This window comes from Elephas maximus, chromosome 3, assembly GCF_024166365.1.
Source record: "Elephas maximus indicus isolate mEleMax1 chromosome 3, mEleMax1 primary haplotype, whole genome shotgun sequence".
Classification (NCBI taxonomy): domain Eukaryota; kingdom Metazoa; phylum Chordata; class Mammalia; order Proboscidea; family Elephantidae; genus Elephas; species Elephas maximus.
This window is the reverse complement of record NC_064821.1, coordinates 136,127,662-136,199,750: the sequence shown is the minus strand read 5'-3', so window position 1 is coordinate 136,199,750 and position 72,089 is coordinate 136,127,662. Positions and strand designations below refer to the sequence as shown.

Sequence of the window (72,089 nt, the reverse complement as noted above, 5' to 3'; positions counted from 1 at the left end):
TTTGTCAGAGAAGATATCCCCAAAGAATGGGATGTGGCATAGCCACAATTATTTTGATTAGCCAAGAAGCATTGTTATCCAAAGGGATATGTGACTAGAAGCAAGAGTGACATGTTGCGAAGAAGGATGACAGGTTGCACAGTATAGAGATATATATTTTATTGCATGGAATCAAACGTTAAAAAACAAAAACCAAACTGTTGCCAGTGAGTTGATACTGACTCACAGCGACCCTTGTTGTTGTTATGTGCTGTCTATTCTGGCTCATAGTGACCCTATAGGACAGAGTAGAACTGCCCCATAGGGTTTCCAAGGAGGTGGCTAATGGATTTGAACTGCTGACCTTTTGGTTAGCAACCTGAGCTCTTAACCACTTAGCTACCATGATCCTAGGTGACAATAATTACTACAAATATGCTGGGATTTTAATATATCCCATCTTTTTAAAATGTACTTCCAGTTTGGACTCAGGAAGCAATGATTAGATTGGTATTCAGTCATTTAAGGAGTCTCCTAAATATATTTATGCTTATATTGGCCCCAAACCCACTGTACATAATGATTGTTTCTATATTAACATACATGATTAGTATTCTGGAGCAGAGACTAGATCTTTAGAGGGATATGATGTAAATAAATGCAATATACGTAATACTCTTTAAAACACGTGTCCTGAAAACTGGTGCAATATAGGAGGCGAATGTCATTTACTGATATTGTACACATTTCAGTCTGCACGTTTGTAACAAGTCCCTATGCCCAGCAGAGTATCTAACATTGATTTAGCTGATGGTGTCTAATTTTGAACCAATTCCCTCAACCATTCTGCTCTCTTGATCTCAGAACCAAGAAGATCGTCTATTATTAATTCTGATGCTGGATTGGTATTAAAAATGACCATTATACATCCCCAAGAAGTTCCTTTTTGGCTCCTTGAAACTGGTTAATTTCTTACTTAGCTCACATTTAGCAATGCTTTTTTTTTTTTTTCCTTAGCTCATTTTGTTCATTCTTGTGTCATTTTGGTAGTTTTGATCTTCTCCTAGCATATAGACAACGCTTTACCCAGGAATGGCATAGTGGTTAAGTGCTACAGCTGCTAACCAAAGGGTCGGCAGTTCGAATCCACCAGGCGCTCCTTGGAAGCTCTATGGGTCAGTTCTACTCTGTCCTATAGCGTCGCTATGAGTTAGAATAGACTGGATGGCACTGGGTTTGGTTTGGTTTTGTTTACCTAGAGCACATCTTCAGCACAAATGAGTATTGGCAGCTATGGTGGAGAGGTGTAAAATATGTCAAAGTGGTTATCAGATACTCTTGAAGGTATGTGTATTTTAAATGGAAACCAGCTACTTTAAGATGCATTTTCTATAACAAAAGAAATGCACTGTTTTGTGATATAGCATCTGTTATCTACATTGGGACAAAAATGAATGATTGGCATTTGGAAAGAAATAAAACTAAGGAAAAGAAGATTAGTTACAGCCTGAAGCCACTTAAGAGATTTTTAATGGTCCTGTCTTGTTGCTTCATTTTTTTTTTTTTTTTGACTTAGAGCTGTAGAAAGGCTCATCTTCTTTGTACTCATCAAATATTCCACACTGGAGATGGGCCCAGTTGTGGACAAACTTTTACCTGTGGGAAAATATTTCAAACACATGTTCATAATTCAAGCTACAGTTTGTTTCTGTAATATTTTAAGAAACTTCTTCTTTAATGACAAATACTTAGATTTTAAATAAGTGCCACATTCATATTTTTGTTCATAAACACTTATTATATTACAGTCAACTCATACAACCCATTGCTGTTGAGTTGATTTCGACTCACAGCAACACTATAGGACAGGGTAGAGCTGCCCCATAGAGTTTCCAAGGAGTGCCTGGTGGATTTGAACTGCTGACCTTTTGGTTAGCAGCTGTAGCACTTCTGTAATATATTACTTTTTAATTCCCAAACACTGTAAATCAATAAAACATTTCTAGAGTACTTATTATGGGTCATATAGACTGGGCACTGAGCCTTTGAAGCTAAATCACTGTGGAGACTGGCATACACAACATAATTAAGTTGTGAGTCACCGCTTAAGACAGGAAATATAATATTCTTCTTTCATCCTTATATCATTCATCCCTCCCTCTATTTTCCCAATTATTCATTTCTTCTTTTATTCATTCACATTTTATTGTGTGCTCTGCTCTTGCTAGACTGTATAACCACAGGCAAGTTACTTAAACTCTTTGCACCTTTGTTTATTACCTGTGAAATGCATTCTCAACAGACATAATGTTAGAGATTACAGTGGTTTGTGGCCATGCAAAGCTTAACCCTACCCAACAATATAAACAGCTATACAGTATATTTGTAGAATTAAAATGTTGTGGTAGTCTTAGCTAAAAAAAGGTCTAAGAAGGCTCCTCAGAGGGGTGATAATATGCCCTTTACCACCACTCTTATTCAACATTGTACTGAAAGTCCTAGTGAGAGCAATAAGACAAGAAAAGGAAATAATGGGCATCCACGTTGGTAAGGAGGAAATAAAACTATCCCTCTTCACAGGTGTTAGGATTCTATGCATAGAAAATCCTAAGAACTCCACAAGAAAGCTGCTGGAACTAATAGAAACATTTAACAAAGTGGCAACATATAAGATCAACATACAAAAATCAGTTGGATTCCTCTATATCAACAAAAACAACTGTGTAAAGGAAATCAGGAAAACAACACCATTTACAATAGTCCCCCCAAAGATAAAATACTTGGAAATAAATCTAACCAGGGACATAAAAGACATATATAAAGAAAACTTCAAACACTACTAAGAGAAACCAAAACAGACCTATGTAAATGGAAAAACACACCGTACTCTTGGATAGGAAGACTTAACATTGTGAAAATGTCAATACTACCCAAAATAATATATAGATATAAAGCAATACCAATCCAAATCCCAACCAACAGCATTCTTTACTGAGATGGAAAAATCAATCATTAACTTTATATGGGGAAACCCTGGTGGCATAGTGCTTAAAAGCTACAGCTGCTAACAAAAAGGTTGGCAGTTTGAATCTACCAGGTGCTCCTTGGAAACTCTGTGGGGGCAGTTCTACTCTCTCCTGTAGGGTTGCTATGAGTTGGAACTTACTCAGTGGCACCTAACCAAAAATAAACAAACAAGCAAACAAATACAAACATAGATACATACATAAATAGATAAAAAAAACAAATAAATGAATAAAATAACTTTATGTGGAAGGGAAAGAGGTTCTGGATAAGTAAATCTTTTTTTAAATAATTTTTATTGTGCTTTAAGTGAAAGTTTACAAGTTAAGTCAGTCTCTCACATATAAACTTATATACACCTTACTACATACTCCCATTTACTCTCCCCCTAATGAGTCAGCCCACTCCCTCCTTCCAGTCTCTCCTTTCTTGACCGTTTTGCCTGTTTCTCACCCTCTCTACCCTCCCATCTCCCCTCTAGACAGGAGATGCCAACACAGTCTCAAGTGTCCACCTGATACAAGTAGCTCACGCCTCATCAGCATCTCTCTCCAACCCATTGTCCAGTCCAGTCCATGTCTGAAGAGTTGGCTTTGGAAATGGTTCCTGTCCTGGGCCAACAGGAGGTTTGGGGACCATGACCACTGGGATTCTTCTAGTCTCAGTCAGACCATTAAGTCTGGTCTTTTTATGAGAATTTGGAGTCTGCATCCCACTGTTGTCCTGCTCCCTTAGGGATTCTCTGTTGTGCTTTCTGTCAGGGCAGTCATCAGTTGTGGCCGGGCACCATCTAGTTCTTCTGGTCTTAGGATGATGTAAGTATCTAGTTCACGTGGCCCTTTCTGTCTCTTGGGCTCATAATTATCTTGTGATCTTGGTGTTCTTCATTCTCCTTTGATCCAGGTGGGTTGAGACCAATTGATGCATCTTAGATGGCCGCTTGTTAGCATTTAAGACCCCAGATGCCACACTTCAAAGTGGGATACAGAATGTTTTCTTAATAGAATTTATTTTTCCAATTGACTTAGATGTCCCCTGCAGCCATAGCCCCAAACCCCTGCCCTTGCTCCGCTGATCTTCTAAGCATTCAGTTTATTCAGGAAACTTCTTTGCTTTTGGCCCAGTCCAGTTGAGCTGACCTTCCCTGTATTGAGAGTTGTCCTTCCCTTCACCTAAAGTAGTTCTTATCTACTAACTAATCAGTAAATAACCCTCTCCCACCCTCCCTTCCTCCCCTCCTCGTAACCACAAAAGAATGTGTTCTTCTCAGTTTAAACTATTTCTCAAGATCTTGCAATAGTGGTCTTATATAATATTTGTCCATTTGCATCTGACTAATTTCACTCAGCATAATGCCTTCCAGGTTCCTCCATGTTATGAAATGTTTCACAGATTCATCACTGTTCTTTATCTATGCTTAGTATTCCATTGTGTGAATATACCATAATTTATTTATCCATTCATCTGTTGATGGACACCTTGGTTGCTTCCAGATTTTGCTGTTGTAAACAATGCTGCAATAAATGTGGGTGTGCGTATATTTGTTGGTGTAAAGGCTCTTATTTCTCTAGGGTATATTCCAAGGAGTGGGATTTCTGGGTTGTATGGTAGTTCTATTTCTAACTTTTTAAGGAAACACCAGATAGATTTCCAAAGTGGTTGTACCATTTTACATTCTCAACCAGCAGTGTTTAAGAGTTCCAATCTCTCCACAGCCTCTCCAACATTTATTATTTTGTGTTTTTTGGATTAATGCCAGCCTTGATGGAGTGAGATGCATTTCTCTAACGGCTAATGATCGAGAACATTTTCTCATGTATCTGTTAGCTGCCTGAATATCTTCTTTAGTGAAGTGTATGTTTATCTCCTTTGCCCAATTTTTAATTGGGTTTTGTCTTTTTGTGGTTGAGTTTTAACAGAATCATATAGATTTTAGAGATCAGGCACTGGTCGGAGATGTCATAGCTGAAAATTTTTCCCCAATCTGTAGGTGGTCTTTTTACTCTTTTGGTGAAGTCTTTAGATGAGCATAGGTGTTTGATTTTTAGGAGCTCCCAGTTATCTGGTTTCTCTTCGTCATTTTTAGTAATGCTTTGTATTCTGTTTATGCCTTGTATTAGGGCCCCTAACGTTGTCCCTATTTTTTCTTCCATGATCTTTATTGTTTTTGTCTTTATGTTTAGGTCTTTGATCCACCTGGAGTTAGTTTTTGTGCATGGTGTGAGGTATGGGTCCTGTTTCATTTTTTTGCAAATGGATATCCGGTTATGTCAGCACCATTTGTTAAAAAGACTATCTTTTCCCCAATTAACTGACACCGGGCCTTTGTCAAATATCAACTGCTCATATGTGGATGGACTTATATCTGGGTTCTCAATTCTGTTCCATTGGTCTATGTGCCTGTTGTTGTACCAGTACCAGGCTGTTTGGACTACTGTGGCTATATGATGTGTTCTAAAATCAGGTAGTGTGAGGCCTTCCACTTTCTTCTTCTTTTTCAGTAATGCTTTACTTATCCGGGGCTTCTTTCCCTTCCATATGAAGTTGGTGATTTGTTTCTCCATCATATTAAAAAATGTCATTGGAATTTGGATCGGAAGTGCATTGTGTATATAGATGGCTTTTGGTAGAATAGACATTTTTACTATGTTAAGTCTTCCTATCCATGAGCAAGGTATGTTTTTCCACGTATGTAGGTCCCTTTTAGTTTCTTGTAGTAGCACTTTGTAGTTTTCTTTGTATAGGTCTTTTACATCTTTGGTAAGATTTATTCCTAAGTATTTTATCTTCTTGGGGGCTACTGTGAATGGTATTGATTTGGTGATTTCCTCTTTGATGTTCTTTTTGTTGATGTGGAGGAATCCAAGTGATTTTTGTATGTTTATCTTGTAACCTTCTGAAACTCTGCCGAACTCTTCTATTAGTTTCAGTAGTTTTCTGGAGGATTCCTTAGGGTTTTCTGTGTATAAGATCATGTCATCTGCAAATAGAGATAATTTTTCCTCTTCCTTGCCAATCTGGATGCCCTTTATTTCTTTGTCTAGCCTAATTGCTCTGGCTAGGACCTCTAGCACAATGTTGAATAAGAGTGGTGATAAAAGGCATTCTTGTCTGGTTCCCGTTCTCATGGAAAATGCTTTCAGGCTCTCTCCATTTAGAATGATGTTGGCTGTTGGCTTTGTATGTGGTGTGGTATAGATACCCTTTACTATGTTGAGGAATTTTCCTTCAATTCCTATTTTACTGAGAGTTTTTATCATGAATGGGTGTTGGGCTTTGTTGAATGCCTTTTCTGCATCAATTGATAAGATCGTGTAGTTTTTGTCTTTTGTTTTATTTATATGGTGGATTACATTAATGGTTTTTCTCATATTAAACCAACCTTGCACACCTGGTATAAATCCCACTTGGTCGTGGTGGATTTTTTCTGATTTGTTGTTGAATTCTATTGGCTAGAATTTTGTTGAGGATTTTTATGTCTATGTTCATGAGGGATATAGGTCTGTAATTTTCTTTTTTTGTGGTGTCTTTACCTGGTTTTGGTATTAGGGATATGCTGGCTTCATAGAGTGAGTTAGGTAGTATTCCATCATTTTCTATGCTCTGAAATACCATTAGTAGTAGTGGTGTTAACTCTTCTCTGAAAGTTTGGTAGAATTCTGCAGTGAAGCCGTCTGGGCCAGGGCTTTTTTTTTTGTTGGGAGTTTTTTGATTACCTTTTCAATCCTTTTTTTTTGTTATGGGTCTGTTTAGTTGTTCTACTTCTCATTGCGTTAGTTTAGGTAGGTAGTGTTTTTCTAGGAATTCATCCATTTCTTCTAGGTTTGCAAATTTGTTAGAGTACAATATTTCGTAATAATCTGATATGATTCTTTTAATTTCAGTTGGGTCTGTTGAGATATGGCCCATCTCGTTTCTTATTCCGATTATTTGTTTCCTGCCCTGTATTTCTTTAGTCAGTCTGGCCAATGGTTTATCGATTTTGTTAATTTTTTCAAAGAACCAGCTTTTGACTTTGTTAATTCTTTCAATTGTTTTTCTATTCTCTAATTTTTTTTTTTTTTTTTAACTCATTTAGTTCAGCTCTAATTTTTATTGTTTTCTTCTGGTGCCTGATGCATTCTTTTGTTGCTTGCTTTCTATTTGTTCAAGTTGTAGGGACAGTTCTCTGATTTTGGTTCTTTCTTCTTTATGTATGTGTGCATTTATCGATATAAATTGACCTCTGAGCACTGCTTTTGCTGTGTCCCAGAGGTTTTGATAGGAAGTGTTTTCATTCTCTTTGCATTCTATGAATTTTTTTATTCCCTCCTTAATGTCTTCTATAACCCAGTCTTTTTTGAGCAGGGTATTGTTCAGTTTCCAAGTATTTGATTTCTTTTCCCTGATTTTTCTGTTATTGATTTCTACTTTTATGGCCTTATGGTCTGAGAAGATGCTTTGTAGTATTTCGATGTTTTGGATTCTGCGAAGGCTTGTTTTATGACATAATACGTGATCTACTCTAGAGAATGTTCCATGTACACTAGAAAAAAAAGTATACTTTGCAGCTGTTGGGCGGAGTGTTCTGTATAAGTCTATGAGGTCAGGTTGGTTGATTGTAGCAATTAGGTCTTCCGTGTTGCTATTGAGCTTCTCACTGGAAGTCCTATCCTTCTCCGAAAGTGGTGTGTTGAAGTCTCCTACTATAATTGTGGAGGTGTCTATCTCACTTTTCAGTTCTGTTAAAGTTTGTTTTATGTATCTTGCAGCCCTGTCTTTGGGTGCATAAATATTTAATATCATTATATCTTCCTGGTCAATTGTCCCTTTTATCATTATGTAGTGTCCTTCTTTATCCTTTGTGGTGGATTTTACTGTAAAGTTTGTTTTGTCAGAAATTTATATTGCCACTCTTGCTCTTTTTTGATTTTTGTTTGCTTTATATATTTTTTTCCATCCTTTGAGTTCTAGTTTGTTTGTGTCTCTAAGTCTAAGGTGTGTCTCTTGTAGGCAGCATATAGATGGATCTTGTTTCTTTATCCAGTGTGAGACTCTCTGTGTCTTTAATGGTACATTTAGTCCATTTACATTCAGCGTAATTATAGATAACTTTGAGTTTTTTTTTTTATGAGTTTAGTGCTGTCATTTTGATGCCTTTTTATGTGTGTTGTTGAGAATTTCATTTTTTCACTTACTTTTTTGTGCTGAGATGTTTTTCTTTGTAAATTGTGTGTTCCTTGTTTTCATAGTAGTTGAATTTATGTTTGCTGAGTCATTATGTTTTTCTTGGTTTTTATTTTGAATTATGAAATTGTTAGACCTCTTTGTAGTTACCCTAATATTTACCCCTATTTTTCTAAGTAAAAACCTAGCTTGTATCGTCCTATATCGCCTTGTTTTCCTCTCCATATGGAAGATCTATGCCTCCTGTATTCAGTCCGTCTTTTTGATTATTGTGATCTTTTAAGTAATGACTTCAATGATTCCCTGTTTTCAGCATTTTTTTCTTTTTAAAATAATTCTTATTTTGTTTTTGTGATTTCCCTATTTGAGTTGATATCAGGATGTTCTGTTCTGTGACCTTGTGTTGTGTTGGTATCTGATATTATTGATTTTCTGACCAAACAATTTCCTTTAGTAATTCTTGTAGCTTTGGTTTGGTTTTTGCAAATTCTCTAAGCTTGTGTTTATCTGCAAATATTTTAATTTCACCTTCATATTTGAGAGAGAGTTTTTCTGGATATATGATCCTTCGCTGGCAGTTTTTCTCCTTCAGTGCTCTTCATATGTCATCCCTTTGTCTTCTTGGCTGCATGGTTTCTGCTGAGTAGTCTGAACTTATTTTTATTGATTCTCCTTTGTAGATGACTTTTCTTTTATCCCTGGCTGCTTTTAAAATTTTCTCTTTATCTTTGGTTTTGGCAAATTTGATGATAATATGCCTTGGTGATTTTCTTTTTGGATCAATCTTATATGTGGTTCGATGAGCACTTTGGATGGATATCCTCTTGTCTTTCATGATGCCAGAGATGTTTTCTGCCAAGAGATCTTCAACTATTCTCTCTGTATGTTCTGTTATCTCTCCCTGTTCTGGAACTCCAATCACACACAAGTTATTCTTCTTGATAGAGTCCCACATGATTCTTAGGGTTTCTTCATTTTTTAAAATTCTTTTACCTGATTTTTCTTCAACTATATTGGTGTCAATTGCCTTATCCTCCATCTCCCCCATTCTGCATTCCAATTGCTTGATTCTGCTCCTCTGACTTCTATTGAGTTTTCTAATTCTGTTATTTTACTGTTAATCTTTTGGATTTCTGAATGCTGTCTCTCTATGGAATCTTTCAGCTTATTAATTTTTCCACTATGTTCTTGAATAATCTTTTTGATTTCTTCAACTGCTTTATGAGCTTGTTCCTTGGCTTTTTCTGTAGATTTCCTTATTTCATTTCTGAGGTCATCCCTGATGTCTTGAAGCATTCTGTATATTAGTTTTTTACATTCTGCATCTGGCAATTCCAGGATTGTATCTTCATTTGGGAAAGATTTTGATTCTTTAATTTGGGGAGTTGTAGAAGCAATCGTGGTCTGCTTCTTTATGTGGCTTGATATCGACTGCCGTCTCTGAGCCATCTATGAGATATTGTAATGATTTATTTTATATTTGCTCACTGAGTCTTGTTTTGTTTTGTTTCAATATTCCCAGATGGGCTATGAGATTGCACTGTCTTGATTGTTATAGCCTTTGAATCACTTATGTCCTATTACCAGGTGGTTTGGGCTGTTACCAGCTATATAAACCTATGAGTCCATTCACTATTCTTGAATAGAATCAGCCTAGGTATTCTGATTTTGGGTCACCAAGTGTGCGGTGTAGACTGTCAGCTATTAACTTAGAGGAGTAGTGGTGATAGTTGTGTGCACCAGATTCTAGTAGCGGCAGGAGGTCACACTCCAGTGGGGGCAGAATGCTGACAGGCTTCCCCCAAGTGCCAGTGAGATAGGTGTGTCTCTATTCCTAAAGCACTTTGGTGGGTGGGCTCTGCAGCTGTACCTTAGGCACCCAATGCTTGTACCTCTACAGATTGGTAGGCGTCAGTATCCTCAGACCCCTTTGGCAGGTGGCTAGGTGGTTTGGGTGGAGCTTCAGCCCTCAGTTCCCAATTGTGGATCAGTGAGGGCTCTTATAATAGGTAGAGATATTAGACCTGGAAAACTTGTCTTTCCAGTGATCTGCTAGAATAATTACAGTCAGATCTCTATCAGAATTGCCTTTTCATTATAATAGCCACCTTGTTCCCTGTAGGGATGAAAGCCCGACCGTGGATCTCATATGCTTGGCTGGAGCTGGTTCAGTATTTTTATTCCAGTTTAGGGAAGTCAGGGAAGGATTTTTCATCCCTGGGTTGTCAGTAGGTGTTTCTCTCAGGCCAGGAGAATGGGTTAGGAAAAGAAAAGATAAAAAAAAAAAAACAAAAACTGCAGTGCACTTCACTCCCTGGCCCAGGAAACTCCAATGTTAATGAATCCGCCTGGGGCAGGGAGGGGAGCAATCAGATAGATAGCAGAGAGTAGCACCCAGCAATATAGACAAAGTTACTTATCTTGCTTGGTGATGACTGTTTTATCTGAGATTTCCGAGGGGAGGGCATGTAGCCTGTGCTCCCCCGCTGGCTGGGTAGAGATTGCCCCTGAGTGTCAGGCCTGCTTCCAGTGCTTGTGCTGTCTCAGAAGCTGTGGTCAACTCCTCCGCTCCTAGTCCAAAGCCCAGCACAAATGTTCCTCGGCTGGGACACTGCACTCCAGGCTCCAAAACCAGTTGCTACCTCCCTGTGACTTCTCCTCCTGTCAGCCGCGTTGTTGTGCTGCCTGCATGAGCTGGCTGGGCTTCCCCCGAGGTCACTTCAGGGGGCTAGGGCTGCGTCCCATGCTTGTGCCGTCTTAGGAAGCCGTCCTCAGCTCCCCTGCACCCAGTCTAAAGCCTGGCGCCAAGGTTTCCTGACTGGGACACTGGCTCCAGGCTCTGAAAACAGTCGCTGCTTCCCCGTGGTTGCTCCTTCTCTCATTAGCCGAGTCAGTGTGCAGCCTGCTTGCGCTGGCTGAGTCTCTATGGAGGTTACCCCAGGGCGCTAAGGGTTAGGGTTGTGTCCTGTGCCTGTCTCACCTCAGCAAGCCTCAATCAGCCCCACCCCTTGGCACCAGGGAACTGCGAGGGCTCAAGGCTGTGGAGCAGGATGCCAGTTCCAGAAGCGGTCGCTGCTTCAGGGCGCGGCTTTTTGCTCACTTGTCACTTAGGTCAACTCTTTAGATCTTTGTTTGATGGTCAGTGTTCGTAGATTGTCATGTATGTGATCGGTTCACTTGTTTTCCTGAATCTTTGTTGCAAGAGGGATCCGTGGTAGATTCTACCTAGTCAGCGATCTTGGCCCCGCCTCCAAATTTCTCCAGATAGGTAAATCTTTATTAAAATAAAAGAACAAAGTAGGAGGTCTCACACTACCTGATCTCTACCAGAACCTAGTATATAGCCACAGTAGTCAAAACAGCCTGGTACTGGTACAACAACAGATACATAGACCAATGGAACAGAATTGAGAACCCAGGTGTAAATTTATCTACCTATGGACAGGTGATCATCAACAAAGGACCAAAGTTCATTGAATGGGGAAGAGACAGTCTCTTCAACAAGTGGTGTTGGCAAAATTGGATATCTATCTGTAGAAAAATGAAACAAGATCCATACCTCACACCATAAACAAAAATTAACTAAAAATGGACCAAAGACCTTAATATAAAACCGAAATCTATAAAGATCATGGCAGAAAAATTAGGGACAATGCTAGGGACTCTAATGTATGGCATAAATAGAATACCAAACATAACTAAAAATATACACCCACAGAAGAAGATGAACTAGGTAAATAAAAAAAAACCAAACCAAACCCGTTGCTGTTGAGTCAATCGTGACTCATAGCAAGCGTATGTTGTGTAAAATTAAACACTTGTGCTCAACGAAAGGCTCCTCCAAAAGAGTAAAAAGAGAAACTTCAGGTTGGGAAAAAATTTTTGGCTATGACATATCTGACAAGGGCCTAATCTCGAATATTTATAGAAAACTTCAACACCTCAACAACAACAACAAAAAAGACAAATAATCCAATTAAGAAATGGACAGAGGACATGAATAGACACTTCACCAAAGAAGATGTTCAGGCTGCTAGCAAACATATGAAGAAATGCTTGTGATCCTTAACAATTGTTGTTATTGTTGTTAGGTGCCACTGAGCTGGTTCCAACTCATAGCAACCCTATGCACAACAGAACAAAACACTGCCCAGTCGTTGTTATGCTTGAGCCCATTGTTGCAGCCACTGTGTCAATGCATCTCATTGAGGGTCTTCCTCTTTTTTGCTGACTCAAGTATGATGTCCTTCTCCAGGTACTGATTCCTCCTGATAACATGTCCGAAGTGTGTGAGACATAGCCTCTCTATCCTTGCTTCCAAGGAGCATTCTGGTTGTACTTCTTCAGAGATAGATTTGTTTATGCTTTTGGCAGTCCATGGTATATTCAACATTCTTCACCAACACCACAATTCAAAGGCATCAATTCTTCTTTTGTCTTCCTTATTCTTTGTCCATTAACTACAATGAGATACCATCATTCACCCCGACATTCCTGGCACTAATAAAAAAAAACAGAAAATAACAAATGTTGGTGAGGATGTAGGGAGATTGGAACTCTTATACACTGCTGATAGGAATGTAAAAATGATATGGTGTTTCCTCAAAAAGCTAAAAATAGAAATACCATATGATCCAGCAATCCCACTCCTAGGTCTATACCCTAAAGAAATAAGAGCCGTGACGTGAATAGACATATGCACACCCACATTCATTGCAGCATTATTCACAATAGCAAACATGTGGGAACAACCTAAGTGCCCATCAACAGATGAAAGCATTAACAAACTGTGGTACATACACACAATGAAATAGTATGCAACGGTAAAGGATAATGATGAATCTGGGAAGCATTTCACAACATGGATGGATCTGGACATTATTGCTGAGTGAAATAATTCAATCACAAGAAGCCAAATGTTGTATGAGATCACTTTTATAAAGTAACAAGAAAAGGTTTACACACAGGAAAAAAGAAACAAAGAAAAAAAACAGCTTTTTGATGTTTACCATGGACTGGAGGGGAATGGACAGAAAATTACTGAAGAGATAGTAGACACTTGCTAATAGAATACCAAACATGAAGGAAAAGGCAATACACAATATGGGAGAAGTCAGCAAAACATGACCAAGGAAAGAGAGGACATTGAGAGGAACGCAAGGAAAAAGGACAACTATGGTAACTACTATAGCATAGACTGTCCTGCAACAACAAAAACAAACAATAATCTATGAATGGATGCATAGATATGTAGATATGCCAAGAGGTGAGGGAGGGGGTAAGGCAGCACACCTACCGGCAGAAACAGGTTTGGTGGTGGAAATTTCTAAGTACTTGACTGTACGTGCTCCTCATATATTAATGTAGAAAATAGAGCACACAAATGGCATAGTCAGGAAAACCTCTTAGATATAACTAAATACCTCACGGGATGAAGTTCCCAGGCTTGAAGGCAAAGGACCATAGACTCAGGGGACATCTACATCAGTTGGCACAGCTTAGTTCTTAAAGACAATGTTCTACATCCTACTTTGGTGAGTAGTGTCGGGGGCTTAAAAGATTGCAAGTGGCCATCTAAGATACAACTATTGGGCTTTTCTAGTCTGATGCAAAGGAGAGTGAAAAAAATAAAGACTCAGTGGAACAAATAGTCTAAAGGACTAATGGACCACATGAACCGCAGCCTACATGACCCTGAGCCCGGAAGAACTAGATGGTGCCTGGCTACAACTACCAACAGCTTTGACTGGGATTACAATAGAGGGTCCTGGACAAAGTGAAAGAAAAATGTAGAATAACTTCTAAATTCACAAAAAACAACCAGAGTTAGTCCTCTGACAGAGACTGGGGGAACCTGGACACCCTTCTAACTCAGAATTGAAGTCACTCCTGAAGTTCACCTTTCAGCCAAAGATTAGGCAGTTCTATAAAACAAACAATAACACACATGAGGAACGTGCTTCTTAGATCAATCAAGTATACGAGATCAAATGGGCAAAAACAAAGACAAGCAAGTGGGAAAGGACAGGAAAACTAGATGAATAGAACCGGAGAACCCAAGGTGGGAAATGATAGGTGGAGAGTGTGACACAATGCAGGATTGCAACCAATGTCACGACACAATTTGTATACAAATTTTTGAATGAGAAACTAATTTGCTCTGTAAACTTTCACCAAAAGCACAATTAAAAAACAGGATATAATTGAAAAAAAAATGATAATGAAAAAAACTGCTATAGACCATGTAGTATTTGTGGTCAAGTCAAAGTGAGGTGATTCATTCAAACTGCTTAGTACGTGTTGTTGTTGTTAGGTGCTGTCTAGTTGGTTCCAACTCATGGTGACCCTATGTACAACAGAAGGAAACACTGCCTGGTCCCGCACCATCCTCACAATCGCTGCTGTTTGAGCCCATCGTTGCCATTGTTTCTTGACCTCAGTGCTGGTTGAACAGGTGTGTTTGATTTGTGAGAATTGATTATGCGAATGAAGGAAGCCAAGCTTTGCTTCTACTAAGCTCTAGAGAAAAGAGTAGGAAAAGATAATATAGACAAGATACCATTAAACATAAAATGCTGTAAATATCCTTCTTTGGCCTGATTTTGGAGTCCCTGGGTGAAACAAACAGTTAATGTGCTTTGCTACTAATTGAAAGATTGGAGGTTCCAGTCCACCCAGAGATGCCTGGGAATAAAGGCCTGGTGATGTACTTCTGAAAAATCAGCCACTGAAAACCCTACAGAACACAGTTCTACCCTGACACACACAGGGTTGCCAAGAGTCGAAACTGACTTAACAATAACTGGTATGGTATATGATCTGATCCTTTGCCTCCGTATAAGAGAGTGTACATAAGACACCCAGTTCATTCTTCCCTGATCTCTTAATTTATTCAACATCTATTTATTGAGAATTTACTATGTGTAAGGCCCAATTCTAGATGTTGAGGTAAAGCAAACAAGTTACTAGTCTCATGGAACCTATATTCCAATAGGGAAAGACAAGAAATAAACATTCTAATAGTCAATTAAAAATTAAAACACCAGCTAGTGTTCAGTCCTATATAGAGAGTATTGTAAAGAAAAATATGATGGTGAGTTGCTGTTTAAGTTTGATTGACAGGGAAGACCTCACTGTAGAGATAATTAAAGTGAGACCTGAATGACCAGATGGAGCCAGCCATGAAAAATCAGGTAGAGTGAACAGCTGTTTCAAAGTAAGGAAAATGGGGGCATAAAAAATGACTTCAGTGATCTTAATGACACTCTTCATGTTGTGCAACCATCACCACCATCATTTCTAAACTATTCCAACATCATCAACAGAAACACAATGCTCCCTAAGCAATGACTCATCCTTCCCCACTCCCTCCACTCCTAGTGACCACTCATAAGTTTTGGGTGGTATACATTTGCCTATTTATATATTTCATGTAAGTGGGATCATACAATATTTGACCTTTTGTGACTGACTTACTTCACTCTGCATGATATTTCCAGTGTTCATCCATGTTGTAGATGTATCATGACTTTTTTCTCTTTATGGCTGAGTAATATTTCATTATACATACACACACACGTATAGTTGTTGTTGTTAGGTGCCATCGACCCTAGGTACAACAGAACAAAACACTGCCCAGTCCTCCACCATCCTCACAATCATTGCTGGGTTTGATCCCATTATTGCAGCCACTGTGTCAATCCATCTCATCGAGGGTCTTCCTCTTTTTTGCTGTCTACTTTACTAAGCATGTTGTCCTTCTTCAGGGACTGGTCCCTCCTAATAACATGTCCAAAGTATACAACATGAAGTCCTGCCATCCTCACTTCTAAGGAGCATTCTGGCTGTGCTTCTTCCAAGACAGATTCGTTCATTCTTCTGGCAGTTTATGGCATATTCAATATTCTTTGCCAACCACATAATTCAAAGGCATCAATTCTTCAGTTTTTCTTATTCATTGTCCAGCTTTCTCATGTATATGAAGCAATTAAAAACACCTTAGTCCTCAAAGTGACATCTTTGCTTTTTAACTCTTTAAAGAGATCTTTGGCAGCAGATTTGCTCAGTGCAACATGTCATTTGATTCCTTGACTGGTGCTTCCATGGGCATTGATTGTGGAGCTAAGTAAAATGAAATCCTGGACAACTTCAATATTTTCTCCTTTTATCATGATGTTGCTTATCGATCCAGTTAGGATTTTTGTTGGTTCATTTTCTCGACATATTGTTATTATATTATAAAATGGAAAATTATAGCACTATTAATAACAATGATGATGATGATAATACCCATTACGATCAAGTCATTCTGACTCATAGCGACACTATAGGACAGAGTTGAACCGCTCCATAGGGTTTCCAAGGAGCAACTGGTGGGTTTGAACTACTGATCTTTTGGTTAGCAGCTGAGCTCTTAACCACTGCGCCACCGGGGCTCCATGATGATAATAACCCAGTGCCGTGGAGTTGATTGCGACTCATAGCGACCCTATAGGACAGAGTATAGCAACAGCTAAATTTTGGTGTGTCTCTGTTATGTACTTGGAAATCACTGTGTTCTTTATGTGGATTATCTCAATTAATCCACCCAACAAACCCAGGAGGTAGGTTCTATTATTGTCACTTCTGTTTAACAGAGAAGGGAACCGAGTCCTAGATGTGTTAAATGATGATTTAGGAAATAATATTGGGCATTATTCCCTGTCCTTGAGCCTAGACATTGTGACCCAGCTGGAGCTGGGCTCATAGGGACTCACAAAGACACATCAACTGGGCCCTGAGGTATACAGACAGTAGCTACTACAGTCTCGGAAAGTATCTTTTAGGGGACTTTTCACATAAAGCCAATCAAACAGAACACAAAAGACTTTCCACTCTTAGCTCTTTCTATTAACATTTAGTGAATAGAAAATTTGTTGGACGAATAAAGACCTTCCTCACTGAAACCTGTACTAATGATTGTTAAGAAAGACAATTCAAAATGTAGGGTCACACTTTCTAGCCAGTCTGTGAAAAGAGGAAGCTTTCAATGGTTTTGCCTATTTGGTAATGTTAATACATACTGATGACTTTGTAATATTCTTTGGAATCAAACAGACATGGCTCTAGCAGCATGCTTGTCCGTTTTCCCACTTCTGTCTATTCTGTAATATTCTCTCGACTTGGGCGGATGTGGCTGTGGCAGATGCTCATCCGTTTTCCCATTCTTGCCTATTCTGTAATATCCTTTAAACTTGGGCAGACATGGCTGTGGCAGTATGCTTGTCCATTTTCCCATTCTTGTTTATTCTCTAACATTTCCTTGGATTTAGGCAGACATTAGCTCTGTCAGGTTGCTAGTCCGTTTCTGAACTTTTGTCTTTTTGAATAGATGCCAGATAAAACTTTTTTTTGCTTTACTAAACTTTGTGATGTTTTTTACCCTACAATAATGACTTGCCCAATGTATTCGTTTTCTAGGGCTGCTGTAAAAAAAAACGTGTCACAAACTATTGTTGTTGTTATTAGGTGCAGACTCATAGCGACTCTGTACTACAGAACAAAACACTGCCTGGTCCTGTGCCATACTCACAATCTTTGCTGTGCTTGAGTTTTTATCCATCTTGTTGAGGGACTTCCTCCTTTTTGCTGACCCTCTACTTTACCGAGCAAGAAACATTTTGGCTATACTGCTTTTAAGACATTTGTTCCTTCTTCTGGCAGTCTATGGTATATTCAATATTCTTCACCAACACCATAATTCAAAGGCATCAATTTTTCTTCAGTCTTCCTTATTCATTGTCCAGCTTTCACATGCATATGAGGTGATCGAAAACACCATGGCTTGGGTCAGGCACACCTTAGTCCTTAAGGTGACATCTTTGCTTTTAACACTTTAAAGAGATGTTTTGCAGCAGATTTGCCCAGTGCAATGCGTCACCTAATTTTTTTTTTAATTGTGCTTTAGATGAAGGCTTATGGAGAAAATTTGTTTCTCATTAAAAAATTAATGCACATATTGTTTTGTGACATTGGTTACCAACTCCATGATGTGTCAACACTTTTCCCTTCTTGACCTTGGGTTCCCCATTACCAGCTTTCCTGTTCCCTCTTGCCTTCTTGTCCTTGCCCCTGGACTGATAAGCCCATTTAGACTGGTTTTGTTTTATGGGCCTGTCTAATCTTAGGCTGAAGGGTGAAACTCAGGAGTAACTTCAGTACTGAGTAAAAAGAGTGTCTGGGGGCCATATTTTTAGAGTTTCTCCAAGCTCTATCAGACTAGTAAGTCTGGTCTTTTTTTGTGAGTTTGTATTTTGTTCTACATTTTTCTCCAGCTTTGTCTGGGACCCTCTATTGAGATCCTTGTCAGAGCAGTTGGTAGTGGTAGCTGGGTGCCATCTAGTTGTGTGAATTCAGTCTTCTGGAGGCTGTGTGGAGGCTTTCCCTTGTGTCTTTGGTTTTCTTCATTCTCCATTGCTCCATTGGGGTGGGACAAGTGGAGTATCTTAGTGGCCAAGCACAAGCTTTTAAGACCCCAGACACTTCTCACCAAAGTAGGATATAGAACATTTTCTTTATAAACTATGTTATGCCAGTTGAGGTAGATGTCCCTTAGGACCATGGTCCCCAGCCTGCAGCCCATTAATTTGGTCCCTCAGAGAGCTTGAATGTGTCTATGGAGCTTCCACATGACCTTGCCTTGGTCGAGTTGTGCTAGCTTCCCCAATATTTTGTACTGTCTTTATCTTCATGAAAGTTACCACTTATCTATTTAATACTTGTCTATTTAGTGCTTTTCCCACCCCATCCCTCCTTTCCCTCGTAACCATTAATGATTGTTTCTTTTTGCGTGTAAACCTTTTCATAAGTTTTTATAATAGTGATCTCATACAATATTTGTCCTTTTGTGATTGACTTATTTCATTCAGCATAATGCTGTCCAGATTCATCCATATTCTGAGTTGTTTCACAGGTTCATTGTCGTTCTTTATCATTGTGTAGTATTCCATTGTGTGTATGTACCATAGTTTGTTTATCCATTCATCTGTTGATGTATACTTACATTAGGATTCTTGTTTTCTTTATGTTGAGGTGTAATATTTACTGAAAGCTGTAGTTTTTGATCTTCATCAGTATATATATATATATCACATTTTATTTCTTCATTAATCTGTTGATGGACACTTAGGCTGTTTTCCCCCTTTGGCTATTGTGAATAGTACTGCAACGAACATTGGCAAACAAGTGTTTACCAACTGAAAACATTCCTTCTTTCGATTCTTCTAGGTATATACCTATATACCTAGGATTGAGTTGCTATGTCATACGATAGCTCTGTTTAACTTTTTGAAGAACTGGCAAAGTCTTTTCCATAGTGACTGTACCATTTTACAATCCCACCAGCGATGGGCGAGGATTCCAATTTTTCTACACCCTTGCCAGCATTTATTTTCCATTTTTTGATCATAGCTATCTTAACAGGGGTGATGTGGTATCTCATTGTGGTTTTGATTTGGATCTCCCTAATGATTAATATTTTAAAAATGATATTGTTTTATAATTTTCACATTCTGTTGGATCACCTTTCTTTGTAATGGGTACAAATATGGATCTTTTCTAGTTGGTTGGCCAGGTAGCTGTCTTCCAAATTTCTTGGCGTAGATAAATGAGCACCTCTAACGCTGTATCCATTTGTCAAAACATCCCAATTGGTATTCTATCAGTTCCTGGAGGCTTGTTTTTGCCAATGCCTTCATTGCAACTTGGACCTCTTCCTTCAGTATCATCGGTTCTTGATCATATGCTACCTCCTGAAATGGTTGAACATCAATCAATTCTTTTTGGTACAGTGACACTGTGTATTCTTTTCATCTTTTTTTTGATGCTTTCTGCATTGTTTAATATTTTCTCTGTAGAATCCTTCACTATTGCAACTCAAAGCTTGAATTTTTTCTTCAGTTCTTTCAGCTTGAGAAATGCCAAGCATAGTCTTCCCTTTTGGCTTTCTAACACCAGGTCTTTGCACATGCCATTATAATACTTTGTCTTCTCAGGCCACCCTTTGAAATCTGTTCAAATCTTACTTCATCATTTCTTCCATTTGCTTTACCTACTCGACGTTCAAGAGCAAGTTTCAGAATCTCTTCTGCCATCCATTTTGGTGTTTTCTTTATTTCCTGCCTTTTTAATGACTGCTTGCTTTCTTCATGTGTGATGTCCTTGATGTCATTCCACAACTTGTTTGGTCTTCGGTCATTAGTCTTCAAGGTGTCAAATCTATTCTTGAGATGGTATCTAAATTCAGGTGGAATATACTCAGGTTTGTACTTCGGTTTTTGTGGATTTTTTCCAATTTTCTTCAGCTTGAACTTGCATATGAGCAGTTGATGGTCTCTTCCACAATCCACCTCTGGCCTTGTACTGACTGGTGATATTGAGCTTTCTCATTGTCTCTTTCCACAGAGGTAATAGATTTGAGTCCTGTGTATTCCCTCCAGCGAGGTTCCGTTTATGTTGTTGAAAATAGGTATTTGCAATGAAGAAGTCACGTCTGGATTGTATCCTTTCATCATACTTTTTCAATCTGTATATGGAGCAAATACTCCGAGAACTTGGACTATATGAAGAAGAACAGGGCATCGGGATTGGAAAAAGACTCATTAACAACCTGCGATATGCAGATGACATAACCTTGCTTCCTAAAAGTGAAGAGGACTTACTGATGAAAAATCAAAGACCACAGCCTTCAGTATGGTTTATGCCTCAACATAAAGAAAACAAAAATCCTCACAACTGGACTAATAAGGAACATCATGATAAATGGAAAAAATATTCACGTTGTCAGGGATTTCATTTTACTTGGCTTCACAATCAACGCCCATGGAAGCAGCCATCCAAGAAATCAAATGACGCATTGTATTAGGCAAATCTGCTGCAAAAGACATTTTATTAAAAAGCAAAGATGTCCCTTTAAGGACTAAAGTGCGCCTGACTCAAGCCATGATGTTTTCAGTCGCCTCATATGCATGTGAAAGCTGGACAATGAATAAGGAAGTCCGAAGAAGAACTGATGCCTTTGAATTATGGTGTTGGTGAAGAATATTGAATAGACCATGGACTGCCAGAAGAAGGAACAAATCTGTCTTGGAAGAAGTACAACCAGAATGCTCCTTGGAAGCAAGGATGACGAGAATTCATCTCACATTCTTTGGACATGTTGTCAGGAGGGACCCATCCCTGGAAAAAGACATCAGGCTTGGTAAAGTAAAGGGTCAGAGAAAAAGAAGGATACTCTCAACAAGATGGATTGGCACAGTGGCTGCAACAACGAGCTCAAACATAGAAACAATTGTGAGGATGGTGCAGAACAGGTGGTGTTTCATTCTGTTGTACATGGCTTCACTATGGGTCAGAACCAACTCAAAGGCACCTAACAATGACTAATAACATTATGTGCCTCTTGGCCATTTACATATTCTTTGCTGAAATGTCTGTTCAAGTGTTTTGCCTATTTTTTTAATTGGGTTGTTTGTCTTTTTGTTGTTAAGTTGTAGGAATTCTTTACATATTCTGAACATTAAAGCATTCTCAGATATATAGTTCCCTAAAGTGTTCTCCCAATCTGGTTGTCTCTTTACTTTGTTGATAAAGTACCTTGATGTGTAAAAGTTTTTAACCGATAAAGTCCAATTAGTCTTTTTTGTCTTTTGCTACTCATGCTTTTCGTGTTATATCTGAGAATCCATTTTTAAAAACTAGGCTCCAAAGCATTATCCTTATGTTTTCTCCTGGGAGTTTTACGTTTTACTTCTCACATTTAAGTCCTTGATCCATTTTGAGTTAATTTTCATATGTGGTTTGAGGTATATGTCCAGCTTTGTTCTTTTACATGTGGAAATCTAGCCTTGGCAGCATTTATTAAAGAGACTACCCTTTTCCCGTTGAATGGACTTAGCAACCTTGTTGAAAATCAATTGACCTTAGATGCATGGGTTTATTCCTGGACTCTCAGTTCTACTCCATTGGTTTATAAGTCTATCATTGTGCCAGTAGTAGTCTGTTTCGATTATTATCACTTTATAGTATGTCTTAAATTCAGAGAGTGTGAGTCCTTCTACTTAGTTCCTCTTTTTCAAGATTCCTTTTGTTATTCAGGGCCCAGTGCTATTTCATTTCAACTTGAGGTTTGGCATTTCCATTTCTGCAAAGAAGGCTATTGGAATTTAGATGGGAACTGCATTGAATCTGTAGATTGCTTTGGGTAGTATTGACATCTTTACAATATTAAGTCTTCCAACCCATGAACATGGATGGAATGTCTGACTCAGCATACTATAGGTATAATACTTCCTCCCTGTGCCTTAAGCACTAACTGTCATGTTGTTACTGCTTCCTCTTTGTGGTCCCTCTGTTGGCTCTCATATTGATTCATCACCACTGATACTTGGGAGAAGATTCCATGCTTTTATTTAACAAATATTTATTTAGCACAATGATAGGCGTTGGGAATATGATGAGTAAAAGGTTAGCTCCTGCCCTCAAGAAGTTCACCATCAGAAGGGAAAAAAGGGCAAGTAAATGGGCAATTACAATGCAGAAGATTAAGTGTGTGTTGGCGATGTGGGGGGCATCAGTAGGAGAGGCCTCCCAGGGGAGTGACACCTAATTTTGAAGATTTTTAGGATGAGCATGAGCATCTAAGTGACTACAGGATATGGAAGTGGAGAGGTGGAAGTAATAGAGACATTCCAGGAAAAGGAAAAGCGTGCCATAGCTTGGGGATGAGAGATCCTGCAGCGTATTCAGAGAAGGAAAAGTAGCCCAGAGTGGATGGAGCCAATTTATGCAAAGCAGGAAGTTGTGAGAACTGAGGCTGGTGAGACAAGTGGGGGAATAACATCAAAGAAATTATCAATCATGTTATGGGGTTTGGACTTCACCCCGAGTGTGAGGGAGAGTCATTAGAAGGTTCTGAATAGCAGAGCGACAGGATCATATTTGTACTTTCGCTGCAGGGTGTAAAAAAACCCATTGCCGCTGAGCCCATTCTGACTCATAGCAACCTTTAGGACAGAGTAGAACTGCCCCAGAGAATTTCCAAAGCTGTAATCTTTATGGAAGTAGCCTGCCACATCTTTCCCCCATGGAGTGGCTGGTGGTTTCCAACCGCCGATCTTTCAGTTAGCAGCTGAGCCCTTAATCACTATGCCACCAGGGATCCTTGCAGGGTGGACAGTGGTTGGAAAAAGACTGCATTGCTAGCACATATGTCTTATATGAATTAGAAAAACAGCTTGTGGGTTAGAAAAATGTACCACTCTGGGAAGAAAAATTATAAAGTATTGTCCCTTCAACCCTGATCTTGGGAGCTAAATTTGGACTTTATTTTAGTCCCTACTTGTAATGGATTGAACTGTGTCCCCCCAAAATATGTGTCAACTTGGTTGGCCCGTAATTCCCAGTATTGCATGGTTGTTCTCCATTTTGTGCTGTTAAAGAGGATTAGGGTGGGATTTTAATACCCTTATTAAGGTTATATCCTTGATCCACAGTAAAGGGAGTTTCCCTGGGGTGTGGCCTGTACCACCTGTTATCTTACAAGAGATAAAAAGAAAGGGAATCAAGCAGAGAGAGAGAGGGAACCTCACACCACCAAGACAGCAGCACCTGGAGCAGAGCTTCTCCTTTGGACCCGATGTTCCTGTGCAAAGAAGCTCATAGACCAAGGGAGGATTGATAACAAAGACCTTCCTCCAGAGCCAACAGAGAGAGAAGGCCTTCCCCTGGAGCTGACACCCTGAATTTGGACTTGTAGCCTACTGGACTGTGAGAGAATAAATTTCTCTTTGTTGAAGCCATCCAATTGTGGTATTTCTGTTATAGCAGCACTAGATGACTAAGACACTACTCCTGTCCCCTGCCCACTCACCCAGGACTGCGTGCCTTAGTAGAGGGTACAACCTACACAACAGTTTGCAATGGCAAAATAGTTATGTAGGAAGCCAGGTGAGACATGCTGGGGTCATGAACTAATGGTAGAGGCAGATGGAGGGCTTTTTGAGATGTTAAGAAGCTGACTCGATGCAGAGGGTAAGGAAGAAGGAATGGGAATGATTTTATACTTTTATGTGTATGTTAGAATATACAGCACTTCATTATTCCCTCTCACTCTCTTTACAGGATACAGTCCTGTTCTCCAAAGCCCTCACTGACTAGCTAAAGGAACCTACCCGTTAAAAAAACCAAACTCGTTGCCGTTGAGTCTGACTCATAGCAACCCTATAGGACAGAGTAGAACTGCCCCATAGAGTTTCCAGGGAGCATCTGGTGGATTTGAACTGCTGACCTTTTGGTTAGCAGCCGTAGCACTTAACCACCATGCCACCAGGGTCCCAAGGGAGGTTAAGGAGGACTTATGTAAGATATATAAAGAAATAAGTGCATTTGGGTGTTAAAATACTGTATAAACAATGGGGTACAAAAGAGGGAGTGGTCCATCCTGGCTCTGAGTGGGAGAAGGAACCAGGAAAGCATGCAGTTGAATTTTAAGAGGGTATGTGGTCAGATCACCACCTGTCTGTCAGTTTGTTGTACTGTGGTGGCTTGTGTGTTACTATGATGCTGGAAGCTGTGCCACTAGTATTTCAAATACCAGCAGGGTCATCTACGGTAGACAGGTTTTAGTGGGGCTTCCAGAGTAAAACAGACTAGGAAGAAAGGCCTGGAGATATACTTACAAAAATTAACCTGTGAAAACTTCCTGGATCACAACAGAATATTTTTTGATATAGTGCTGGAAGGTGAGGCCCCTAGGTTGGAAGGCAGTACACAATAGCTGCACCAGTGGACTCAAACTCATTATCAAGATGGCTCAAGACCTCGCAGTGCTTTGTTCTGTTGTACACAGGGTCTACATGAGTCAGAGCAGACTCAATGGCAACTAACAAGAATAACAACATGTGGGCAGAAGGCAAATAAGGGAGGCTGACGAGGGTGGGGTTGAAAGTGAAGAAGCGTGAGGGGAATATGGTGTTCTTTATAAAGGCCCAGAGATACAAAAAGTGATGAGTTTGTGAAAACTGAAAGTATTTTGGTTTGACTGATTCTAAGGTGCAGGACCAGTGGGCATAGGTACAGGAGAGGAAGTGGAGGCGAAGGCCAAGTGATGGTAGGCCTAGTGTTCACTCATTTGGCAGATTTCAAGTGCCTTCTGTGCTAGGTGCCTGGTAAACATTAGTGAATAAAACAGGCAAAGTCTCTGCCTTCAAGGCATTTAGACTTTTTCTTGAATGCAGTATGGGAGCTAATTAATTATTTAGACAGAGAAGTCCTTGATCAGATTACTTTAGGGGCAATGTAGAAAGTGGATTGGGAAGGGTAGACTGAAGATAGGGAGGCCAATTGGGGACCATCTTTATTCAGGAGAAAATGGTGAGAGGCTGAACTGAGACAGTGGCAGTGAATATGAGAGGTAACAGAAGAGGGGTTAAAAAGATGTAACTGACTTGTTGACTGACTGGATGTAAAGGGTGAAGACATAAGGGGTCAAGTCTCTGGCTTGAATGACTGGATGATGAGATACTTTCCCCCAACATTCTAGTTCAAGCCACACTATCTCTCATCCTAGACTATTGTCATAGCGTCCTAACTGAACACTATATCATATATCTTCAGATATCTTTGCCACGCAACAACCAGAGCAAATTTTTTGAAGTGTAAATTAGGATAAACTTGTAGAACTTCAATTGTTTCCTTCTAAACATAGAATGAAGCTCAAACTCTTTCCTATGACTGAAAGACCCTTCAAGATACAGTGTTGAATTACATCTCGAGCATCATACTTCAAATTAATCAGATGTGAGTTTTGAAGTACAGCTCTGTCTCTTAGGCTGTGATTCTTAGAAATGAATTAAAATATTGTGGTTCAAAAATAGTTACTTTCCTTTATCTGTAAACAAGGGCAATATATAGTAGCTGTAGTAATTCTTTGTTATAATGAAAGAAAAAGTACACAAGGAAGTATGGCTATTTAAGGGAAAATGAATAGATATATGTTTGTATTGAGCTGAAATAAAGAAAAAGTAGGTTTGACAGGTAGTGACTAATATCCTCTATTTCCATAAACTGCAATAAACAAGACCTTAGCTATTATAGCAAACACTTGAAGACTTTTGGAGACTATAATACCATCAGTTTATACTTAATAGGGCCAAGGCTAAACTCATTTTCCTGCAAATATTGCTTCTTTGCTTTCTTACGCTTGTATTCTGACTACCCAAATAGACAACTTTAATTTTTTGATGAAGTTTGAAATATTCTAAAAAATGCTTGTATCAAATAACATACAACTAGGTATCAATATGAAAAAAGGATCTTTATTCATCACTATATATGATAAATAAAATAATTAAACTTTTAATATTGACTTATAGTTTTTCAGATATTCCTGGATGTTTATATTTAATCAAAGTATCCTTCCGAGATCTCTTAAGGTTATTTTTATGAGTTTGTGATTAAACAGAATACATTAAAAAATTCACAAATATCCTTCATTTTTGTTGGTTTTGTTAAAAACCAGTCCTAGGCCTACTTGCATTTCTTTTCATGTTTAAAATGCAAATGGTGATACCTAAAATAATACTAACAACTACAATAGACCCAACCACTGATAACACCAAGGTAGAAATGTTAACTCCAGTGTTATGATGATTTTCACCAGGACTAGGATCTGCTTGAGGAGTAAACAAAGCTACTCGTGCAATGTTAGATAATTTTGATGTCAAATTGCTTTTATCTACACTTTGAATGGCAATGAATATATGTGTTGCATTTTCTTCTGAGATATTTCCTGGTTTAAATGTAAAGTATTCCTTGGAGTTGGCTTCATTTGGTAACAGATCAGTGGTGTTTACTTGAAGAGCGTGATCAAAGTCGTCTCTTAGGTCAAGGATGCTTCCACTTGTTCTTATGATATACCGTTGAACTAAGGAAAAAAAGTTACAGGTAGTTCAGGAGTTGAAGCACACTACTTTCAATTTATATTTATTTTTCTCATCAAAAATATTGCTTAGTTATTTGAAGTTCACACTCATATGCAAAACCTTACACATTTTTAAATAAAAGCTGAATTCTGACTTTGAAAACTCTGCTAATTGCTACCTGCATTATATAAAAAATTGAGATAGGTTAAAATGTACCATGTTTGATTGATTAAAATATATCACACTGTAAAATTAGAATATAATTTATGATTATAAAATTAATACTTTACTGAGCTGATAATTGAAAATTGCTTCTTCTTTCATCTACCTTTTCAACCTATCTTCTCTCAAACACTTTTCACATAAGTGAGTACCACATGACACTTTACCTTACCTTTTCCGACATCAAAATCATCTCCTGGTGCTGTCCATGTTAGAGTGATCTGATCCTCATTGGGGTTGGCATCAAGGTCTGTGATTTGACTTGGTGGGTACAGATCAGGCAAGGGATCACTTGTAATATTTGAAATCACAAATGCACCTCCAGATGCTGTTCTGCTGAAACTCTCCGAAATTGTCTGAGTATCATTTATTTCTGGTCTTGGCGGGTTCCCTTCAATTTCCCCTGCATTGAAAACTTTCTGGTTATAACAGGTTTCGGTTCCAGAACCCAGTGAATTGATTTCCCCAACCTGATTGTCCTTTCCTTTAGTTTTTTTCATATACACAGTCACACTTTTACTAAGTGTGGCAACAAAATCATAAGTCAAGGTAGTGCAGCAAGAATAAAAAATATGGTGACAATATAACCCAAGGATATTTTTGAAATTCTATGAGAAATTAGTTAATGATATTTTCGATGAGCTATGTCCTAGAGGGAAACCCTGGTGGCGTAGTGGTTAAATGCTATGGCTGCTAACCAAAGGGTCACCAGTTCAAATCTACCAGGCGCTCCTTGGAAACTCCGTGGGGCAGTTCTACTCTGTCCTGTAGGGTTGCTATGAGTTGGAATTGACTTGACGGCACTGTGTTTGGTTTTTGGTTTATGTCCTAGAGTATTCTAACTCTTGATATTTTTAGTGGCTATATAAGATCTAATTCAACAGAACTTTGGCTTTTTTTCCTAATTATGTATTATTAACTCCTCTTTTCACCATTCTTCTGCTGCAGAAAATATATAGGCAGTTTGGTAAAACAAATTCTACTTGTGCATGGTGACATTGAGAGTCATTGCGAGTCACTGATTTCTTTGTTGTCACACTCATCGGTGGGGGAATTCTTCCTTTGGCATCCTGACCAGGATCTTGTAGAATACAAACTGCGAATTTCTTTGGTATTAAGGGCCCAAGAATGTAAATAATGTTACATAATTCAATATCTCTTTTCTTTAAAGGAATTGCTTAACCTCTCAAATTATCTCCAGGGTGAGAATAAACCTGGACAAATCCTTGCCAGTCCCCTTCCATGCACTTGTACCAGCTCCCTCCGTTTATGCTTCAAGTGCTAAAGGATAGTACTTTTGATTATATTCCAATTGCTAACAGAAAGCCCTGAGAAGTCACAACATAAGCAACAAGACAAAGGAAAATTATCAAAGAATTTGTTCTTAATCCTTATTGTCACCTTACTCCACACTTTTTTTCTTTTGACTTTCCAAATAAACGTTTACATGTTTACATATCTTTTACAACATCTGTGATTTGAGGACAAATTCTGCCACTGGCTTCTACTTAGGCTCATAAAATACTGGCTTGTTTCCTTCATCTTGAGCTGAAAATTAGGCTTATTATTGTTGATCTAGGTTAATCACTCCCAACTACTGCTAATAGTAATAAAAAACCACTTGTCACTAAGTCAGATATGATTCATGGCCAGAGTAGAACTGTGCTCCTTAGTGTTTTCCACAGCTGATTCTTCGGAAGTAGATGCCCAGGGCTTTCTTCCGAGGTGCCGCTGTGTGGACTTGAACCTCCAGCCATTTGATTAGCAGCTAAGCATGCTAACTGTTTGTACCACCCAGGGACTTACATTTATTGTGTTTGTCTGAAAACTTCATTCCATAATGGGAAAAGATATACTCTGAGTAGTAAAATGTTTGAAGTCTATTATTCAAGCCAGCACTGGATTTCTGATATCATGAGTTACTCACCATTCACCACCCAGCCTGGTGAATAGGCACCTTTGTTCAGTGGATGCCTCAAGCTTTTTGTGGCAGTGTTTTTTCCTCCTTGAGCCCGTACTTTTAAGCTATATCTGCCATTTTCAGAATAAGCTATAAAATACCTGGAGTAGACCCCATCGTTCTTGAAAGAATCAGCACCTGTAATAGGAGTGAAGGAATAAATTACTATTGCAAAGAAAAAGAGAAATATATGCATTTCCTAAGTCAACTATATGACCTTTATAAGCCCACACCCTATATTGGGCTCCCGTTGAGACTCTTCTCTTGGAGAATAGTTTCCTTATGCTCTACCAGAAGACAGTATCTTGTTGAATTGATATCTTTGAGTTATTATGATTGATATACATATATATACACACACATATATGTGTATATATGCATAATACCCATATTTATATGTGTATATGTACAATAAATACCTCACCATTCTGGCCATTATCATTTTACTTGTAGATTATTATGGGACCCTTCTTACTGATTTCTCAGCAAATAAGTCTACTTCCTGCTAACCTTATTTCATTAATTAGGTCATTCCTCTGTTCAATTCTATAGGTTCCTCACTAAAGAACAAGTGTCTGCTCAGGATTTCATTCTCAACATAAAACCAAAAACCAAACCCATTCCCATCGAGTCAATTCCGACCCGTAGTGACACTACAGAACAGAGTAGAACTGCCCCATAGAATTTCCAAGGAGTGCCTGGTGGGTTTGAACTGCCAACCTCCTTTCTGGTTAGCAGGCATAGGACTTATCCACTATGCCACCAGGGTTTCATTCTCACCATAGTCAACTACAAAGTACCTATTTAGACTTATCCTCAATCACTCCTTTCTTTTTTTTAAGATTCAGTTCTTGCTCTATCGATCCATTAACTCCCTCTCTGACAGTGGAAAACCTTTTCTACTATTAGGATAACCTTTTGAGCAAGCAGGGGAATAGGGTATTATAGGTATATTTCCTGATATTACCAGCACTGGAATTATCTGCCAAATTGCAAACACAATTCCCAGGGAGGTTAACACTCTTAACTCAGAGCTCTTAAAGTGAAATCCTTGGACCAGGAGCAGCATCTGTGTATTTCAGGAACTTGTTATAAATGTAAATTCCTGGGCTTCCTGGGGTTGGGCCCAGCAATTGGTGTTTTAAAAAACTATCCAATTGTTTCACATGGACACTAAAGTTTGAAAACCACTACTCTAAGACAACCAGACATTGATTGGACTAGATGACAAGCAATAATGGTAACAATAGCTAATATTTATTGAGTGCCTACTATCTGGAAAACACTGTGCTAATAAGCACTTTGTAGGTATCACCTGGACAGAGTTTCCTGCCTCTCCTGATGTTCTTTGGTTATCTGCATCAATTCTTCTAGTGCCTGTCCTACTGCCCCACAATGCTACAGAGCCCCACTTATGAAAATATAGGCTTATTTTAAAAATCTATGAATTACCTGCACCATTATCCAAAAGTTCCAAAGTTTCTATTTTCCCATTCTTTGATTCAATGAAGGCAGTCACGTTAGCTCCAAGAACAGGTAAGTACCCTTGTTGAACTTCTGCATAAACAATCATTGGGCTAGGGAAGCTGTTTATGTCTTTATTCATTTTAGCGTTCACTGTGATTGGAGACACTGAAGAATTTGATGCCCGTGAAGTTACTGTTATAGTTAATGTTTCTGAACTTACTTTGGCTTGAAGACTGTAAGTCCAAATGCCCACCTAAAAAATTCAATGGAAATATAGTAAGTTTTCAAGGTGAAGCTATTTTCTGTGTTTCCATACAAAAACAAGTTTTTGAGAGTTTATACAGTATTCCAGACATGAGAATGGAGGTATTTCAAACAGGCATTTCCACTAGCACCATGCATGGTTTATACACCTGATGAAATATCACCTGATAAAATTCATTTTCAAAGTTTGCCTCTGTCTTGCCCTTATTCTTTGGCCTCAGAGTGGGGCTAGTAAGAAAGGAGGCCGTAGGTGCGTGCATACCATGTTGCATAGACTCTACCCATATCTCCTCTCGAAAGTTCTTCTTTGTCTGCATATATTTTACCCTTTTCTTCTTTTCCCTGATAACATAAGTTCTTTTTTCCTTCCATCGAATTTCAGGGTCACATAGGGATGGAAAGTACATTCTACTTTTATCTTAATTTTGAAAATGGGATCAGGCATTTAGAAAATAACATATGATATTACACAATTTATTTTAAACTTAAAAAACCTGTAAGCAAGGAAGTCTAAAAGCTGATTTCTCACCTTTGCAACTCCTGAAATGCTGAGATGGGCCATTTTGGAAACTACGTCCTCTGTGAATCCTCCCATCAGTATTCCATTGGGATCCCAGAGAGAAATACTGGGGGGCTGCTTGTCCCATGTGACAAGAAAGAATGTGTCCTTTCCCACCGTGCTATCAATGATTACTGTGCCATTCATCCAGAGATCATTGGTGAGGGTTAATCCCGTACTTTCAAGCTGTTAGAATATATTTTAAAACTTAATGCTGGAGAAGAGAATGATTTCATTTTCTTTTAAAGATAGTTTTTAATTTCTGGCCTGGGAACAAGCTTATATATGGCATGCCAATTAGGCTTGTGAACTCTTTGAAAGCTGATTGGGATATGACAGTTGACAGTCAGAAAGTGTGGAAATATAGGATCTGTAAAAAGGAGAAGGTATGAGAAAAGCTTAGAGTAGAAGCTTGGGCTTTACTGTTTGAGAGATGGCCTTATTATTATTTATCAGTTGTCTACCAAACACTTACCCAGGCTTCAGCACTGAACGGTGCTATAGCCATAGAGAAGAATTCGCTGTAGAGTGTGTGTGTATGTTCTACCCTCAGTTTGCCCATCTTCATGATGTCCCAAAGGAAAATACTAAATGTTGACTAGAGTATTTGAAAGGAGCCCTAGTGGTGCAGTGGTTAAGGGCTCAGATGCTATCTCAAAGGTCAGTGGTTTCAACTCACCAGCCACTCCATGGGAGAAAGAAGTGGCAGTCTGTTTCCTGATTCTGGAAAGATTACAGCCTTGGAAACCTTATAGGACAGTTCTACTCTTTCCTATAGGGTCGATAAGTTGGAATTGACTGGATAGCAATGGGTTTAGAGTATTTGAGTAGAGATAGGGTGAGGATGGCCTGAAGAAGAAAATGAGGCCTAGCAAATAATTGAGACGATGGTTCATAGATCTTTTCCTGGTGTGAAATCCTGAAGTAATTTTACACATATGAAAGAGTGAATATCTTCAGGGCAATAAATTTTCAACAAAAAGAGAAAAGGGCAAACTGAATTCTTTGAAGTTTAGAATGCTGAGAAGAAAGCAAGTGAAAGATAGGACCATTCTTTGAGAGGAACTTTGAACAAAGAGTTTTTGAAAAGTCTTTGTGGATAATTCTTAGTCAAGAAAAGCCAGCTTTATCCATTGCCCAAGAAGGTGCTTTCTAGGGAAGTGTAATTTCAGGAACAGTGGGAAACCCCACTTCTACTGCAACTTAGTTCTAAGCCAAAAATACCTTCACTCTGGTCCTGAAGGGAGTGAATTCTACCATTGAAATATCGTTTTTTTTTCTTTTTTTGACAAAAATCCCGGACCTCTATTAAGAGCACATATCTTTGAGTGGACAAAGTACTGTTATCAAGTTCAATTTGAATACAAATGACTTTTTAAAGATTCCCTATCAGGATAGGATAGGAAAGCTAGAGGGGTTTAGTGGCATAGAAGTTCTAGGGGAATATTATGTGCAATGCAGCCTTTCTTCTGAATCCAGCTGTCACCATCCAAGTCCATGTTTCCACGAACTCATGTTAGATCACTGTAACAAGGTTCTTGCTGGCCACTACACTCGCTGAAGTCCTACCCACCATGCACATGAATTCAGATTAATCTTGCAAAAAATTTGCTTTCTTTTTGTTATTTCCTTATTTAAGAAGCAACCATAAACATTTCAAGTGAGGGGAAAAAAACTTTCTTCCTGATTCCTCCACACTTTTTAAGGACTCTCTTCTCACACTTTTTAAGGACTCTGGTTCTTTGAAAAGATCAACAAAATCGACAAACCACTGGTGAAACTTACAAAAGAAAAACAGAAGAGGAAGCAAATAAACTTTGAACACCTCCTTCATCACACGTCTCTTTACTAGCTGATTTTTTTCTTTCTTTTTGCTGTCTTTTTATTTACTTATTTTATTGTACTTCAGATGAAGGTTTACTGAACAACCTAGCTTCTCATTAAACAGTTAGTACATATATTGTTTTATGGCTTTGGTTAACAACCCCACATCATGTCAACACTTTTCCTTCTCAACCTTGGGTTCCCTATTACCAGCTTTCCTGTCTCCTCCTGCCTTCCAGTCCTTGTTCCTGGGCTGGTGTGTCCATTTAGTCTCATTTTGTTTTATAAGCTTGTCTAATCTTTGACTAAAAGGTGAACCTCCAGAGTGACATCATTACTGAGCTAAAAGGGTATCTGGGGGCCATACTTTTGGTGTTTCTCCAGTTTCTGTCAGGCCAGTAAGTCTGGTCTTTTTTGAGTTAGAATTTTGTTCTACATTTTTCTCCAGCTCTGTCTAGGACCCTCTATTGTGATCCCTGTCAGAGCAGTCAGTGGTGGTAGTCAGGTACCATCCTGTTGTACCGGACTCAGTCTGGCGGAGGCTGTGGTAGTTGTGGTCTACTAGTCCTTTGGACTAATCTTTCCCTTGTGTCTTTAATTTTCTTCATTTCCCTTGCTCCTGAAGGAGTGAGACCAGGGGAGTGTCTCGGATGGCTGCTCACAGGCTTTTAAGATCCCACGCACTATTCACCAAAGTAGAATGTACACATTTTCTTTATAAACTATGCTTTTCCAATTGAGCTATATGTCCCCTGAGACCATGGTCCCCACAGTCCTCAGCCCAACCTTACTAGCTGATTTTTGATATTCTGTTATTATAGTTTTAAATGCCTTTTGGAGAATGCCATTTGAATGTTCTACCATCTACTTAAAATTAATAAGGCTGAAACAGAGCACCAAATAATTTCATCGAAATAAGTTTTCTGTACTTAGTTTTCAATTTCAGTAAGTGGAATTATCATTCTCTCAGTCAACCACGTCGAGAACCTCAAAATTGACTTCTATTCTCAATTAATTTATTTTCCATCTACTAAAGGACTAGATCTACAAATTATTTTGCAGCCCAGTTTGCAGGATAGCTCTACAGACCAGATCTCCCATACCAATCTGCACATATTATCCTATGCCCACATCCAACTTAACAGATACTAAATATACTCTGTGCTCCTTGTTGTTTTGAGGTAGAGCAAAATAGGTTTGATTGGGTAATTATAGCAAGTTTTACTGTAGGCAGTGACTTGATGAACTTGAATATGGAAGATAGCAGTCTTAGCAAAAAAATGACTTGAATAGACTCTGTATCCACATATAGGAATGGATATGGAGAGAAACAGTTTTTTGTAAAACATGTTTTGAAGGAAAAGTCAACCTGTTGCCTGACATTGTATATGGAGCATGAATAAAGAAGAATCTCAGTTTACTCAAAGATTTTGAATTTAAGTAACTGAAAATAGTGGTGCTACTGAGGCACAGAAGGTGACAAAAGGAGTGGGTTTAGCAGAATTATAGCATATACTTTTTTGTATAACTCCTATTCTATTTCCAAATCACTTAATATCAAAATCATGCATGTAAACTCTCATTTCACCATATAATTGGGTTGTATTTAAATAATAATTCCTGTTTAAGGCTGAAGTTTATATTTTAATTAAAACTTTACTAGGACAAAAACATAGAATTCAAAGTATATAGCTACCACCTTCTCTTACATGATTATAGCTAAGTGCAAACATGAAAACCCAAGGATGGGAACTCTGACCTGGAGAGCCTGTTGAGAGATATCGGTGTTTCCTGATGCAAGGGCCCCAAAAGCATCAATGAGGCCATTGCTCTGGGCTTGATCTGAAGCGTATTGATGACTTCCCCCTAAAATGTAAATATATTAGCAAAGTTACTTTCTAGAAATAAGTACTAATCGGATTTTAGTTATTAATAATATAACAAAATATAATAAAGTAATAAAATGTGAACAAAATCATGCTTTCAGTATTATTAGCATAGGCTGATATCAGGTGTAAAGATTAACTCGAAAAATTTAATCTACAAATGTCATAACTATGAAGTGTAAACTATCTTAATACCTTACTTATCTACGGTTTAGCTAAGGTTTTAGCTAGCTGAAATATATCAAATAACCGTAGAATACTAAAAGATGTTTCAGTTCCATGTGGTAAAGCTCACAGCCCTTTAGGGGAATTATTTGCCTTTATTTAAGATACCAAGCTGAAAAAAACAAACCCATTGTTGTCAGACTCATGGTGATCCCATGTGTTGCAGAGTAAAACTGCTCCATAGAGTTTTCTGGGCTTCATGGAAGCAGGTCACCAGACCTCTCTTTCATGGTGTTGCTCAGTGAGTTCGAACCACCAACCTTACGGTTCATAGCCCAAAACAGTTTGTGCCATCCAGGGACATTATTCAAAATACAATTCTAACTATATTGGCTTTTGGTTTTTCCAGCCATAGTAGGTCAGAATCAGAAAATTAGAAAGGTTAATGAGCCGCTAAATGGAGGTATCCTAGAAATAACAGGCAATGAGGAGATAGAAAAACTGTAAACAACAGAGACAAGTCCAAAAGAGTACTACTTATGGGGGTTTGTTTGAGATAGAAATAAACCTTACGATAGCCATGAAAGCATTATGAAAACAGTGGAAGTTTATAAAACTAAGATATTTAAAAAGCAAATATATATTTGGTAACATTAGAAGCCAACTCAGTACAATAATTGATACTCAGAAGAATATTTGCTACCTTCAAGAAGGCCTTGGAAACATATAATCCATTTCCATCACATGTGTGTCAAGGACAACAGCTACCAGCTACCATAAAACCCCAAACCAAACCTATTGTCATTGAGTCGATCCCGACTCATAGTGACCCTATGGGACAGAGAAGAACTGCCCCATATTGTTTCCAAGGCTGTAATCTGTACAGAAGCAGACTACCACATTTTTTTCCTGCAGAGTGGCTGGTGGATTTGAACTGCTGATCTCCTGGTTAGTAGCTGAGCACTTAATCACCGGGCAACCAGGGCTCCGTACAGCTACCATAAAACCAAATCAAACCCGTTGCCGTTGAGTTGATTCCAAGTAATAGCGACCTTATAGGCAGGATAGAATTGCGCCATAGTGTTTCCAAGGAGGGGCTGGTGGACTCGAACTGCCCACCTTTTTGGTTAGCAGCCAAGCTCTTAAGCACTGCGCCACCAGGGCTCCATATAGCTACCATAATTAATGCTTAATCTAGAAACTTAGTTTTTTAGATCTGTTAAACCTGAGCTTCTGTTAATCCTGTCCTGCACCCCACAGCCTGTGCTCTGGTCTCACTGGATTTCCCACCATTCCCTATACATGTTTGCACTATCATCCCAACATGATTTTGCTTATGGCCTAATCTTCTAATCTTCTCCTACCTGTTTTTTCTCCCAAAGAAGTTCAACACCTTTCTCAAGGCTCAGCTCAGAAGTCACCTTCCTTGATGCCTTCTTTCCCTGACTCCATCCAATCCTGGGAGAATTAATGGCTTCCTCTTCTCACACAGAACTTTATTCCTAGGTGTTTCTCTTGTTATGAGGGAATATTATGTGATTATATTATCTGATTAGCAGTTTTATTTGTCTCTCAGGCCACCTGGACTGTGAGCACCTTGAGAGCAGTGACTGTGTCTGGCTCAACTCTGGTCCCTAGCTCCTGGCACAGTGTCTGTCAGATCAGGAACTTGAGAGAAGTTGTTGAGTTCTCAGCCTCTTCATTTATTCATTGCTATCAAAGGACTAGACTCTATAGGTCATATTTTACCTGTTACATTGGTCATCTCTATTACTGCTTCATCAGCAGATGGCCCCAAGGCAATTAAATGAATAATGGCCCCACTTTGTTTCACATCATCCATACAACTCCTTACAGTAGTGTCCTCCCCGTCAGTCAGCAGCACTATTTCAGATCCATCTGTTTGTTGGAAACGCTCTTTAATTATCTGCAAACATAATTTAGGGTGTTAATTACCAGGTATACCTAGATCAAATGGGCTGGTGGGAACAAGAAAAAAAATTCCAGAGAAAATCAACAAGTGTGCAGAATAGAAGACATAGCCTCTGTTTTAAAATCATAGAATCTGTAATGCACAACCCCCAGGGGAATTTAGCCATAACTTTTTTTTTGCATCTACCTGCTACAGGAAATGTTTAAAATAAAGCTATGTGGGAGCATGGCTGTGGAAAATCTTCCCTGGATTAAATGACAGTGATATCTCAGCTTGAGGAACAACCAGACCCCAAAAGTATAATTAGAGAAAGCTGAGGAATTCAGGACATCCACACACCGAAATATAATGGGGGAACTTGGCATTAAATATTCCGCTTTCTTTAACAAAACTACCCTCTGCCAAGCCCTCAGTGTATGGTCAGTCATAAATACAGTTAGATGCAGAAAAAATCCCCCTCAACAGAAAAAGTCAATGCATAACATTTCATAAAGAAAAATGTAAATAATGTAATAATGAGGAAGCCCTCAGTGTAATTATAAAGCTCTATGTATCTTGAGGTTAGAGACTTTGATAAAAATTTTTATCTTACTTCCAAAAGTAATAGCACAGAACTCAGCATATAGGTGGTGCTCAAAGTAAACATGGATTGCATTTATTGAGTTCTATTTGTAACTTGAACTCTTTTTCTACATCAGACTACAAAACAAAATATTTTGAAAACTCAGAGTTCTGAATATTAGGTACCTACAAGATACAAGATAGGATAAAGAGAACTTAGCCCAGGAAAGCAATGCTATTTCATCTTCGCTGACAGCTTTAATTGGTAGTGGCTTCTTTGAACACTATTTTAAGAAATTTGGTCCAGGCCAAGAAGAAAAAATGCTATGATGTATTAGCAGTGGTTGTCATGGACGTAGAAAGAAAGAGTGGAGGTGTGGGTAGATTTGCAGAAGAGGATTTGGGATGCAGAAACCCCTAATAAGGCTTATATCAGAGAAAAAAGTGACCCCCCTCATCACTATTTTTGCAAGTTTGGAGGCAAGCAGTGACTATTACATATTTCTAGCATATGAGAAATATTCTCTGACATGCATTAAATCCAAACTGTGAGATAGAGAAGTGCTTTTATAATTACTTAGAAACTTAAAAGCATCACAGATTTTCCCATAGTTACAACATCCCTATCCGATAATGGGTACTCATTTGAGTGCAACATGAAGATCCTTTGGTGATGTAGTGTTCTCTCTCCTTTACCGCTCCCTTTCTTGCATTGTTTATTTACTGGGGACTTTCTATAATGTATCAGTCAATGTGCTGGATGCTGAGATTCAGTAGGAACTACATGGCTTCTGCATTCATGGAGGTAGCTTACAGGGAAGCAGGCCTTAAGAATCTTTTACTCTAGCATTTCACAGGACAGTTCAATTAAGTATCTATGAAATTTCATTGTTAGTTTCACTCTCTGGGTAGATTTGTAACTATGGAAACATCATTAATTTTCTCTGAGTTACAAATTCTTCATGTGTAAAAGAAGAGGATTGAGCTAGATTAAAGTGTCTTCCAGTTCTATATATCCATGCTTCTGACGGCACTGGGTTATTCCTTATTAGGTATATTTGTTCCTTTGTTGTTATTAGAATGTTGAAAAAATTGAGTTCAGTTAAAAAATATTTATGGAGCATTGCTTCAGAGATTTAGGAGATTATAGTGATAAGCAACAAAGACACAATTAAAATATAAGGCAGAATATTCTATAGTCCAAGAGAAAAAAACATTATAGTGCTACTATTTATAGAACTGTTGCTATGTGTTACATGTGTCTTATATGTTATATAATTTAATCTAAATCCAAGCTCCCAACCTATCTCCCTACTACCACGCTTGAGCCCTACAATCTATTTTATATGGGACAACCAGAGCCGTTTTCCTAGAACAAAAATTAATCACCCCTCTCTAATGCTTAACACCCTTCAATAATTTTCTGTTGTATTTAAAATAAAATCCAAACCTCTCACCTTAATTTCTGAAGCTTTGAAAGTTCTAGTCTTTGCCTACCTTTCCAAACACTTTTCGTACCTCCTCATTCACCCACCTCCAGCACCACTAGCTTCTATCATTTCTGAGAACAAGTCAGTTCTTTTCCCCCTTTCCTAAGGGACTTTGTGCTCCTCCTTCTGCCTGAACCACTGGCTCCTTCCCTTCCTTTAAGCTTAAGGTAAGACATAAATCTGAAATAAAATGACACCTCTTCAGAGAGGACCTGATTGTCCACTCTACTTAAAGTAGGCAGTTCCTCTCCTTTGCCATTTACTCTCTATCATGCCACCCTATTTGGCCTCTTTACAACCCCCCTCCACTATCTGTAATTATTGCTCTTATTGTATCCCAGTGTCTTACACAGTGCTTTGCTTGCCATAAAACAGGCAGCCAATAAATAAATGTTGAATAAATGAAAACATGAATAATTCTATGTGCTAGCTTTTATTACCCCATTTTACTGGTGAGGCAACTGTGGACTAGAGATGGACTAGAGAGGTTTACAATCATGCTTAAGGTCACAGAGCCGTTAAGTGACAATTAAGACTTGAACCCAGGCCTGCATGTTAGACATCTGCAGTAACTTGCCATGCAATTCACAAAAGACAGAGGTTCAATATGATTGGGAGTAAGAGGAGAGCCAACATGAAGGAGAAAGGGTTTTGATGACTTGGTGGAATTTTAACATGCAAAGATGGGAAAGAAGGAAGCATTTTAGGAACTGCATGGGCAAAGATATGGAGGTGGTTAGTACATAGGGGCTTGGAGAACAACGTGTGCAGTAATTTGGTTGGAGAATAGAGCATCAGGAGAGGAGAACTGAGAAATCAGGCTGGAAAGATGCGTGAAGGCAGTTTTACTGGGGAGTGGGAAGCTTTTGAATAACATCAGGCTGCTGAGGAATTCGAACTTAATATTATAGACTGTGAGGAGGCAGTAAAGATTTCTAAGCAGTAAAAGGACACAATTGATATTACAAGCTCAAGATGACCATCTGGATAAAAGTAATGCTCATAATGACAGTTTATGTGAATTATATATTTACTATGCAATATAGTAAGTATTTTTCTCAGTGTGTTAAATGTATCATTTCATTTAACCCTCATAATGGACATTCTTATTTTCCTGTATTTTAAAGATAATTACAGATAAGGTGGTAAGTGTACAAAGAGACTGGAAACTTGGCCTAAGATCACACAGCTAGTAAGTTGCACAGCCGGGATTCTGATGTCAAGTCCATGCTCTAACCAGCATACCACAAAACCAAAACCAAACCCAGTGCTGTCGAGTCAATCCTGACTCATAGCAACCCTATAGGATGGAATAGAAGTGCCCCACAGAGTTTCCAAGGGGCACCTGGCAGATTCGAACTGCCAACCCTTTGGTCAGCAGCAGTAGCACTTAACCACTACGCCACCAGGGTTTCCCTAACCAGCATCCACCTTTCCCTAAATAGGACTAACAGTCTCTGCTTCATCTGCCTTAATAGGTAAACCATTAGATTGCCCAAACTCAGTTCACACAAACGGAAATGAGGATTGGCTTAGGGTGTAATCATACCATACAACTTGTTCATTGCCCTAAAAGTCAGTTGCTTTTGCTGTCCAAGTACATTCATTTATTTAACAAACATTTATTGAGGACTTACTTTGGATGGTAACAACACAGATAAATTGCCTTCCTTCATTGAGCTTATAATTTAGTGGGACTTTATAGTCATTTGGAGTCCCTGGGAGATGCAAATGTTAATGCTCTCGGCTGCTAACCAAAAGGCCTGATGGTCTACCTCTGAAACTTCAGCCATAGAAAACCCTATGGAGCACAGTTATACTCTGACATACACGGGGTCACTATGAGTTGGGATTGACTGCACAGCAACTGGTTTAGTATCGGTTTGGTTTTATTGTCATTTAGTCACTTGTTGGTTTATTCATTGATTCACCAATCTTTAAAAAAAGCTGAGTTTTTTTTCCTGTGTGCTTATTAACACTATACTTTTAAAAACTAATTATGTTAAAATTAGGCAGTAAGTGTGTGCAGCAGCACTTAAAATAGAAATGTCCTTGTCATGAATCGTGTCCTCCAAAAATATCTGTCAACTTGGCTAGGTCATGATTCCCTTGTATGACTGTCTACCATTTTATCATCTGATGTGATTTCCCTGTGTTGTAAATCCCATCACTATGATATAAGATGGATTAGGGGCAGTTATATTGATGAGGTCTACAGGATTAGATAGTGTCTTAAGCCAATCTCTTTTGAGATATAAAAGAGACAGGCTTGCAGAGAGACGTGGGAACCTCATATCACCAAGAAGGCAGCACCGGCATCAGAGCGCGTCCTTTGGACCTGAGGTTCCCGGGCTGAGGGAAGACTGATGACAAGGATCTTCCTCCAGAGCCGACAGAAAGAGAAAGCCTTCCCTGGAGCTAGCACCCTGAATTCGGATTTCTAGCCTACTGGGCTGTAAGAGAATAAACTTCTCTTTGTTAAAGCCATCCACTTCTGGTATTTCTGTTATAGCAGCACTGGATGACTAAGACAGTCCTAAAAAACAAACAAACAAACAAAAAAGGGGCAATCTATATTTGCAGAATGATTTTCACCTGAAATGCTGATTTGATTCCAGAGCAGATGGAAGTTCCTCCCGAAGCTGCTGTAGGTAGGCCCTCTGAGAGCTTGCTTCTTTCATTGCTGCTTATTATTTGGATTAGTGTACTTTGGACGTAGGCAGAACTGTTAAAATGAACCATTCCAACCCAGGATCCATTTTCAATGGTCTGCAGCAGGAAATGTTTGGCCGCTTGATTCATTCGATTTAGGCGATTATAACCCTGAATAAAAGAGAACAAGAAAAACAATCATATGATTTTCCACTGGAAGGTAATAGCAGATTTCATAAGATGAGTGCACAGAATTTGTTGGTAAGAATTTTCTATGAATAGTAACTGGTGTTATGAAAGAAAGCCATTATCATTTTTTTTTTCAGTTGATAAAATTGAGAAATATAGGTGTTACAGGACATATGATAGTATAGTAAGGAGCAGAGGCTTTTAACTAGAGCAGAACCTTGGGTGCACTCCTTAGGGTTTTCAAGGTTGTGACCTTTTGGAAGCAGTTTGCCGGGCCTTACTTCTGAGGTGCCTCTAGCTAGGTTTGAACTACCAACCTCTCATTTAGTAGTCCAGTACTTAACCATTTGTATCACCCACTTCTCAAAAGGTAAAACTTACCCAAGCTGCAACTGAGTCCCAAAGGCACAGTCCGACCTCGCCTCTTTCCTCTCTTTCCCTGCCTTCCCTCACCACTTCTCCACCAATGGATTGATTGACATCCGCTCTTTGGTAACACGTCAGGGCTCACATCCCTCTTTACTCGGTCACTGGCAGGATATAAGCTTCTTCACACATTTGTACTCTTGCTCATCGCCTCATTGATCTGTGCTACTTCACCAACCCCACTCTCACTTTTCTCCTCCCTGCCCAATTTTCCCTCTGAACTCCCTGGAACCAAATCACAATGATAAACTTCTCCTATACTACCATTAATGAGGACTCTCTCCACCTTTGTGCTTTATCTTTAAGCCTGTACCTGCAGCCTGTCTATCAATCAGGAAACTCCTCTCTCCCCCATCACACTTTCTAGACACTTCTCTGTGCTGGTGTCCAGTACTTTGCTGCCATTTCTAGAAGCCCTGTTTTATTGATGTTCATTGCATTCAGCTGAACCATCCTCTCCCCTTTTCAGTAACCACCACTAGTTGAAGATGTTTTTCTGGCCTTTAGCACTCTAGTTTCATCTCAAATTGCCATTATTTGAAGTGCATTTTCATATTGTATCTGCTTGTTTGTAATTTATTGAGTTCAACAATTATTTATTGACCATCTATGTGTGACAAGCCCTGTTCTAAGCAGTGAGGATTCAAAGGTGAGTTAAGACATGGTTCCAAGTCAAGGAGGCGCTCCCACTATATTTGGATAAAATGTGTAATTTCCATACAATGTACAGCAATAAGGGTGTGCACTGGGCCTTGTGAAAGATGAATGGAAAGGTCCTTAGCTTAGCTAGCAGCCCAGCCCAGGTCCTCCTGGAGGAAGCAGAAAATGAAAGTTGAGGAGAGGTAGAGAATGCTTTGTTTATTCAACTATAAACCACTCAAGTATATGGCCTTCTACTCCCAGAGCCTAGCACAATGCTTGTCACAGTGTAGACATTCACTGAATGCTAGTAGAAGAAATGAATGGCTGAATTGGGTCATATCTTCTTTATTATGATACAGTTTTTTTCTGTGTCTTTGATCATAAAGAGGTCATTTGTATAGGTGGTACACATAAGATAAGGCCATATTAAAAATTATCTTGGTTAATCCTGTTCCTTGACCTGGGTTATGGAGTTCAGCAGCTTCCATTCTACTCTATTTTCATGTCTCTCAAGCATTTCCAATAGATAAAAGGGGGCATGGTTAGAAACCATTTATATATTTCAATCTCTAGTTCTGATCTGATCCTTTATCTAAAGCTTCACTAAAGGGGCCTCAATGCCCTCCTAAGTAAACCCTCCATTTTCTGGAAAAAAAAAAAGGAACTCTTGGATTGGGTCTGTTTAACTCTATTGCCATCTTTTGTTCACTACAATATTTTGTTGCCCCTTTGAGGTCAGGACCACAGGAAGTGATAAGACTTTATGCCATCACGCAATTAAAGACGACCCAGGTGCAGAAAAGAGTACAGTGTTTTCTTAGCTATCCAATCACCCTCCAATCCCCTATATCCAGGGAAAATTGGGCCCATGAAGCTTACCGACATGCTTCCAGATTTATCAAGAACTAAGCACACAGTTCTTTGACTGATCTTCAGTAATGAAAAGACAGGTTGAGGGGGTGGTGCGTCCATAGGCACGGTGTTGCTAAAATCCTCAGAATTGCTGATCACCTCCCATATGCTTCTGAAATTGCATTTTTTGTTTTGTAGGCTTGGAGCTTCTCGGTTATGGTTTTTTGCATTACAGAATTCAACAACCTAAAAGGTAAGAAGATGAAAAAGGATTTCTATATACTATGCACCACATATGGAAGCTGAGAAAAGGTAGACAACAATTTCTCTATCCAACTATGAACTCCTCAAGTATATGGCCCTCTACTCCCAAAGCCATATACTTGAGGAATTCATAGTTGAATTTTAAGAGGAATATTAAAGGAGCCCTGGTGGCACAATGGTTAAACACTCAGCTGCTAACTGAAAGGTAGGTGGTTTGAACCCACCAGCAGCTCCATGGGAGAAAAGACCTGGTAATCTGTTCCTGTCAAGATTACAGCCTAGAAAACCCTGTGGGGGCAGATCTATTCTGTCTTACGATGTCACTCACTATGTGTTGGAATCAACTCTATGGCACACAATAACAACAACATGAATTTAAAATCTAATTACAAATCTGTAAAAATAAAAACTCTGTTCTGCAAATATGTTGCTTATTGAATGGAATATTATTCAATGAGGAAACAGTATTATACTAAGGTGGATTTTTAATAATAATAGCAGCTAACCCTGGTTGAGTGCTTACTATGAGCCAGCCAACATTCAAATAACCCTATATTAATACATCTACTCCCTGAGGTTAAAAACATGGCACTATGTCATTTGGTTATAAATTCTAGAAGCAATGTTTGGCATACTTACAGAATCAATGCTTTGCATAAACATTATGGATGCCTTTTCATTTTGAACTTTATCAGGGAAGAATTGACAATCTTTTTCGTACAGTTTTGTCTGAGAATCAAGTCTGCAATTTCTAGTTATACAGCTGTTTCCTTGACATTTATAAACTCTATTCATACCAGAGATACCTGTGGAACACCTGAAAATATTCGACAGTTAGTCTTTGAGGCAACCTAATCATTAACACATTTTGAAAATCCTAAGTGTTAATGATCATTTTATATCAAGATTCTTATTCTTATTTGTGTACCAATCATATCGTTTTCTGACAGCGAAGTTAAGGGTTTCTACCAGAACAATGTCTGTTTTTTAAGAAATTTCAGAGGGAAATGTTTCAAAAAATTGCAGTGGGACCTCCATATATGCAATGGCTGCGTTATCTGCTGGGATTAGAGCTGGGGCTGTCCTGCTGGCCTTGTGGTGGTAAATGTGCTGCAGGCACCTGGTGAGGGAACTTTGAAACCACATTAGTTTAAAGTTATTTATAGATTTCTTACCAGAGGAGAAATCCCCCAAAGAATGGGACATGGCATAGCTACAATTGTTTCGATTAACCAAGGAGCATTGCTGTCCAAAGGGGAATGTGGCTGGAACCAATGAGTTAGGGGCTGCTAAAAAGGGCAGTAGGTTCTAGAATGAAGAATGATGGAAGTATTTTAGTCATATGTTTTATTGTTTGGAATTGGTCACGGGTGGCAGTAATTACAATAAATATGCTGGGATTTGAACAAAGTCCCACCTTTTCAATGTGCTTCCAGTTCAAATTCAGGAAGAAATGATGAGATTGCATTCAGTCATTTTGGGCATCTCCTAAATATATTAATGCTTACATTGCCCCAAAACCCAGTGAACATAATTAAGCTGGTTTTATCAACAACCATGATGTGTATTCTGTAGCAGAAATTAGATACTTAGGTATGACATAATATAAGCAAATGGAATAAATGTGATACTCTTTAAAATACACGTCCTAAAAACTGGCGCAATGTGGTAAGGCAGGGGAATGACCTTTATTGATATGTATCTTTCAGCTTGCTCCTTTGTGACAAGTCGCTATCCCAGCAGGGCATCTAACAGTGATTAGGCCGATAGCACCCAATTTTAAAACAAATCCCCTCAAACATTTTACTCTCTTGATCTCAGAACCAAGAAGATTTTCTATTATTAACTGTGATGCTGGATTAGTATTAAAAATGATTTTTATAAATCTCCAAGAAATTCCCAGTTGACTTGTTCAAACTGATTAATATCTTACTCAGCCCACATTTAGCATTGCTTCTTGGCTCTTTTTGTTCTTTCTAGCATCGTTTCAATACTTTTGATCTTTTCTGAGCATATAGCACAACTTTTTACACAGAGCATAACTTTAGCACACATGAATATTGGCAGCTCTGGTGGAGAGGTATAAAATATGTCAGATTGGCTACCACACACCCTTGAAGTTATGGATGTTTTAAATTGGTAACCAGCTACTTTACGATAAATTTTCTAAAATAAAAGAAATACACTTTTTCATAACGTAGCATCTGTTATCCGCATTGAGATGAAAAGGAATGATTGGCATTAAGGAAGAAATCAAATTAAGGAAAATAAGATCAGTTACATCCTAAACTCATTTAACAAATTTTAAATGGTCCTGCCTTGTTGCTTCAATTTTTTTTGACTTAGAGCTGTAGAAAGGCTCATCTTCATTGTACTCATCAAACACTCCCCACCGGAGATGGGCCCACTCGTGGACAAGTGCTCTACCTGTGGGAAAATATTTCAAACATGTTCATAATTCAGAAGAAAATATTTGCCTCTCAAATAGCTTAAGTTTTTTTTAATCACAAATATTTAAATTCTAACTGCCAACATTTATATTTTTGTTTATAGAAATATATTAAATTATACTACATTACATTACATTATATAGTATATTACTTTTATTCCATAACATGTCAAATAAATAAAACATTTATAGAGTACTTGCTGTGGGCAGATTAGACTGGATATTTAGCCTTTGAAGCTATCTAGTAGGGGAGACTGATACATACAACATAATTAAATTGCAAGCCTTCTTCAGGACAGAAAATGTAATATTCTTTGTATCATTCATTGCTCCATCCATCCACCCAGTTATTAATTTATCCATTTATTCATTCAACTTTTATTGAGTGTTCTGTCCCTTATCTGTATATCCTTGGACAAGTTACTTAACCTGTCTATGCCTCAGAGTCTCATCTGTAAAAATTATTTTCAAAGGAAGTAATAGTGCCTCCAAAGGAAGGAAAATTGGTTCTGGGGAGGCAAAAAAGCCTTAAGTATTATAATAGTTTGTATCTCTCTTAAGCCTAACACCCAACTACAGAAACAGATATTAGTATATTTGTGATATTAAAATATCATGGGGGCATTAGAAAAAAAAATGTTTAAGAAGGCTCCTTAGTGGAGTAATAACAGAAAAAAAAAGCTGAGAAATACTGCTATAAGTCATATGTAATCATGGTGAAGTCAAAATGAAATGATTTACTTAAAGTGATATTAAACATTAAGTATATCACTATGATTATTATTATTAATTTTATATATACAGTACTGTACTAGGTACTGGAGCCCTGTTGGTGCAGTGGTTAAGAGCTATGGCTGCTAAGCAAAAGATCAGCAGTTCGAATCCACCTGCTTTTCCTTGGGAACCCCATGGGGCAGTTCTACTCTGTCCTATAGGGTAGCTATGAGTTGGAATTGACTCAACAGCAACGGTATTTTTTTTTTTTTAATACTAGATACCAGAAAATATAAAGATGAGTAATATGTAGTCCTTGACTTGGAGAAGCTTAGAGATAGGGAATCAGAATAAAAACTTTTTTCCCTAAGAATTTCCAAGTGAATGGAAGAATATACATAAACCACCAGGTTGAGATGCAGGAAGAAGAAACAAGAGGAATTTTTGTATTATCAGTAATGGGAAAAATCTTCAGAGGAAATGGAGGTAGAGAAGGAGAGGCTCAGGATACAGTCTGTTCTGCTATAATGTGTGTTTCTGTAACATGAATTAGCTCATATGAGATCTAAAAGTAGGGGGAAAATGTCAGTACGATGCAGACGTCATTTGTGTTCTTTAGTACTGCTACTCAAAATGTGGTCCTTGGACCAGCACCATCAGCATCTTCTGGGAGTTTGTTAGAAATGCAGAATTTCAGACCCTGCCCCCCCATCCCACCCAGATCTACTGAATCAGGGCTTGAATATTAACAAGATCCAAAAATTATTCCCAAACACATTAAACTTTAGAAACACTGTTTAAGGTTTTCTAGGCAAAGGCCTTGGTGATAGAAACAATGCCAGAGATCGTGTGATAGAATTTTGAAAGACCAATGACTTCTTCATTGCAAATATCTTTTTCAACATTATAAACGGTAGTATACATGTGGACCTAGCCAAATGGAATACACAGAAATCAAATCAACTATGTCTGTGGAAAGAGACAATGGAAAAGCTCAACATCATCAGTCAGAACAAGGCCAGGGGTGACGGTGGAAAAAAAAAATTGCTCATATGCAAGTTGAAGTTGAGAAAATTAGAACAAATCCACGAGAGCCAAAGTACGGCCTTGAGTATATCCCACCTGAGTTTAGACACCATCTCAAGAATACATTTGATACATTGAATACTAATGACCAAAGACCAGACATCAAGGACATCATACATAAAGAAAGCAAGAGGTCATTAAAAGACAAGAAAGAAAGAAAAGACCAAAATGGGTGTCAGAAGAGACTCTTAAAGTTGTTCTTGAATGTAGAGTAGCTAAAGCAAAGGAAGAAATCATCAAGTAGAAGAGGTGAACAGAAGATTTCAAAGGGCGGCTTGAGAAGACAAAGTAAAGTATTATAACGAAATGTGTAGATGTGGAGATGGAAAACCAAAAGGGAAGAACACACTCAGCATTTCTCATGCTGAAAGAACTGAAGAAAAAAATCAAGCCTCGAGTTGCAGTACTGAAGGATTCTATGGAGAAAAAAGAAGATGGAAGGAATACACAGAGTCACTGTGCCAAAAAGAATTGGTCTATGTTCAACCATTTCAGGAGATAGCGTACGATTAAGAACCGATGATACTGAAGGAAGAGGTCCAAAGTGCACTGAAAGCAGTGGCAAAAAACAAGGCTCCAGGAATTGATGGACTACCAATTGAGATGTTTCAACAAACGGAAGTAGTGCCGGAGGTGCTCACTCATCTGTGCCAAGAAATTTGGAAGACAGCTACTTGTCTAAGGAGATTCACAGAATGCAGAAGTTATCCAACAATATCATTAATAATCACGCACAAGTAAAACTTTGCCGAAGATCATTCAAAAGTAGTTCCAGCAAGTATCAACAGGGAACTGCCAGAAATTCAAGCTGGATTCAGAAGAGGATGTGGAACCAGGGAATTCATAGCTGATGTCAGATGGACCTTGACTGAAAGCAGAGAATACCAGAAAGATGTTTACCTGTGTTTTATTGACTATGCAAAGGCATTTGACTCTCTGGATCATACCAAATTATGGATAACATTCCAAAGAATGGGAATTCCAGAACACTTAACTGGGCTCATGAGGAATCTGTAACATAGACCAAGAGGCAATTGTTTGAACAGAACAACGGGACACCGCATTATTTAAAGACAAGAAAAGTATGCGTCAGGACTTCATGTGGCCCTTTCTGTCTCTTGGGCTTGTAATCGCCTTGTGTCCTTGGTGTTCTTCATTCTCCTTTGCTGCACGTGGGTTGAGACCAATTGATGAATCTTAGATGGCTGCTTGCTAGCCTTTCAGACCCCAGACGCCACTCTTCAAAGTGGGATGCAGAATGTTTTCTTAGTAGATTTTATTATGCCAATTGACTTAGATGTCTCCTGAAACCATGGTCCCCAGACCCCAGCCCCTGATACGCTGGCCTTCGAAGCGTTCAGTTTATTCAGGAAACTTCTTTGCTTTTCGTTTAGTCCAATTCTGCTGACCTCCCCTGTATTGTGTGCTGTCTTTCCCTTCACCTTAACTAGATCTTACCTACTATCCAATTAGTGAATGCCCCTCTCCCACCCTCCTTCCCTCCCCCCTCTTGTAACCACGAAAGAATGTTTTCTTCTCAGTTTAAACTGTTTCTCAAGTTCTTATAATAGTGGCCTTATACAATATTTGTCCTTTTGCAACTGACTAATTTCACTCAGCATAATGCCTTCCAGATTCCTCCATGTTATGAAATGTTTCACAGATTCCTCACTGTTCTTTATCGATGCGTAGTATTCCATTGTGTGAATATTCCATAATTTATTTATCCATTCATCTTTTGATGGCACCTTGGTTGCTTCCATCTTTTTGCTATTGTAAGCAGTGCTGCAATAAACATGGGTGTGCATATATCTGTTCATGTAAAGGCTCTTATTTCTCTAGGATATATTCCAACAAGTGGGATTGCTTGATTGTATGGTAGTTCTAGTTCTAGCTTTTTAAGAAAGGGCCAAATCGATTTCCAAAGTGGTTGTACCATTTTACATTCCCACCAGCAGTGTATAAGTGTTCCAGTCTCTCCACAGCCTCTCCAACATTTATTATTTTCTGTTTTTTTGATTAATGCCAGCCTTGTTGGAGTGAGATGAAATCATATTGTAGTTTTGATCTGCATTTCTCTAATGGTTAATGATCATGAACATTTCCTCATATATCTGTTAGCTACCTGAATGTCTTCTTGAGTGAAGTGTCTATTCATATCTTTTGCCCATTTTTTAATTGGGTTATTTGTCTTTTTGCGATTGAGTTTTTGCAGTATCATGTAGATTTTAGAGATGAGGCGCCGATCAGAAATGTCATAGCTAAAAACTTTTTCCCAGTCTGTAGGTAATTTTTTTACTCTTTTGGTGAAGTCTTTGGATCAGCATAGGTGTTTGATTTTTAGGAGCTCCTATTTTTTTTTTTTTCCCAGTTACCTAGTTTTTTTTCTGCGTTGGTAATAGTGTTTTGTGTACTGTTTATGCCATGTATTAGGGCTCCTAACGTTGTCCCTATTTTTTCTTCCACGATCTTTATCATTTTGGATTTTATATTTAGGTCTTTGGTCCATTTTGAGTTAGTTCTTGTGCATGGAGTGAGGTATAGGTCTTGTTTCATTTTTTTGCAGATGGATATCCAGTTATGCCAGCACCATTTGTTAAAAAGACTGTCTTTTCCCCATTTAACTGTTTTGGGGCCTTTGTCAAATATCAACTGCTCATATGTGGATGGATTTATGTCTGGATTCTCAATTCTGTTCCATTGGTCCATGTATCTGTTGTTGTACCAGTACCAGGCTGTTTTGACTACTGTGGCGGTATAATAGGTTCTAAAATCAGGTAAAGTAAGGCCTCCCACTTTGTTGTTCTTTTTCAGTAATGCCTTGTCTATCCGTGGCCTCTTTCCCTTCCATATGAAATTGCTAATTTGTTTCTCCATCTCTTTAAAGAATGTCCTTGGGGTTTTGATTGGAATTGCATTAAATGTATAGATTGCTTTTGGTAGAATACACATTTTTATAATGTTAAGTCTTCCTATCCACGATCAAAGTATGTTCTTCCACTTATGTAAGTCTCTTTTGTTTCTTGCAGAAGTGTACTGTAGTTTTCTTTGTATAAGTCTTTTACATCTCTGGTAAGATTTATTCCTAAGTATTTTATCTTCTTGGGGACTACTGTAAATGGTATTGATTTGGTGATTTCCTCTTCAATGTTGTTTTTGTTGGTGTAGAGGAATCCAACTGATTTTTGTATGTTTATATTGTATCCTGATACACTGCTGAACTCTTCTATTAATTTCAGTAGTTTTCTGGAGGATTCCTTAGGGTTTTCTGTGTACAAGATCATGTCATCTGCAAATAAAGATACTTTTACTTCTTTCTTGCCAACCTGGATCCGCTTTATGTCTTTATCTAGCCTAATTGCTCTGGCTAGGACTTCCATCACAATGTTGAATAAGAGGGGTGATAAAGGGCATCCTTGTCTATTTCCCAATCTCAGTGGCAATGTTTTCAGGCTCTCTCCATTTAGGGTGATGTTGGCTGTTGGCTTTGTATAAATGACCTTTATTATGTTGAGGAATTTTCCTTCTATTCCTATTTTGCTGAGAGTTTTTATCATGAATGGGTGTTGAACTTTGTCAAATGCCTTTTCTGCATCAATTGATAAAATCATGTGATTCTTGACTTTTGTTTTATTTATGTGGTGGATTACATTAATTGTTTTTCTAATGTTGAACCATCCTTGCATACGTGGTATGAATCCCACTTGGTCATGGTGAATTATTTTTTAATATGTTGTTGAATTCTATCGGCTAGAATTTTGTTGAGGATTTTTGCATCTACATTCATGAGAGATATAGGTCTATAATATTCTTTTCTTGTGGTGTCTTTACCTGGTTTTGGTATCCGGGATATGGTGGCTTCTTAGAATGAGTTTGGTAGTATTCCGTCCTTTCCTATGCTCTGAAATACCTTTAATAGTAGTGGTGTTAACTCTTCTCTGAAAGTTTGGTAGAACTCTGCAGTGGAGCCGTCCAGACTAGGGCTTTTTTTTTGTTGGGATTTTTTTGATTACCTTTTCAATCTCTTCTTTTGTTATGGGTCTATTTAGTTGTTCTACCTAGTTTAAGTAGGTAGTGTGTTTCTAGGAATTCATCCATTTCTTCTAGGTTTTCAAATTTGTTTGAGTATAGTTTTTCATAGTAATCTGATACGATTCTTTTAATTTCAGTTGTGTCTTTTTTAATATCGCCCACCTCATTTCTTATTCGGGTTATTTGCTTCCTCTTCTGTTTTTCTTTTGTCAGTTTGGCCAGTGGTTTATCAATTTTGTTGATTTTTTCAAAAAGTCAGCTTTTGATCTTGTTAATTCTTTCAATTGTTTTTTTGCTTTCTATTTCATTTAGTTCAGTTCTAATTTTTATTATTTGTTTTCTTCTGGTGCCTGTGGGTTTCTTTTGTTTCTCTCTTTCTATTTGTTTGAGTTGTAGGGATAATTCTTTGATTTCGCCCTTTCCTTCTTTTTGGATGTGTGCATTGATTGATATAAATTGGCCTCTGAGCACCGCTTTTTGCTGTGTCCCAATGGTTCTGATAGGAAGTGTTTTCATTTCCATCGGATTCTATGCATTTCTTTCTTCCATCCTTAATGTCTTCTATAACTCAGTCTTTTCTGAGTAGGGTATTGTTCACTTTCCAAGTGTTTGATTTCTTTTCCCTGCTTTTCCTATTATTGATTTCCACTTTTATGGCCTTATGGTCAGAGAAGATGCTTTGTAATATTTCATTGTTTTGGATTCTGCTAAGGCTTGCTTTATGACCTAATATGTGGTCTATTCTAGAGAATGTTTCATGTGCTCTAGAAAGGAAAGTATACTTGGTTGCTGTTGGGTGGAGTGTTCTGTATATGTCTACGAGGTCAAGTTCATTGATTGTGGCATTTAGATCTTCCATGTCTTTATTGAGCTTCTTTCTGGATGTCCTGTCCTTCACTGAGAGTGGTGTGTTTAAGTCTCCTACTATTATTGTGGAGCTGTCTATCTCACTTTTCAATGCTGATAGAGTTTGTTTTATGTATCTTGCAGCCCTGTCATTGGGTGCATAAATATTTAATATGGCTATATCATCTTGGTGTATTGTCCCTTTAATCATTATATAGTGTCCTTCCTTATCCTTCATGATGGATTTAACTTTAAAGTCTATTTTTTCAGAAATTAATATTGCCACTCTTGCTGTTTTTTGATTGTTGTTTGCTTGATATATTTTTTTCCATCCTTTGAGTTTTAGTTTGTTTGTGTCTCTAAGTCTAAGGTGTGTCTCTTGTAGGCAGCATAAAGACGGATCTTGTTTTTTAATCCATTCTGCCACTCTCTGTCTCTTTATTGGTGCATTTAGTCCATTTACATTCAGGGTAATTATGGATACGTATGAATTTAGTGGTATTATTTTGATGTCTTTTTTTGTGTGTCGTTGACAGTTTCTTTTTCTCACTTGATTTTATGTGCTGAGATTTTCTTTATATATTGTCCTTTCCTCATATTTGTTGTTGTTGATTTTGTTTCTATTTAGTCTGTACTTTTGCCTTGTATTTTCTTTTCATGAGTAGGATAGTTTGTCTCCTTTGTGGTTACCTTATTATTTACCCCTATTTTTCTAAATTTAAAACTAACTTTTATTTCTTTGTATTGCTGTATTTTCCTCTCCATATGGAAGGTGTATGATTACATTTCTTAGTCCCTCTTTATTATTTTGTCTTCTTTTATATAATAACATCGCCATTGCCCTGTGTTGGGCTTTTTTTTTTTTTAAATCTTGCTTTGTGTTTTTGCATTTCCCTGTCTGAGTTGACTTCTGGTTGCTCTGCCCAGTGTTCTAGTCTTGGGTTGATACCTGATATTATTGATTTTCTAACCAAAGAACTCCCTTTAGTATTTCTTGTAGTTTTGGTTTGGTTTTTACGAATTCCCTCAACTTGTGTTTACCTGGAAATGTCTTAATTTCACCTTCATATTTAAGACACAGTTTTGATGGATATATGATTCTTGGCAGGCAATTTTTTCCTTCAGTTTTTTAAATATGTCATCCCATTGCCTTCTTGCCTGCATGATTTCTGCCTAGTAGTCCGAGCTTGTTCTTATTGGCTCTCCTTTGTAGGTGACTTTTCTTTTATCCCTCACTGCTCTTATAATTGTCTCTTTATCTTTGGTTTTGCCAAGCTTGATTATAATATGTCTTGCTGATTTTCTTTTAAGATCTACCTTATGTGTAGTTCGATGAGCATCTTGGATAGATGTCTTCTCATCTTTCATGATATCAGGGAAGTTTTCTGCCAAGAAATCTTCAACAATTCTGTCTGTATTTTCTTTTATTTCTCCCTGTTCTGGTACTCCAATCACTTGTAGGTTATTTCTCTTGATAGAGTCCCACATGATTCTTAAGTTTTCTTCATTTTTTTAAATTCTTTTTTCTGATTTTTCTTCAAATATATTAGTGCCAAGTGATTTATCTTCGAGTTCAGAAATTCTAGCTTCTAATTGCTCAGTTCTGCTCCTTTGATTTTCTATTGAGTTGTCTAATTCTGTAATTTTATTGTTAATCTTCTGAATTTCTGATTGCTGTCTGTCTTTGGATTTTTCTAGCTTATTAAACTTTTCGTTATGTTCCTGAATAATCTTTCTAATTTCTTCAGTTGCTTTATCTGTGTATTCCTTAGCTTGTTCTGCGTATTGCCTCATTTCCTTCCTGCTGTCTTGGAGGGTTCTGTATATTAAACTTTTGTATTCTGCATCTGGTAATTCCAGGAATGCACTTTCATCTAAAAGATCCCCGGATTCTTTGGGAGCCCATTGAGGTGATCATGGCCTGTTTCTTTATATGACTTGATATTGACTGTTGTCTCCAAGCCATCTATACGTTATTGTATTAGTTTATGCTTGCTTACTGTGTCATAGCTGCTTGTTTTGTTTTGTTTTTGGTATATCCCTATGCGTTGCTTGAGTGAGCTAGCTTGATTATTTTCACCTTTGGAGCTCTGGTGTCCTGTCCCCAGCTGGCTAGAGCTGTCATCAGGTATATCAGTCTAGGAGTCTATTCAGTTTTCTTGTATGAATTCAGCTCAGGTTTCCAGGTAGCTGGAATCAAGTGTGTGGTATAGGCTCAGTCCTACAGTCTTAGAGGGGCAGGGTGGATTGGTGTATATACTGGTATCTGATTGTAGCAGGGGTTCATGCTCTGAACAAGGCAGGGGGCTGAAAACCAACCCCCAAGTGTCTCTGAGGAAAACATGTCTCTGTTCCCTAGAGCGTGCTGGTGGGTGAGTTCTGCAGAGAGACCATGGGCACCCAAAGTTTTTGGTTGTAAGGTTTGGGAGGTAGCAGTTATCTTTGGACCTCTGTCACAGGTGGCTGGGTGTCCTGAGTGGAGCTACCAGTTGTTAGGTCCCTGATGTGGGCAGGTGAGGACCTTGTTTAATAGGCAAAGCAATGTCAAATATCAAACACCCACCTCTCCACCACACAGCTGTAATGGTTGGAGTTTGCCAACAAGGGCCTATTCTCCTGAAATAGGCCCGCACAGGTGCCTGCAGAAGGGAAAGGTGTTCAAGGTCCACGGATGGTTTATGCCTGGACAGGAGCCACTTCTGTCCTGAGCACCCCCGGTTAATGGAGCTAGCAAATTATCTTTTCCCCCCAGTTTCAAATTTTTTCCTTCCCCAAGGCCAGGAGGATGGCTCTAGGTGCTCACCAGGGTCTATCTCAGGCCCAGGGGTTCAGCCACTGAAGCTGGCTTGGGGGGGGGGGACGCGCTAAAATATACGCAAGTACTTAGCTTTTGCTGAGAGCGCCGTTCTCCTCAGGTTCCAGAGGTGTGAGTAGGCTGTGTGGCTGGCTGCTTCTCCCTGAGGAAACTGCAGCCGAACGCTAGGACCAGCCCGCTGCCGCCGCCGCCGCTGCTCCAGGAATGGTGCCTGAGGGCTCCCGGTGATTCAGGTCCGGTAACTCCTCTCCACTTCTGAATGGCCTCTTCTTCCCCCTGCCCCTCAGTTCGTTGTCTAAGCTTGCCTTTGATGCTCAGGACTCCCAGCTTGTCACAAATATACTCGTTTTGCTTGTTTTTTCAAGTCTTTCTTAGAAAGAGGGCTGGACAGAAGCATCTGTCTATTCCGCCATCTTGGCTCCACCTCTTGCCTGTGTTTTATTGACTATGCAAAGGCATTCGACTGTGTGGATCATAACAAACTATGGATAACATTGCAAAGAATGGGAATTCCAGAACACTTAATTGTGCTCATGAGGAACCTTTACATAGATCAAGAGGCAGTTGTTCGGACAGAACAAGGGGATACTGATTGGTTTAAAGCCATTAAAGGTGTGCATCGGGGTTATATCCTTTCACCATACCTATTCAGTTTGTATACTGAGCAAATAATCTGAGAAGCTGGACTATATGAAGAAGAACGGGGCATCAGGAAGATTCATTAACAACCTGTGTTATGCAGATGACACAACCTTGCTAGCTGAAAGTGAAGAGGACTTGAAGCACTTATTAATGAAGATCAGAGACCACAGCCTTCAGTATGCATTGCACCTCAACATAAAGAAAACCAAAATCCTCACAACTGGACCAATGAGCAACATCATGATAAATGGTGAACAGATTGAAGTTGTCAAGGATTTCATTTTACTTGGATCCACAATCAACGCCCATGGAAGCAGCAGTGAAGAAACCAAAAGACACATTGCATTGGGTAAATCTGCTGCAAAGGACCTCTTTAAAGTGTAGAAGAGCAAAGATATCACCCTGAAGACTAAGGTGTGTCTGACCCAAGCCATGGTATTTTTAATCACATCATATGCATGTGAAAGCTGGACAAAGAATAAGGAAGACCAAAGAAGAATTGATGCCTTTGAATTATGGTGCTGGCGAAGAATATTGAATATACCATGGACTGCCAAAAGAACAAACAAATCTTGTCTTAGTAGAAGTACAGCCAGAATGCTCCTTAGAGGCAAGGATGGCGAAACTAAGTCTTACATACTTTGGGTATGTTGTCAGGAGGGATCAGACCCTGTAGAAGGACATCATGCTTGGCAGAGTACAGGGTCAGTGGAAAACTGGATGACCCTCAATGAGGTAGATTGACACAGTGGCTGCAACAATGAGCTCAAGCATAGCAATGATTGTAAGGATGGCTTAGGACTGGGCAGTGTTTCATTCTGTTGTGCATAGGGTCGCTGTGATTCAGAACCAACTCGATGGCACCTAACAACAGCAATAACAACAACAATTCAATCTATATGCTGAGAAATTATCCTAGAAGGTGAGCTATATGAAGAAGAATGCAGCATCAGGGTTGGAGGAAGACTTATTAACAACCTGCGATATGCAGATGACAGAACTTCCTTGCTAAAAGTGAAGAGGGCTTGAAGCACTTACTAATGAAGATCAAAGCCTACTGCCTTCAGTATGGATTACACCTCTACGTAGAGAAAACAAAATCCTCACAACTGGTCTAATAAGCAACATCAGGATAAACAGAGAAAATTTTTGAAGTTGTTAAGGATTTCATTTTACTTGGATCCACAATCAGTGCCCATGGAAGCAGCAGTGAAGAAACCAAAAGACACATTGCATTGGGTAAATCTGCTGCAAAAGATCTCTTTAAAAGGGTTAAAAAGCAAAGATGTCACCTTGAGCACTAAGGTGCCCCGACCCAAGCCAAGGTATTTTCATATGCATGTGAAAACTGGGCAATGAATAAGGAAGACCCAAGAATTGATGCCTTTGAATTACGATGCTGGTGAAGAACATTGAATATACCACGGACTGCCAGAAGAAGGAGCCCTCGTGGTGCAGGGGTTGAGTGGTATGAGTTATGACTACTAACCAAAGGGTCGGCAGTTTAAATCTGCCAGCTGCTCCTTGGAAACCCTATGGAGCAATTCTGCTCTGTCCTGTGTATTGCTATGAGTTAGAACCGACTTAACGGCAGCTAACATCTACAACAGGCAGAGGAAGCCAGATTAGTACAACTGGAACTACAAATTTTAAGGAAGGAAGGAAAAATCTTCATATAAAATTCAATGAATTTTAAGAAAATTTAAAATTGCCTGTACCTGTGCCAGTCTTCTTAGCCAGGTCTGCTCTCAGACTTGCTTGGTTCTCAGCTCTTGCGCTACCTCCCTTAAAAGCAGCCCCTCTGGTTTAGAGTGCCACTCTCATCTATCTTGTCTCAATTCCCAGTGCCTCTGTTCTAATTTTTCGTCAAATGGCATTTCTATTATCTGTGTGTATAAATTTTTAATATATGCTGTGGCATTCTCCAACCCACTGAGCTGCTGCTGGATGGTTTAAACGATCTCTCAAGGTACCTATTGTTGTTGATACTATTATTATTATAAAAGTGCATAGATTTTGAGGACTCTAAATCTTATTTTCCCAAAAGCCTTGTGGTTTTAGGGGATAGTTTTGCAGATGTGAGTTTTTTCGTTAACACATATCATACATTACATTATGACAGAAATATCTATACAAGCGGGAGGGGAAAACTATCACTAATGGGGTAAGTCTGAGGAAATGTGTGTGAGAAATGATCAAGAGCTCAGGTGGAGAAAGTGGCCTTAAAAGTTGGAGGAATCCATTCTTTTCTAAGACAGGTAGAGGTAAAGGTAAGTGATGGTGGATATAAGTTTGGAAGTAGAGGGAATGAAAGTAGGGGTCTCTATTTTCTCAATCAGGGCATTTGTTGATTGACGTGTGTGAGAGGAGTGGATTGAGACCTTGAGGAAAATGGCAAGTTTTAGAACAACTGCTATGGGGAATGAGAAATAGAGCTGAGAAGAGACAAATAAAAATATTGTTGAGTAGCTTTGAGGGCTTCACTGAGTTTCAAAAACACGTTTTGTAATGATGCCAATTAGTTCTGCAATTTTCTTCAACAATCTTGGTATCTATTAACAGTAAACAAAAATAAACTAAGTGGATAATTCAGTGCTGGGGAATTAGCAAGTTGAATGAAACCTAAGGATAAAAGTGGTAAAGGATTTGAGGTATTTGTATTTGTAGTTGGAATGACTGATGTTGATGGACATGCCAGGTAGGATAGAGAGTATAGCTAGAAGGAGATGGGATGGGATAATGGAGCTTTCATGTTCGGGTGGAGGACAGGGCCAGGTAATGAAGAGAACCAAGGCTAGCTGAGTAGGCACTAGAAAAAGGAGAGGCGATTCTGGGGTATGAAGATACAGGAAGATTTTTATTGAATAGACATTACAATGATAGGGCCATTCATCTACAATGATTTGCATTTTAGTCTGAAAAATAATGTGTTTTGAGTTCATTTTGACAAATGGTCTTAACTTTTAGGTTGAACCAGATGAGATTGCCATTTTTTTTTATAGGTAAAAATGGCTTATTATAGACAATTTCATCTGTGTCAACCAAATAGATTGAATATCAGCAACTGTAAGGATTAAAAGAAACCCTGGTGGCATAGTAGTTAAGAGCTACATCTGCTAACCAAAAGGTTGGCAGTTCGAATCCACTAGCAGCTCCTCGGAAACTCTATGGGGCAGTTCTACTCTGTCCTGTAGGGTTGATATGAATCAGAACCAACTTGAAGGCAACTGGTTTGGTTTGGTTTGGGCACGGATTAAATAGTGTCCTACTAACATTCACGTCCACCTGGAACCTGTGAATTTGACCTTATTTGGAAATAGGGTCTTTATATATGTAGTCTAATTAAGATGAGGCCCTAAATCCATTATGACTGATGTCCTTATAAGAAGAAGGAAATTAGGACACAGACACATAGGGAAGAAGTCCATGTAAAAGCAGAGGCAGAGTGGCGCCTCTGTATAGGCCAAAGGACTACAAAGACTGCCAGCAACCAACAGAAGCTAGAAGAGGCAAAGAATGAGGGAGAGTCTTCCTTAAAGCCTTTGGAGAGAGCATGGCCCTGCCAACATCTTGATTTTGGACTTCTATCCTCTAAAATGGTGAAAGAATAAATTTATGTTGTTTTAAGCTATCCAGTTTGTGGTACTTTGTTATGGTAGCCCTAGGAAACTAATGCAACAGCTAAGAGCATATGAATGTTTTCTCTTGGCCAGAAACTGGCATCACAGCTCTGTCCAGTTTGCCATGCACGTGCCTTCCATGGAGCAGATATGTGTTTGATTAATTTCCAGCATGAAGAACTGGAAAATAAAAATCTAAAAAGTATGCCTAAAGAAAAACATTTATTATTGTCACCCTCTGTTCAAAATTTTTGCAATTTACCATGTACCAGACATTATAATGAATACATTTACATAATTATCTAATTTAATGTTCACAACAATTCTACAAGGTAGGAAGTCCTATATTCACCATTTTACGCATGATAATCACAGAGAGGTTGAGTCATTTGTCTAAGGTAACACGCAGTTAGTAAGTAAGGCAGCCAGGATTTGGACCTCCCAGACTAGCGTGCTTACCTGAGTACAAAGCTACTTCTTGAAAGCTTTACAAAATATGTATTTTTAAACAAAATTCCTACCTGATGGTCCATACTCCTTTTCTTTTTTTCCCAGTACAAAGTCAGGGGTAAAGTGAATGAATTCTCCCTTATCTTCACAGCCCATGAAGTGCCTCGTGTATGGTTCATCTCTACCTGAGATGGTAGGTGGCGCAACTAAAACATCAGCCTAAGATGTTTAAAAAGATTGTTAAAACATCAGAAGTAGAGATGACAATATTTAATCTGAAAAACTGTGAAACAGTCAATTTGGGGCAAAATTAGGAGCACCAGAAAACATAATTTTTAAGAGAAGTTTTTGATTCTTACATGTGTGTAGCTCTCCTGTTTTGGCCTCTTGTATTGAATATTTTCCTTCCAATTCTCAGGAATTAATATAGATACAGTTTTGAAAAATAACTTTTTTTCTGTGGCTTCAAACAGGTAAGTAGAAGCTGTAGTCACCATGTTCTATTAAGGAGAAAAAAAAAAATAAGTGAGGAGAACAAGTGAGAGTAAACTCAAGGAGCAAGCGTTCACCATAGGCATTTCCCATTTTAAGAGTGAATAGAGAAAGCAACTGACTGATGAGCGGGGTCTCTGCCTCAGAATTGCAGCTCCGTAACATGTTAACGTAAAATTATAGCTTAATCCTGCACGTTTTTAGTTTTCCATAATCCTACCTCAAAAAGTAAAAGATTCTATATGGTGTTAAGAGAAATTGTTTAACCACGGACTTTGGCATCATCTAGTCTTGGTTCCAATCCTGATTTTTGTACTTTCTGGCTCTTAGGTTTTGGCTAATTTATGTAACTGCTCTGAACTTCAGTTTTTTTACCCAATAAATGACTATGATTACTACCTATATTTAAGGTTGGCATAAACATAGATTGAATTTTAAAGTGGTCTACACGTAGGCAACCAGTAAAACCGGTTGATATCATTACTGCTTGTAAGAAGCCTAAACAAAGAACAGTCGTAGTTGATGCAAACTGTGGAGGCCATTCTGTAGGAAAGGGTCTCTGAATTATAAGAATTTTGACAGGGAAAGGCAAGTGGGTTGAGATCACTGCTGGGGAGCAGTGGATGATGGAAAAATTCATAGGAGTGACAGAGTTTGTTGTTGTGCTAACAAGCTGAAAATAATATCACCTTATATTTTTCAGTATTCTGAAGTCCAAGGATATAATTATGAATAAGATGCATAATCCTTCTCTAGAATTTACCATCTAGTAGAGGAAATAGATGGGTGAAAGACACTTATGGTGATCTGTTCTACATGATCAAACCCTCTGAATAATTGGGGAGTTCTGGGCGCTGGATTAATGTCAATCTCTTCATCTTGCTGGGAGCATCCCAGTTACAGGGTTATTTTCTCCTGGGAAAATGCTCCTCTTCCATGATGCGTGACTATGTGACTGCCTTGAGTAGTGTATGTTCTCAGGTCATGGAGGGATTGCAGAGACCCCCATCAGATGATTGTCATCCCCTGGGGCATACATCTATTTTTATGTCTAAAAACCAGTTGCCATTCAGTCAATCCCTACTCGTGGTGGCCCCATGTGTGTCAGTAGAACTGTGCCCCAGAGGGTTTTCAATGACTGATTTTTAGAAAGTAGATTGCCAGGCCTTTTTTCCAAGGCATATCTTGGTAGACCTGAACCTCCAACATTTTGGTTAGCGGCCAAAAATGTTAACTATTTACATCACCAAGGAACTCTGTGTGGTCTAATAGCCAGTTGCCATTGAGTTAATCCCAACTCATGCTGACTCCCTGTGATGCAGAGTGGAACTGCACTCCGTAGGGTTTTCATGGGTGTGACCTTTTGGAAGCAGATCACCAGACCTTTGTTCTAAGTCACCTGTGGGTAGGTTTGAGCTGCCAAACTTTTGGGTGGTAGCTGAGCTTTTAACTGTTTGAGCCACTCAAGGACTCCTCCATATGTCTAACAGGCTTAGATGTGGGGGGAGGGAGAGAGAAACATAAGAGTCAAGGAAGACTTCAAGAGTTTTTTCCTGAACACTTGGATGGGTGGAATCATCAACAGTTGAGAATAGGAAAGACTGTAAGTGGAGAAAATTTGAATGTTGGGAAGATCAGGAGTTAGTATGGGTCATCATGCCCTTGACCCTTATAGAGTTTCCTCAACACTGTAGACAGAGTGATCCTAGAACATGCTTGAGAGCCCTCCCCTCCTCCGCTCAGAATCTTTTTGTGGATTCTCATCTCACTCAGAAAAAAAGCCAAATTCACAATGGTCTGGGCTCTGCTACCTCTCCAACTTCAGCTCATACCACCCTTCCTGTTGCTCGTTCACAGTTGTTTTCTTGGACGCATCAGTCGTGTTCTCCCTCCATACCTCTATACCAGCTATTCCCATCCTCTAGATTTCCAATGGGCACGTCTCTCACTTATCTCAGGTCTCTGCATCATCACCAAGGCCTTCTCTGATTACCCTACGTATAACAAAAACCCAGTCTCCCCCCACCCCCAATCCCACCCAACCCCACACTTTCCTGATTCATTTTAACTCATATCAACCTACCACCATCTGACTTGCTATACATTTATATATCTTTGTTACCTATAACCTCTGAGTAGAATACATACTCCATAAGGCCAGGGTGTTGTTTTTTTTTTTTCTTTTTTTAATTCACTGCTCTCTCCCCTGGCATGCAGTAAGCATTCAATGAACAATTGTTTAAAGAATGAATGACTCCAACCACTCATTTATAGAAGAAGAAACTGAGGATCAGGGAGGCCCTGCTCCTTGTCTTTGATCTTGTGGTGAGGCTGGGTAGAGCCCCATTTAGAAACTCTTGTCTCCCACTGTCCATTCCATCATTGTCCTCACCACACCATGCTGCTTTTAAACTTCCTGGAGCATTCAGAAGTTTTAACAGTAACTATTAACTTCATTTTCTTCTTTATAATTTAAACAAAGCGGTATTACAATACTATCTCTTTCTTACCTTTATTTGTTCAATTATTTTCTCATCTTCTGGCACACCAGGGTCTATAGCAATGATAACATCTTCATAGCCAGTGTTATTCAGTCGAACCAGAGAAGCATTCGACCCCTGCAGCAGGTACAGGACTAAAAGGAAAACAAAAGTTCCGAACAGCCGCATTATTACTCTGTACTGGTTCTGAGTCAAATGTTGTTTTGTCCAAGAGGCTTTTCTTTCTTCTTCTCTCTCTCTACAGATATATATACCTAAACATTAACAGCATTAGCTGAGTTATGGGACATTGGCTGTATAAAGGTCAAAGTAACATAAATGGAAAAATATTTGACTTGGGTTTACACAGTTGTTTTATAGTATGTTATTATACAAATAATCAAGAAGCATAATAGAAATCAGATCTTTTTATAAAATACATCAGACATTTTCCACGAGGGAAGGTTTTTCTATACTTTCGACTTCTGGTTAATTTCCTGATTATAGAATGTGCTTAGCATTTTCTATTGATGGGGATGTAAAAATTAATAAAAAAATCATAACAAAATTAATAGAAACAGTAATGCTACTGATGTTCCTTAGTTTTACAGAGTGATTTAATTGTTATTTACTGATAGTAAAAAAAAAAAAAAAAAATTTTTTTTTTTTTTTAATATATAATGGAAGAGAATGTACGGTTATTACATTTAAAGATAAATTACACCAAACTGGTGAGGCAGTTTGGAGACCTAAATGAAAGAATTTTAAGCACTTTGATAAATTAAGGAAGATTTGATAGAGTCAAGTTGTTGGAGTAAATTTTTAAAAAATCCTACCCAGTAAAATGAAACCCTGGTGGCGTAGTGGTTAAGAGCTACAGCTGCTAACCAAAAGGTTGGCAATTTGAATCCACCAGGCACTCCTTGGAAACCCTATAGGGCAGTTCTACTCTGTCCTATAGGGTCACTAGGAGTTGGAATAGACTTGATGGCAATGGGTTTGGTTTTGGTTTTACCCAGTAAAAGGGAATAGAATTTGTATTTTAGAAGCATAACAAAAAACGTCGGGTAGGTTACTAGTTACTAGTGAGGAAGAGTCATCATATAGAGTCTCTATGAGTCGGAATTGACTCAGCAGCATTGGTTTTTTGTTTTTTTTAGTGAGGAAGACAGTGAATAATGTTAATAGTTAACCTTTATTGAGTTCTTATGAGGGAACAAATTCCCTCACTTAGTCCTCATTGCAACAGTCTAAGTGTGAATATTATTTCCATTTTATGGATGTGGAACTGGAAACACACAGGCTTAGTAACTTGCCAGGGTGGCACAGCTAGTAAATGGTTGCCAGAATCTGAATCAAGCATGCTGACCCCAGAGCCTATGGATTTTTAATCACCCACATCAAGTCAATGGCTGTTTTATAAGGCAAATAATTATATATAAATATATATATATCTTTTTTTTAAAGGAGATACAGGGTTCAGTTAGGACTTGTGATATCTAGTTTTAAAGCTAAAGATGCCAGGAGTCATCAGAAACCCAACAGAGAAAAGAAAATATAATAGCAGACAATGTCTATAAATTAAGAGCTCCGTAGGAAAATATGATATTGAATTCCAGAACAGGCAACATCACCAAGATAGAGGCTTTATCTTATGTTACCAGACTCTGCCTTCCCAGTCAGCACCCCACACCCTTCTTCCATTCCCTCAGGAATATTACAGAATAATTGCACATTCATAGAATTAATACTTTTTGCAAGATACTGGATGAAGCTGTTACACTGGCAACCCCAAGGAAACCATAATTACCTGAGGGGTAGGAAAATTGGGTTGTTGTTGTTATTGTTAGGTGCTGTTGAGTCGGTTTCGACTCATAGCCACCCTATGCACAACAGAACGAAACATTGCCCGGTCCTGAGCCATCCTTACAATCGTTGTTATGCTTGAGCTCCTTGCTGCAGCCACTGTGTCAATCCACCTCGTTGAGGGTCTTCCTCTTTTCCCCTGACCCTGTACTCTGCCAAGCATGATGTCCTTCTCCAGGAACTGATCCCTCCTGACAACATGTCCAAAGTATGTAAGACTCAGTTTCGCCATCCTTGCTTCTAAGGAGCATTCTGGTTGCACTTCTTCCAAGACAGATTTGTTTATTCTTTTGGCAGTTCATGGTCTGTCCAATATTCTTTGCCAACACCACAATTCAAAGGCGTCAATTCTTCTTCGGTGTTCCTTATTCATTGTCCACCTTTCATAATTATATGATGCGATTGAAAATACCATGGCTTGGGTCAGGTGCACCTTAGTCTTCAAGGTGACATCTTTGCTCTTCTACACTTTAAAGAGGTCTTTCGCAGCAAATTTACCCAATGCAATGCGTCTTCTGATTTCTTGACTGCTGCTTCCATGACTGTTGATTGTGGATCCAAGTAAAATGAAATCCTTGACAACTTCAATCTTTTCTCCGTTTATCGTGATGTTGTTCATTGGTCCAGTTGTGAGGATTTTTGTTTTCTTTATGTTGAGGTGTAATCCATACTGAAGGCTGTGGGCTTTGATCTTCATTAGTAAATGCCTCTAGTCCTCTTCACTTTCAGCAAGCAAGGTTGTGTCATCTGCATAACGCAGGTTGTTAATGAATCTTCCTCCAATCCTGATGCCCCATTCTTCTTCTTATACTCCAGCTTCTCGGATTATTTGCTCAGCATACAGATTGAATAGGTATGGAGAAAGAATACAACCCTGACGCACACCTTTCCTGACTTTAAACCAATCAGTATCCCCTTGTTTTGTCCGAACAACTGCCTCTTGATCTATGTAAAGGTTCCTCATGAGCACAATTAAGTGTTCTGGAATTCCCATTCTTCACAATGTTATCCATAGTTTGTTATGATCCACACAGTCAAATGCCTTTGCATAGTCAATAAAACCCAGGTAAACATCCTTCTGGTATTCTCTGCTTTCAGCCAGGATCCATCTGACGTCAGCAATGATATCCCTTGTTCCATGTCCTCTTTTGATACCAGCCTGAATTTCTGGCAGTTCCCTGTCGATATACTGCTGCAGCCATTTTTGAATGATCTTCAGCAAAATTTTGCTTGCATGTGGTATTAATGGTCTTTTTCCATAATTTCCACATTCAGTTGGATCACCTTTCTTGGGAATAGGCATAAATACGGATCTCTTCCAGTCAGTTGGCCAGGAAGCTGTCTTCCATATTTCTTGGCATAGACAAGTGGGCACCTCCAGGGCTGCATCTGTTTGTCGAAACATCTCAATTGATATTCCATCAATTCCTGGAGCCTTGTTTTTCGCCAATGCCTTCAGAGCAGCTTGGACTTCTTCCTTCCTTCCTGATCATATGCCACCTCTTGAAATGGTTGAACATTGACTAATTCTTTTTGGTATAATGACTCTGTGTGTTCCTTCCATCTTCTTTCGTTTAATATTTTCCCCATAGACTCCTTCACTATTGCAACTCATGTCTGTCAGTTTGTCATACTGTGGGATCTTGTGTGTTGCTGTGATGCTGGAAGCTATGCCACCGGTAATCAGATACCAGCAGGGTCACCCATGGAGGACAGGTTTCAGCTGAGCTTCCAGACTAAGACAGACTAGGAAGAAGAACCCGGCAGTCTACTTCTGAAAAGCATTAGCCAGTGAAATCCTTATGAATAGCAGTGGAAGTTGGGTATCAACAAATAAAAAATGTGTAGTTCTGCCCTGGTTCCCTCACCGACCTCTCCTCCTGTTTTCCCTACTTCTCCGTGAACTCCAGCTTGGTGGCTTCAAGCAAACCAGGAATTCTTCCATCTCACAGAATGGGTGCTCAGGAATGATGGACTGACTGAATTAGTAAATGATTATCATTTTAACGTAAAATAATTCCATAGTATCACAGTGTTCAAATAAAAGTTTTTCCAAGGCCTTTAAATTTTGGAGAAACCTGGGGGACTTAGATCCCCTCTAGCTTTTGGGGGAGTAACTGGGTTATTTTTTAAATTTTAATAATGCATTTTATTTAACCAAATATACCCAAAACCTCACTTTAACCTGTAATTAATATAATTATAAATGGGATTTTTTTTTCTACAAAGTCTTTGGAATGCAGTATGTTTTTTTCACTTCTAGCACATTGCGTTTGAACCAGCCTTGTTTCAACTGCTCAGTAGCCACATGTGGCTCTCAGGTATTAAACAATGGTGTTGTTTCTCAGGTATTAAAAATTACAGTTCACTCTAAAACCAAACTCACAATCTTTTCTCCAATTCAGAATGTCCCGCTCCCCAGCCCAGGCATGACTCAGGCTTGGAAAGGGTGGCTGCTTGAGGGAAGGAGTCCTTTCTCTCTTCCTCACCTTATATTCCCCCGCCCCCCCCCCCCCCCAGGGCCAGGGTGTGGAGGTGATTAAGAAAAGGGCAAAGTTCTAGGCTTTCAGCTCCCCAAAGTGCTCCCTGAAGTGCTCTCTGCCCTGGGTAATACCTGGGCAGGCCCATTCTCTTGCCTTGGGCTTCATGCTGGAAACCCCAAGTGGGTGCTTGATGAGGGCCCTCCTTTGGAGGCTGTTTACAGCACAGCTCTGGGCTGCTGGCTGTCCATCCCACCTGGGATTCCCTTTGCTTCTCCAGGCCTTCTGGAGTACTTGGAGATGCTCATTCATGTGAGCTGGCCCTGCTGCCCACAGAAGGCAGTACACTCCCACCATTGCTCTCTCCTTCCTCACTGTCAAGGCAGTTTCAGCCACAGCTTTTGCTCTTAGATTTTCCAGGCACAAATCTAGTGCTGGGTCCTGGTGGCCACCTCCCTCCAAACTCTAGGGGACCCCAGCCAAGTTCTCTAGTAACTCTCTTGATGCCCTCTTTATTTGGCTTGGGGGTATCCTCCTCTTCTCCCCTCCCCTCTATCTTCGAGGTAGGTGATGGATTAATAATATTGACAACACTCCTTTGGTAAGTCCTCCCTGGCTGGACTTTCAGTCCCGGGATCCTTGGTACCTGCTGCTCAAGTCTAGGTTATTTTGAGCATGTGCTATTACAGCCTCAATAAAATTGGGAAAGTCCTGGTCATAAGGTTGAAAGGGAAAGACTTTCTTTTGCCACAGGAGTTAGGAAAAGGCTCCTCTTCACGCACTGGGCACATGCAGTTGGGTGAAAATAGACAAATATTTATAGCAGTCTCCCTGTACTTGTTTCTGGGTTCACAGAAAGGCATGATGCCTCCTGGAACCTGAAATAGGACCTTACTTAGAATTTTAGACAAATTCTTTGATCTATTTTCCTTCTATCTCTCTTGCTGAATTTCTGAAACTTTCTGTAAAGAGAGAGGTGGGGAGCTGCTCTGGTGCCCTCAGAGCCATCCCCAGTCATAACTAGTTGGCCTCAGTTAACCCAGATAGGCTGGTCCAGCTACAGGCCACTGTCTCCATCAGCCCAATCTCAGGTAGACATTCTGGGCAGAGGCTGGCTGGTCACAAGAAGAGACTGTGCTGAGTGGGCCTAAACTGAATAGATCTCAGGCAAACAGACTCACTGGTGCCAATTGTGAGGGTTGGGTTTCCCTTGTCTATTACTGAAGCAAGGAGCAGCTTCAAAAAATTTTAGTTTTTATGTTTTCATTTTAGTGTGTGGTTGCAAAAAATATATCCAGCACATGAAACTTGTATATTGTCTTTTCTTCTTTTTCATTGTTGTCGATTTTGTATTTGCTGAGTCTTTATGGTTTTCTTGTTTTTTATTTTGATGTGTAGGATTGTTAGTTTCCTTTGTGATTACCTTAATATTTACCCCTATTTTTCTAAGTTTAAACCAAGCTTTTATTTCTTTATATCACCTTGACTTCCTCTCCATATGAAAGGTCTATGACTACATTTTTAGTCCCTCTTGTTTTATTTAATGTTGTTATCTTTTACATAATGATGTTTCTGTTTCCCTGTTTTGAGCATTTTAGCTTTGATTTATTTTTGTGATTTCCTTCTCTGGGTTGATATCTGGTTGCTCTGTCCTGTGTTCTAGTCTTGGGTTGTTATCTGATGTTATTGATTTTATAACCAGAGGGCTCCCTTTAGTATTTCTTGTAATTTTGGTTTGGTTTTTGCAAATTCCCTAAACTTTTGTTTATCTGGAAATGTCCTAATTTCACCTTCATATTTGAGAGAGAGTTTTGCTGGACATATAATTCTTGGGTGGCAATTTTTTTTCCTTTAAGGCTTTATATATGTCATCCCATTGCCTTCTTGCCTGCATGGTTTCTGCTGAGTAGTTAGAACTTAGTCTTATGACTCTCCTTTGTAGTGACTTTTTGTTTATCCCTATCCACTCTTAAAATTCTCTATCTTTGGTTTTGGCAAGTTTGATTATATCTTGGTGACTTTCTTTTGGGATCTACCTTATGTGGGGTTTGATGATCATCCTGGATAGATATCTCATCATCTTTCATGATTTCAGGGAAGTTTTCTGCCAAATCTTCAACAATTCTCTCTGTATTTTCTGTTATCCGCGCCCCCCCCCCCCCCCATTCCGGTACTCCAGTCACTCATAGGTTATTTCTCTGGATAGAGCCCTACATAATTCTTAGGGTTTCTTCATTTTTAAAAATTCTTTTATCTGATTTTTCTTCAAATATGTCAGTGTCAAGTGCTTTATCTTCAATCTCACTAATTCTGTCTTCCAGTTCCTCAATTCCACTCCTATGACTTTCTATTGAGTTGTCTAATTCTGAAATTTTATTGTTAACCTTCTGAATTTCTGATTACTGTCTTTCTATGGATTCTTGCAGCCTACTAAATTTGTCAATATGCTCTTCTCTAATCTTCTTAAGTTCTTCTAATGCTATGTCTGTGTGTTCTTTGGCTTGTTCTGCGTTTTTGCCTAACCACCTTTCTGATCTCTTGTATTCTACCTCTGGTAGTTCCAGGAAGTTCTCTTCATCCAGATTTCTTGATTATTTGTTTTGGGAGCTTGCTGAAGCCATCATGGTCTGCCTCTTTACATGATTTGATTTGATATTGACTGTTGTCTCTGACAACATTCAATAAGTTATTGTATTTATTTATGTTTGCTTACTGTGTCCTAGCTTCTTGTTTTGTTTTGATATGCTCAAATAGTCTGCTTGAGTGAACTAGTTTGATTATTGGTGCCTTTGAAGCTCTAACATCCTGTCACCAGGTGGTTGGAGCTGTTACTATGTATCTGAGCCCAGGAGTTCATTTGCCTTTCTTGTATGGATTCAGCTCAGGTGTCCAGGTAGTTGGTCACCAAGCTTGTGGTGCAGGCTCTCACCTACAGTCTTAGATGAGCAGGAGTGATTAGTGTAGGAACAGGTATCTGGCTGCAGTAGGGAGGTCATGTGCTGAGCAAGGCAGGGGATTGACAATCACCCCTGAGTGTCTGCGAGGAAAGTGTGTCTCTGTTCTCTAAAACACCTGGGGGGGGGGTGGGTTTTGCAGTTGTACTATGGGCACCCAATGCTGTTGGCTGTAAGGACTGGGAGGCACCACTTATCCTTGGATCCCTGTTGAGGGTGGCTAGGTGGCATGGGTGAAGCCACCAGTCCTCAGGCCCCTGATATGGGTAGGTTAGGACCCTGCTTAATAGGCAAAGCAGTGTGAAATGTCATGAACCTCCCTCTCCACCATATAGCTGAAACAGTTGAAGTTAGACTTCAAGTATATACCCTGTTGTACTGTGCTGAGGGCCTACACTGTTGAAATGGGCCCACACAGGTCTAAATAAATTTTTTTTGTCTATGCAGGGGTAAAAGACATTCAAAGCCTGTGGACTGCTCATACCTACGCCTAGGCAAAGGAGCTGTTTCTGTCCTGAGTTCCCAGCTTAGGGGAGCTGGCAGACAATTTTTCCCCTGTTTGTTAATTTGTTCCTTCTCCAAGGCCAGGGGATGGCTCAGGGTGCATAACAAGTTCTACTTCCAGCCCAGGGAAAGCAGCTGTCACTGAATTTGGCTCAGGACCTGGTGCAGAGTAGAG

At 39.0% G+C, this 72,089-nt stretch overlaps 1 protein-coding gene across 1 annotated transcript; it reads right to left on the bottom strand.

Moving 5' to 3' along the window:
• Positions 1–26,714: 26,714 nt before the first annotated feature.
• Positions 26,715–64,299, bottom strand: CLCA4 (chloride channel accessory 4). The gene is made up of 14 exons (XM_049875556.1): positions 64,141–64,299; positions 61,498–61,638; positions 61,210–61,357; positions 46,803–46,911; positions 45,124–45,301; positions 44,248–44,466; positions 42,055–42,282; positions 37,225–37,402; positions 35,184–35,290; positions 31,571–31,786; positions 30,763–31,030; positions 29,278–29,448; positions 27,523–27,753; positions 26,715–27,130 (listed from the first exon to the last, which is right to left on the bottom strand). The coding sequence occupies exons 1-14, from the start codon at positions 64,297–64,299 to the stop codon at positions 26,715–26,717; spliced, it is 2,769 nt and encodes a 922-aa protein (XP_049731513.1).
• Between the last annotated feature and the right edge of the window lie 7,790 nt (positions 64,300–72,089).

Excerpts from the sequence above, each read along its gene's own strand:
- CLCA4 (XM_049875556.1), bottom strand. The coding sequence starts at position 64,299 with ATGCGGCTGTTCGGAACTTTTGTTTTCCTTTTAGTCCTGTACCTGCTG. Across the intron at positions 42,283-44,247 it reads ATAAATCTGGAAGCATGTCG|GGTTATAATCGCCTAAATCG; the intron begins GTAAGCTTCATG and ends TCTTTTATTCAG. Across the intron at positions 31,787-35,183 it reads TCTCTCAACAGGCTCTCCAG|CTTGAAAGTACGGGATTAAC; the intron begins GTCAGAGTTCCC and ends ATATTCTAACAG.